At 50.5% G+C, this 67,581-nt stretch overlaps 3 protein-coding genes across 5 annotated transcripts in view; all 3 read left to right on the top strand.

Moving 5' to 3' along the window:
• Positions 1-14,341: 14,341 nt before the first annotated feature.
• Positions 14,342-35,543, top strand: LOC144949604 (copine-1-like). 3 transcript variants are annotated; one of them, XM_078879563.1, is made up of 16 exons: positions 14,342-14,463; positions 19,420-19,545; positions 20,804-20,983; positions 21,958-22,032; positions 22,962-23,033; positions 23,625-23,708; positions 23,890-23,979; positions 24,733-24,828; positions 25,833-25,916; positions 26,205-26,264; positions 27,026-27,159; positions 29,108-29,162; positions 29,820-29,871; positions 30,625-30,758; positions 31,556-31,795; positions 32,046-35,543. In XM_078879563.1, the coding sequence occupies exons 2-16, from the start codon at positions 19,420-19,422 to the stop codon at positions 32,151-32,153; spliced, it is 1,590 nt and encodes a 529-aa protein (XP_078735689.1). In that variant the 5' UTR covers positions 14,342-14,463; the 3' UTR covers positions 32,154-35,543. The 3 variants fall into 3 exon arrangements, with proteins under 3 accessions (XP_078735689.1, XP_078735690.1, XP_078735691.1); XM_078879564.1 differs by lacking the exon at positions 24,733-24,828 and adding an exon at positions 24,485-24,580; XM_078879565.1 differs by lacking the exon at positions 14,342-14,463 and adding an exon at positions 15,812-15,837.
• Positions 35,544-36,783: 1,240 nt separating this feature from the next.
• Positions 36,784-48,169, top strand: LOC144949603 (CBY1-interacting BAR domain-containing protein 1-B-like). The gene is made up of 9 exons (XM_078879562.1): positions 36,784-36,946; positions 38,634-38,868; positions 39,605-39,673; positions 40,189-40,290; positions 41,118-41,138; positions 42,816-42,920; positions 43,388-43,501; positions 44,290-44,406; positions 45,283-48,169. Exons 1-9 carry the CDS (start codon positions 36,915-36,917, stop codon positions 45,466-45,468), a joined length of 981 nt encoding a protein of 326 aa, XP_078735688.1. The 5' UTR covers positions 36,784-36,914; the 3' UTR covers positions 45,469-48,169.
• A 6,936-nt stretch (positions 48,170-55,105) lies between these two features.
• LOC144949602 (GTP-binding protein GEM-like) overlaps positions 55,106-67,581 on the top strand; it is an 18,899-nt gene continuing 6,423 nt past the window's right edge. Inside the window, exons 1-5 of the mRNA XM_078879561.1 lie at positions 55,106-55,540; positions 63,345-63,775; positions 64,948-65,021; positions 65,688-65,895; positions 66,868-67,581. The exon at positions 66,868-67,581 is cut by the window's right edge and continues 6,423 nt beyond it. Of these exons, the coding sequence (XP_078735687.1) occupies positions 63,346-63,775; positions 64,948-65,021; positions 65,688-65,895; positions 66,868-67,178 (1,023 nt within the window). The 5' untranslated portion in view covers positions 55,106-55,540; position 63,345 and the 3' untranslated portion in view covers positions 67,179-67,581. The remainder of the gene's footprint in view (positions 55,541-63,344; positions 63,776-64,947; positions 65,022-65,687; positions 65,896-66,867) is intronic.

Raw genomic sequence — 67,581 nt, 5'->3', positions numbered from 1 at the left:
ACTTTCATTATCTCTTGCAATGCCCGTGTGATTCATTGAACCACTGCTGCCTCTGCGATGTACAATCGTGTAGACCACTGAGACATTGGCCAGCACATAGAGAGAGAGAGACCGGGACCCCCTTACCGCCCCCTCTCCTGTACTAACCACACCACTGCGTGCCACTGAATTTGGCGAGATATTAACTCCCACGCCTGGTTTGCAGGTGGTCGTGGGTTCGATCCCGACCCTGACGCCTGCTGTATATTTGGAGTTTGCACGTTCTCTCTCCCCGTAGCCGTGTGGATTTTTCTCTGGGTCCTCCTGTCCCCCCCCGCCTCCACATTTAGACTCAGCATCACGCGTTTTTAGCGTATTTGGCTGCTATAAATGTCCACACAATGATAAGCCACTCCGTTGGGCTGTCACGACCGCATCTGTGCGACTAAGACATCTCACCAAAAGCCACTTCTCACCTTGCAGCCTCATCCTCCCTCACTTGCACCTGTTATGAGCTTTGCGAGAACGCGTTTCTCCGCAATGCATCGCGTTGTCGCCGGGGAGGAAAACCGTTTTCACTCGCGTTCCTTTTTTTATTTTCTTTCTCACGCGCACTTCGAATGTTACCTTCAACGCGCCACATCCTGTTTGTAAATACGTACGGACAGGGACTGTGCACATTTTTAGGAGCTGGGCCATTCTCTCTCTTTCAAAACTGCGATCCCAACGACTTTGCAGGCTTTGCCTGCCTCCCGGTAGGACGGTGGTTTTCTAAGTCGTTAAGGGTGGAGCGGCGTTGTTCTCTAGGGGCGGACGTCCCCGCCACCTTAACGGTTCATCTGAACTTCGCTTTGCGGGAGGTTTTTTTAACGTGGGCGAAATGAACGTAGCCCTTCGCGCGGACTGTAACCGTTCCCGAGCCGAATCGTACCACTGTGTTGTAAGCACCAAAAAATTACTCGTAAGCTGACGTGTGTAACAGGGCATTTAATAATAAAAAAAAGGCTTATTGTATCCTGTTTTATAAGAACTAAGTAGCATCTGATATATATAATGTTACAGCCCACACAATTCATATGCCTGAGAATCAAGTGGGTGTAGTCCGTGAGCCCAGAACAGAGATTTCACCTGGAGGTGGCATTGCTGTGTTGCGGTGCCAATTTCTTTACGTGGACCAATCAAGAGTGAATTGTGCGATAACCATGAGAAATCAGTGGGGTTATCAAATAATTGGCTCCTATTTGGCCGTGTAAATAAATCCAACTAAATGCTAGATTTGAAGCTTTCGTGACTGCAAGGATTCCTACTCTTAGTTTTTTCGGTAAAGTCACGTAGGTAAAAAATGAAATAAAAATTAATAAAAATAATAGTAATAAAAACCACAATTATTTTATTATTTTATTTTTATGAATTTTTATTTTTTACCTACGTGACTTTACCGAAAAAAAAATCCAACTAAAGTTTCGCTGCCTCCGGTGGTACCCATTTCTGCTCTGACCCATGGACTATTTAACTATTATTGACCGTAATGTGTGTATAGATGAGTTTATGATGTTGTAAAAATACAAAAGAGCCGTTGTTGTACCTAAAATGATGCGTAAAAAAATGTATGCGTACAGGGACTCATCTACTTACGAACATTCGACTCACGAACTTTCAGGGATGCGAACCAACCTGTCCGTATGTCCAGTTGCCTGTTCGCACCGACAGTCGTAAAGTTCAGCCACCGTGCAATAGGTGGCGGTGGTGGCATCTGCAGGAGATGATACTTCTTTTTAAAGCCATTCCCCCCCCCCATGTTTCGTGTACACGCCGTAGAAAATGTTTGGAACCGACAGATGTCAAGTTAGACTTGCGAACAAATCGACTTACGAACAGACCTGGAACCTAACTCGTTCGTAAGTAAGAGGAGTCCCTGTTAATGTTTTATAGTTTGATAGATTTTTATTCCGTTAAAACACAGACACACGGGTGACACTGACCGCTAATGTTTGGATACATCGCAGGGGTTTTTGCGTCGGTTCGCCGTGCCGATGTTGTGATGATCCATTTTGCTGCATTGCTCATTAAAAGCCATTTGTCAGGAATTAATAAACGCTCCAAAGAACTTCAGCATTTCTTTCGCGAAGACGAAGTGATTTCACAAGCGCGAATTAGCTGCTCAACAACGCCCTTCGCACCGCAATGTCGCAAATCTCGGCTGTGACGCTTCTCACGGTGACGATAAGCACGTCGTCAATCGGGTGCCTCGCTCACGGGCCTGCCCGTGGCATCTTGTAAGCACGCGATTTCCCACATTTTCGTTTTTGTAACTTAAATTATTTTGGGGTAAATAGCGCTTGGAACGAGTGGCCCGAAGTTTGTCCCGCAGAACGCTACGACAGGTTGTCTTCCCCCGGGGGCCTGTCGTTTTAATTCGTTTTTGCATTTAAGGCTTTCTCACAAACAATGTTTGGACTCTCACGTGCGTGAAATCCAACAACGTTATCGCGCATTACGCATTGATATTCAGTTTTTTTTACGTTTATTTTTTTAACCAAAAATACTGGCTCCAATAAAAACGAAACAAGTTTTGGGGAGGAGGAGAAGAAGACGAAGAAAACAACTCAACTAAAATATAAATGGGATTAAGTTTCTGTCCCCCTCCCTGTTGAGGTTTTGCCATCATTCTGCGTGTTCAGGGGGCAGTCGTATTGGTGCAGCTTTGCACCAAATACGGGAGGGGAGGGGCACCCAAGGGGAGGGGCGGGGGTAGTGGACACCCAACGCATCACACCACGCGTCTCTGTAGAACAAAACCATTTGCAAACTTCAACAAAGTCTCACGCGGTCGTGTCTAGACAACAACAACAGCAACAACAAAATAATAATACTCTGATCGTGTATTCGTATTAATTAAACCGTAGCAAACGTACCGTCTTACGCTTTTAAGACTTGTAATTTTACTGTGTTGTTTTTTTGCAGCAGCGGCATTGTAGCGCGCGTGCGTGCGTGCGTGTGCGCGTTCGTGTATAAAAGTACCACCCTTGCATTTCCTGTCACCCTCTCACCCCACGTACCGTATGGAACGAAATCGCGAGTTATTCACGCTTCCAACCAAAGCTGTTTGCTATGCAAATCAATATTTCGGTAATTGTAGCGTCTGTAGATATATGCTTTCAAAGAACGTCGGCTTTGGTGTGTGGAACTTGCTGCAAGGTTTTTATAATTGATAAAAACTATATTATATATATACATTATATTAAATTGTTCGTGTTAGTGCGAAGGTGCAACTTACCCAATGCTCGCATTAGTACGTTGTCCGTGGCTGTGGGAGCTTTTGTGTGCCGTATGTTGTAAAACCTTGTTTTGTTTTTACAATTTGCAAGTGTTCCTTTATGTCCGTTTTACCTGTGTCTTTTTAGGATGGGGGAAACGCCGCTCTTGAGTTTAGTTTTGTTGTGTAAACGTGTACAGTTTCACCTTTTGTGCCTTGTTTGGGACTTTCTGTAGTGTACATTCTTGCAGGTGTTTTATGAAAAGTAAAAAAAAATAAAGTTACGAAAACGTAAACGCGATCTCAAAGGGCTGCATTTTTTTTACAAGCGCGTTTCGTAAAATGCGGTTACATTTTCTTCAAGGTCAAATATATCTGGGGCCATTTTACATTGTCACCAAGAACGTCGGCCACTGCTTTAAACATTGCTTTCCAGCGTGCGTGTGTTTGTGTGTGTGCGTTTGTGCGAGGGGCTGGTAACCCCTCCACCTTCAATTTAATTACCACAAAACCACGTGAACAATTTCATTACTACAAAACCACGTGAAAAATATCCAACTACGCTCGTGTCGGAGGCCCAGAGGGGAAAGGCGTCTGACGTCTCCTGGCCAAACCCCATTTGATGGAGCCAGGAGACCGAATCATTACCCTCGGGGTTCCTCCAGAAGCAACAAAAAGCCACTCCGGGTGGCCACGTGGAATGTTCGAATGCTCATTGCAGAGGAGAGGCTGCCAACTCCTCTGTCAGGAGCTGGACTGGTACCGCTTGGATCTGCGGTATTCAGGAGGTCCAGTGGACCGGCTCTGGCTCCTGCCACCATGAGGGGTGGACAGTCCTCTACTCGGGGCAGGAGACTGCCAAACAACAGGGAGTGGCTCTTCTTCTGAATAAAATAATGAAGGGGGGCCTGGGAGCGTGGCGGTGAGTTGTGGGAAGCTGTAAGCCCCAGGCTACTTTGGGCTCGTCTTCCAATCAACTGAGGTGAGGAGTGTGGAGCGTGGTTATGTATGCCCCCACCGAAGATGAACATCAGTGGAGGGATGCAGGCAAGGCCGATGATTCAGATTCCTTCTATGGCCTGTCACAGATGCTAGCTAAAGTGGCCCCTCGGGATAGAGTCATCCTGTTGGGTGAGTTTAATGCCCGAGTTGGTCATGATGCTTGCACTTGGTCTGGAGTGATTGGAAGGCATTGGCCAGATCAGCTCAATAACAACGATAGGAGTTGCTAGACTTTTGTGCAGCCCATGGGCTTGTAATTACCAATACGATCTTCCGTCAGTGGTGCGTGACATCCGGACCGGTTCTGGCCCCCCTCTTATCCCATCCAGTGCCATGAAGTATGGTAACAAACAAACACAAAAACACTCCTCTGTGGCTTTACTCGGCATTGGGAAATCTCCGTCCAGCAGTGGAGTGGCAAAACGCCGTAAATTAGACTTAACATTGTTTCATAACTACATGGGTGTGTGGTGTTTTCAATAACAAATGAAAAATAACAACCGCGGCACCGGCTGCTCCACCCCTTGAAAAATAAAAATTAAAGGGTCTCAAGTTTCAAGATTAAATTCGTGTATTAAGGCCGGAGCTCAAGCGGACCCGAGGATGAGTCATTTGCAAGAGTGATTTGGGGGTGTCATGAAAAATAAAAATAAACGGATAACATAAAAACACACACGAGGTATAGCGATGAAGCCGAATAGAAAACAGAGCAAAGAAAAACGTGACCGCAAATCTCTGGTGGGCTTTTATTATTTGCTTTTAACACTAAAAAGACGAAGAGCCCCCGTATAGCCTCAACAGACTGTAGGGGCAAGTGCTGTTAGCAGGCAGCACCTATGAAGGCCGGAACGGTACACGAGGGGTAGGTGGCCAGCACCACGCCCGGCCGCATTTGTCTCCCCAGTGGCGATGTTTACACACCGCACCATATACTCATTTGAGGCTGGGTCGACCTAGGGGAGGCCCAGGACCGGCTCAAATAGTCGTCACTGGCATTGGCCGTGAGCAGGAATCGAACCCGGGTCGCCCGTGTTCGTAGCGCAGCGCGCTAACCACTACACTACCGCTCCCTTATTAATCTTCTTGGTTCTTTCGGTAAAGTCACGTAGAAGGGAAATAATAAAATAATAAAAATAAAACATTATAAAATAAAATAATTCTCACGACGTTTCGGCCACAACGCAAGCAGCCGTCCTCAGGTGAAGAACAGGTCTGTCGGAAAGACAGCGTCTGAATGAGCCAATTTAGACGCTGTCTTTCCGACAGACCTGTTCTTGTCGTGAGAATTATTTTATTTTATTATGTTTTATTTGTATTATTTTATTATTTCCCTTCATCGTGACTTTACCGAAAGAACCAAGAAGATGAGTTAGAAACAGCTGATGTTGGGTTAATAGATGGGGTGTTTGCCTGTACACCACAAGTTACACGTCTCACTCAGAATACAATGCGACTCGGGTTTACCTGTGGGACATTCCTGGCAGTATCAAAGTGAAGAAAACAACAATGGGCTTCATACCCCTTACAGCGAATAACACAGGTGTTTAGATTTCCATTTAAATTAGGACGCTGTCTTTCCGACAGCTCTGCTCTTCACCTGAGAACGGCTGCTTGCGTTGTGGCCGAAACGTCGTGAGAATTTTATGTTTTATTATTTCCCTTCTACGTGACTTTACCGAAAGAACCAGGAATAGGTGTTTATATGTCCAAACACCAAAGAGATATACCTATTTAAAGGCATCGCGTCTCGCGTGAACCACATGGTACCTGTGGAAAAACATGCAAACAAGCATGCTCTGATAATTCGCTATGTAACACGATTTTTAAATCCTTTATATTAAGTTCTCTTGCTTGCTTAGGACCGTGCAAATCTTTCGGTCGTTTTTTAACCCACTTCCCGTGGTCCAATCGAGCTGACATTTTCCACACAGACTCGTTGTGCGTGACAATTAATATTCGTGAAAAAAAATGTTCCTAAATTTTACACTTTTTAGGACAAAAATATTATATTTAATTACCAATTGCTGAATGGTGCAATGCAATCATCTGACCCATAGGTGGCAGCCATCTCAAGCCAGAGGACGAGAGGACTCTAGCCGCCACGCATATAAAGGATTTATAGTGAAAAACTTAGTTTTTACTGGTTATACTTATTTGTTCCTGGGTGGTAGGTGTTATTTTCTCATTGCTTATGCCTAAAAAGTATAAAAATTCGTACTCGAATTGTTAATGTTGTGGGTTTACTCTCCAACACACCGGTGTGCTGTACTAGTAACGAATTGGTATATTTTGTTTACGTGAAAAACCTTACTAATTGGCTGTGTCGTGTGGTGGCGGGTTTAACAACGCAATTATATTCACACGATCTAACCCAACACCCCCCCCACCCTCTCTATTGTTAAATATTCACAGCCCTCGGCCCCCCAATAAACTTTTTCTGGCCGTACCGGCAGACATCCACAGAACCCAAACCCCCCAAACAGAAACCCTGGGGCTGTGCGCGCCGTTTTCTCCGTCGCTAAATGTCTACATCGCAGGAAGAAACAAGAAGAAAAGGAAAACATATTTCCAGTAGCGGTCAGCCGCGTGGGTGGTAAAACAAAAAAGGTTGCCCTTTATCTTGAGGTTTAGGAAAGTTCCAAAAAGCGGGGGCGGGGGGGCGGTGGTGGCGGGCAACCTCAGATAGCGCGCGTGTGTATGTGTGTGTGTGATGTATGTGTGTGTCTGTGTGTATGTGTGTGTGTGTGATGTCTGTGTGTGTCTGTGTGTATGTGTGTGTGCCCAGCCACCGCATGCTAAAAAAACAGCTTTTGTTCGGCCGGATCGAGGGGGCTAAACGGGCGCGGCACGGACTAGAGAAGAGATGGAGTGATGTGGTACAGGAGGACGTGGAGCTGAGTGGACTTACCAATGACTGGTACCAGCGGTGTCAAGATCGGCCTCTGTGGAGGAGGCTCGTGAAGGACGCTACTGGGCAGTTGGAGGCAGTCGCCCTCCAACAACAACGGAGGGCGGAGGAGCGACGCTCACAACAACGAGCGGAGCGCCGGGTGGCTAAAGCACAGCAAGTTGGTACAGTAGGGGGCACAGGTGGTGCATCAGCCAGTCATCTCGGTCATCTCGGTCAGTCGACCCGTGGCACTTGGGTCTGCCCCGTGACCTCCTGCCAGCGGGCGTTCGACACTTCACGTGGCCTCAAGGTGCACATGGCCTGGCACAAGCGTCGTGGTGACGTCACCGCCACTTAGTGGCGAATGGCGGTTGTTGTTGCGTGTGAAATGTTCACTTGTTATACCGCGGGTGGAGTGGGGTGCGGAGGCCTGGCTGATAAGGGTGACAGTTTAGGCTACGCGGTGGCAAGGCGCACATTGGGTGACCACGGGGTCACAAGGGGTCACACGCACGCCGGTCACACCCACCAAGGATTACTCGCACGTAGGTCACACGCACCAAGGGAGACAAAGACATGCTGTACCCCAAGAGCTGTCGGCCAAGGAGTGTTACATGTCACCGTGTGTTGAACTTCCTTCGCGCCGTATGTAGCCAGACCGTGATCATTATCGGAGTGTGCTGGGGGGGGGAGTGACAAGGAACTAAACACAACAAGCGGTTTTAAATACATTATTTTTTGCATGTAGAGATGAATTAAAAGTGCAGAGCCTCCAGTGGCTTCTGAATATCGGAAGGAGGAACGTTCCAGACGGCCGCGGATGCGCATCTGAAGGCGCCGCGCGATGCGGTGATCGTCTGTGTTCGATGGCTGAGCCAAAAGCTGGTGCTGCTGCTGCTGCGAGGATTTTGACAGTGAAGTTGTCGTGATGATGGTTTGTGGCTTCGTGACGGGTTGGGGTTGATGTCCTTTGTGCTCTTTTAGACAGACATTATTGAGGTCGGAATACGAAACTGTTTCGTTATAAAATGTGGTTTAATGACCTTATTTATACGTTTAATATTTGACATCGTGTTTATGTATTTACGTGTTTGTCTGCTGGTTGAGTCGCCTTTGAATAAGGGGTCCTGCATCTTAATGAGTCATTTACTCAGATAATCAACTTGTGATTATTATGAAACGCGGTGTGTGTGTGTGAAATGGATGGCCACGTGAGCAATGAGATGTGTAAACAGTTTTATAAATCGTGTTTACTTTTTACGTGGAGAAACAAATATGGAAAGGAGGCGTAGTAGTGTCCGTTTATTTGATTACTTCATACGCAACGGTGCTCACGGTTATTCTGTGTCGCGCATTAAACGAGTTTTTGTTTCGAGCTACGGACCCGTCTCTAACAAGAGGAAGAGCCCTTGCCGAATAAACGTCCGGCAGTCCACCAGCATTTGTTTCAGCAAGCTTGAGCTTGCTGATGAGACGCTGAACGCCGAAACCGGTCCAGAGTTTGCTTTTATGAAACCGATGCTGCTGAAAATTGTTCACTACCCAGAAAGGCCGTTGCGGCCAATTTGTAAAATCGATTACTCTCAGACCGACGTGGAAAGGGGTCGGTGTCGTCTGCTTATTTATTTTTAGAGGAGGAAAACTTAGAATGTATCTCTAAAAATATAAATATAATCGTAAATCAAACGTATAACGCGCATTCTATCCTAGGATCGTAATGTGCAACGCATGACAAGCAGGGAACAAAAACAGAACCAGGGATCAACCGACCGAACTGAATTTTTTTTTTCAAGTTTCATTTATTAGGTATAGCCCTGTGAGCCATGCGACTCTTGAGTCGGGTGCAACTGCAACAAACACAAATATGAGCACAGAACATCCCAAAGCGACGACGCGTAACAGAAACATCCTGGAATAAACCAGCAAATATCCCCCCCCGCCCCCCTCCCCCCCAAAAAAAGTATTAAAACGCTGTGTGAAAAAATCACAATGTGGTGCAAGCCAACAACAACAACAACCATAAGACAATTTAGATTAACCATATGTTTTCAAATCACTAAAATAAAGCTATAAAAACAATGGAACAACAGTAATCATAGGAACTGTGATTTAAATTGAACAATAAACGATATACATAACACGTATGACCAAACTTGCAGGGCACTTTAAAGCAAAATTGAATATATATTCTTGTTCTTGGTTCTTTCGGTAAAGTCACGTAGAAGGGAAATAATAAAAATAAAAAATTCTCACGACGTTTCGGCCACAACGCAAGCAGCCGTCCTCAGGTGTCTCCCCGACAGACCTGGTCTTCACCTGAGGACGGTTGCTTGCGTTGTGGCCGAAACGTCGTGAGAATTTTTTTTTCTACGTGCCTTTACCGAAATAACCAAGAAGATGAATCTCTGCAGTCACGAAAGCTTTATATCGAAATTTATATATTCTTGGTTCTTTAGGTAAAGTCACGTGACTTTACCGAAAGAACCAAGAATATGAATCCCTGCAGTCACGAAAGCTTTAAATCGAAACTTAAATATATCTACCAACTCTGATTGCCTGACTTCAAGTGGCAAGGCGTTCCACAGCTTGTGGTGACCACGCGAACAAAATCACCGCTCACCAAAAGAGCGCAATCTGTAAACCAGGGAGTGCTGAGCAGTTAGAGATCAGGTGTTAAGGACCTTGATGGAATAAATAATTGTATTAGTTACTGCAAATAATGTGGGGTGGTGAGCCTCATAGGGTAAAAGCGGTATCTTAAAATTCACTCGCAATTTGACCGGTAGCCCACGAAGAGATAAGAGGACCTGGTGTGTAATGTGCTCAGGGAATGGCGTACGTGGTGTGATCATTCTAGCAGCTGCATTCTGAATGTAACCGGTATCGACCAAATATCCCAATGCAAAAACAAATGAACACCACACCAGGGCACATGTAACTTAGTCAGTTGGGATGACGCAAAGCAAAACATTTTTGCCCTCCGACTGCAAAAACTTGGCAGGAGCTCTCCTGCGAAAGAGACTCGGCGGTGAGGCTATTGTGGGTAGACAAGCATTATAATAATATCGTGAATAATCACTGTGTGTGTGTGTATATGGTCTCGTCGTTGGCAGGTGCTGATTATAGTGCGTTCTACTTATAATCATGACGGTTCAAATCGCGTGCAGGAGCTCTGCTATATATGGGAGACACGTAAGGACACCGCACCAACACAATGGGGTGATATGAGAGACGAAACATTCGGTTTCAAAGCCTCCACATCAATCAATGTTCTTCACTAATTTTTAGAGGGGCAGGGGCCACTTTCGCGGATAATGCATCATGGGTATGTTTGGGCCGCCACACATTTGAACCCATTCTTGGGTTTGACAGCAGCACGCCGCCGCTGATGATGATGATGATGGTTCAAGTTTTCAAGTTTCATTTCAAGTTTCATTTATTTGGTATAGCCCTGTGAGCCATTCGGCTCTTGAATCGGGTGCAACCGCAACAAACAAAAAAAACAAAATCATGAACAAGAAAACATCTTAAAGTGACTATGTGCAAACAGAAAATCCAAGAAAAGACAGCAAAATATTGCAGAAAAAGCACCAACACTGTGTGCATGATGATGGGAGGTGGTGTCACTCTTCGTCCACCAATGTTAGTGCACTAATAATAATAATTATAATAGTGATCATTACAGTGATGAACACTATTGGAACCTCCTTTGCCAGTAGCAAAATATGGACACTCTCGCTCTGTACGAAACGGAGCCGTCGCTTTTAGAGTGCTCGAGCAGCTGTTGAAAAACGAACATGAATAGCGTTCATCTTCTTGGTTCTTTCGGTAAAGTCACGTAGAAGAGAGATAATAAAATAATAAAAATAAAACATAATAAAATAATACATTGTTTTATTTTTATTATTTTGGTTCTTTCGGTAAAGTCACGTAGAAGGGAGATAATACAATAATAAAAATAAAACATAATAACAATACATTATGTTTCATTTTTATTATTTTATCTCCCTTCTACGTGACTTTACCGAAAGAACCAAGAAGATGAATCTCTGCAGTCACGAAAGCTTTAAATCGAAAAATGAACAGCGTTCATGAGAAATCGATAAATGGATGAACCCCTCTATATGGGTATAGCGTATATGAGCAGACATCCTTTCGGTGCCTTAGTGTATAAATAAAGTTACGTTTGAGCACATCAGCCTATTGGTTGTCTATACGCGTATCAAGCAGCACGTGTCTACGCAAGCGTGCGCAACCCTGGGGACTGTTTCAACCTTTTGGGGGTGCGAGGGGTGGGGCTGGGTGGGGAGGGGCTGATCACCCCGTGGTGCCCTTATAAAACTCAACGTTATACCTACTCACGCCGGCTTGTGCTCGCCCTCACAGTCGGGCATATTTGCGGAATACACCACGTCGCCGTTGACCCTGGCCATTGACCGAGCAACCCAACGTTCCTACCAGCTCCCTCCACAGGAATGTGTAACACGAGCAAAATCTCTGAACCGGATTCCACGTTCATTGTCCCGTCAGCAGTCAGGCTTGCTTCAAGCAATGATTGTGGACTGACGCCGATGATTCGTTTGGACTCCGTGCAGGAGTTTTCAACACGTGACACGAGTGCCACCTACCGTTTGCGTGCGGACATTAGTGAAAAACCTCACCTTGTGAGACATTCGAATGATTTGGTGGGCCTGAGCTTTGGCAGAAATTGTACGTGATAATTGTAAACACATTCCTGCGGAGGGAGCTGGTAGGAACGTTGGGTTGCTCGGTTAATGTCCAGGGTCAACGGCGGCGTGGTGTATTCCGCGAATATGGCCGACTGTGAGGGCGGGCACAAGCCGGCGTGAGTAGGTTAAACGTTGAGTTTTATAAGGGCACCACGGGGTGACCAGCCCCTCCCCACCTAGCCCCACCCCCCACCCAGCCCCACCCTTCCCACCCAGCCCCAACCTCCCCACCCAGCCCCTCCCCTCCCCTCCCCACCCAGCCCCACCCTCTCCACCCAGCCCCTCCCCTCCCCACCCAGCCCCTCCCTCCCCACCCAGCCCCTCCCCACCCTCCCCTCTCCACCCAGCCCGACCCCTCCCATTTTTGGATTCACGACGGACGGACGGACACAATAATCCCCTGTGGGCTGGTGGAACCAGGAGGTTCTTACCAGTATTACTGGTGACTTCCCATGAAGTGGTGATTGTTGCAGACATCCGCGGTTTGTAAAAATAAAACATATTTTTAATTTTACCAGGTAAGGCCTGGACATCACAAATGATAGCTCAACGAAGTGGCTTATCACGTGGACATTTATAGCAGCTGCCAAATACTCTGAACCCGTGCAAATTATAGAAAAATCCACGCAACCACAAAAACATCCGTGCTAACTCCAAATATACAGCAGGCGTCGTCGTGGTAGGGATCGAACCCACGACCTCCTGCACACCAGGCAAGGGAGTTAACATCTCAACACCAAGGCGGCTGCCCTGATTTATATTATACTCTTAGGTTTTTTCGGTAAAGCCACGTAGGTAATATTATTTTATTTCCATTATTACTTTTATTAACTTTAAATTTTATTTTTTTACCTACGTGGCTTTACCGAAAAAACCTAAGAGTACGAATCCTTGCAGTCACGAAAGCTTCAAATCTAGAACTGATTAATATTAACTGTATTAAAAAAAACACGCTCGGTCTGCTTCACAGCAGACATTAAAGATCCCGTGGCATCGATTGCAAGGGGAGGCCGATGCCTGCCGTCATGGGCCACGTTTGAAAAATGACCCACAAATTGTGCATCGCCCCCTGCTGTGAAATCTCCGCATGATTCGCCTGAAAAAGTCGCGGTAACTCGGTGACGCTTTGCGAGGTAAACCACAGTCATAATAAGTCTACGTCATCGCCCCAATGACAGCAAGTAAACAAAAATACGTCCTTGTAGCCTAATTAAAACGTGTCGAAGTTTCCATGTTTTTTTTATCGGTCGAACTTCTTTCGCACCGTACGTATTCAACCCGTGCTCATCGGAGGTGTGGGAAACTCAACAAAACGACCGCTTATTGTTAGGTCACTTTACAACACTCGCAGTTACTTGTGTAAATACATCGTTCTGCCCTTCATTTGAAGCTGCGTGCACGAGTCATAAAGCTTCAGTAATCGTCTCCGCTCGCCATCACACACGGACGGCACAACTACTCACGCATGTGGAGACTTCTGCCAATCCACTGCTGGATGAAGGGCTCCCGAAGCTTCGGTCACGGCTGTCGAAACAACGACGCGAGTTTTATCCCATCCTATATTTTATTTCCCCATTTAAGTACCCACTGAGCGAGATACGTTTCTAAATCCGTTTATACGTGTGTCTATATGTCTCTGGTTCTGTGTTTCATCTCTCTCTCTCTCTCTCAAATTTTGCATTCTCAGGAAGAACGTAATCAACCAGGTAGGGTGTTGACTGTTATGTTATCCGACTCTCTGTTGCATTACATTACATTTCCAAGTATACTAGATTTGTGTTTCTATTTCATTTATACCTGATGATGATTGCTTGTGTTGCCTCCGAAACGTCGTGATTTTTATTTTATTTTACTTTTGTTAATTTAAATTTTGTACCTTCGTGACTTTACCGAAAAAACCTAAGAATATGGGAGGAGTCATCTCCACCGGGGGAGGGGGAGTCACGCCCACGGGGGGGGGGGGGGAATAACGCCCACGGGGGGGGGGGGTCACCCCTACTCGGAGGGGGGAGCGGGGGGAGGAGTCATCTCCACCGGGGGAGGGGGAGTCACGCCCACGGGGGGGGGGGGGTCACCCCTACTCGGAGGGGGGAGCGGGGGGAGGAGTCATCTCCACCGGGGGAGGGGGAGTCACGCCCACGGGGGGGGGGGGGTCACCCCTACTCGGAGGGGGGAGCGGGGGGAGGAGTCATCTCCACCGGGGGAGGGGGAGTCACGCCCACGGGGGGGGGGGGTCACCCCTACTCGGAGGGGGGAGCGGGGGGAGGAGTCATCTCCACCGGGGGAGGGGGAGTCACGCCCACGGGGGGGGGGGGGTCACCCCTACTCGGAGGGGGGAGCGGGGGGAGGAGTCATCTCCACCGGGGGAGGGGGAGTCACGCCCACGGGGGGGGGGGGGTCACCCCTACTCGGAGGGGGGAGCGGGGGGAGGAGTCATCTCCACCGGGGGGAGGAGGGTCACGCCCACAAGGGGGAGGAGTCACCTCCACTCACGTGCGGCCTCTTCTTCCGGCTTCGTGACAGCCTGGGCGTGGTGCGGGCAGAAGCAGCAGCAGCGGTGCTCAGGAACAAGGCGACAGAGACCCCCAACACTCAGCAGAGACAGGGTAAGTCTATGGTGACAGAGACCCCAACACTCAGCTGAGACAGGGTAAGTCTATGGTGACAGAGACCCCAACACTCAGCAGAGACAGGGTAAGTCTATGGTGACAGAGACCCCAACACTCAGCTGAGACAGGGTAAGTCTGTGGTGACAGAGACCCCCAACACTCAGCAGAGACAGGGTAAGTCTATGGTGACAGAGACCCCCAACACTCAGCAGAGACAGGGTAAGTCTGTGGTGACAGAGACCCCCAACACTCAGCAGAGACAGGGTAAGTCTGTGGTGACAGAGACCCCCAACACTCAGCAGAGACAGGGTAAGTCTATGGTGACAGAGACCCCAACACTCAGCAGAGACAGGGTAAGTCTATGGTGACAGAGACCCCAACACTCAGCTGAGACAGGGTAAGTCTGTGGTGACAGAGACTCCCAACACTCAGCAGAGACAGGGTAAGTCTATGGTGACAGAGACCCCAACACTCAGCTGAGACAGGGTAAGTCTATGGTGACAGAGACCCCAACACTCAGCAGAGACAGGGTAAGTCTGTGGTGACAGAGACCCCCAACACTCAGCAGAGACAGGGTAAGTCTATGGTGACAGAGACCCCAACACTCAGCAGAGACAGGGTAAGTCTATGGTGACAGAGACCCCAACACTCAGCTGAGACAGGGTAAGTCTGTGGTGACAGAGACCCCCAACACTCAGCAGAGACAGGGTAAGTCTATGGTGACAGAGACCCCAACACTCAGCTGAGACAGGGTAAGTCTATGGTGACAGAGACCCCAACACTCAGCTGAGACAGGGTAAGTCTGTGGTGACAGAGACCCCAACACTCAGCTGAGACAGGGTAAGTCTATGGTGACAGAGACCCCAACACTCAGCTGAGACAGGGTAAGTCTATGGTGACAGAGACCCCAACACTCAGCAGAGACAGGGTAAGTCTGTGGTGACAGAGACCCCCAACACTCAGCAGAGACAGGGTAAGTCTATGGTGACAGAGACCCCAACACTCAGCAGAGACAGGGTAAGTCTATGGTGACAGAGACCCCAACACTCAGCTGAGACAGGGTAAGTCTGTGGTGACAGAGACCCCCAACACTCAGCAGAGACAGGGTAAGTCTATGGTGACAGAGACCCCAACACTCAGCTGAGACAGGGTAAGTCTATGGTGACAGAGACCCCAACACTCAGCTGAGACAGGGTAAGTCTGTGGTGACAGAGACCCCAACACTCAGCTGAGACAGGGTAAGTCTATGGTGACAGAGACCCCAACACTCAGCTGAGACAGGGTAAGTCTATGGTGACAGAGACCCCAACACTCAGCAGAGACAGGGTAAGTCTGTGGTGACAGAGACCCCCAACACTCAGCAGAGACAGGGTAAGTCTGTGGTGACAGAGACCCCAACACTCAGCTGAGACAGGGTAAGTCTATGGTGACTGGCGGTCGACACAACCTGCGGCTCCTGCTTTCGCTGAAGTTATTCCGTCAAGCGCCACCGTCTTAACGTAGTTCACGTGTGCACTGTCGGCCTATTGAAACATTGAGAGAAAAGTTATGCACTGTACAAGGGGTGGTCCAGATGTCTTGTGTCCCCCTCCCCCCAACTTCGTTCTCTAAAACTTTATATATTTTTTAAAAGTAAGCTCTATTTGAAACGCAGAAGTGAACATGCAAAGGGTAAACATGTTTCAATTAATTTTGGGGTGTCACAAGACGCCTGGGCCACTCTGTAGAGCGTTATTTAGGAGCGGTGGCATAGTGGTTAGCGCACTGCGCTCGGAATGTAACCCGGCAAACTGGGGCTTGGGGTCGAGGCCGCTGCAGTGGCGAGTGATGTCCGAACGCGTCCACCCACCAACAACCAACACCTCCCATGGCCAGCGTGGTGAAGTATGGTGGAATATCCTAACGAAGACGGGCGTGGCTCGGCCTTCATCCCCCCACCCACACACCACACACACACCACACACACACACACCACCCACACACACCACACACACACACCACCCACACACACACCACCCACACACACACCACACACACACACCACACACACACACACCACCCACACACACACCACCCACCCACACACACACACCACCCACCCACACACACCACCCACCCACACACACCACCCACCCACACACCACACACACACCACCCACACACCACCCACACACACACCATACCATCCACCCACACACCACCCACACACACACCACTCACACCCCACACACACACCCCACCCACACACACCCCACCCACACACACCCCACCCACCCACACCCCACCCACACACACACCACCCACACACACACACCACCCACACACACCACACACCCCACACACACCCCACCCACACACACCCCACCCACACACACCCCACCCACACACACCCCACCCACACACCACACACACACACCACACACCACCCACACACCCACACACCACACCCCACCCACATCCCCCCCACTCACATCGCCCCCACCCACACCCCCCCACCCACACACCCCACACCCACACACCACCCACACACACCCCACCCACACACACCCCACCCACACACACCCCACCCACACACACCCCACACACACACCACCCACACACACACCACCCACACACACACCACCCACACACACACCACCCACACACCCCACCCACACACACCCCACCCACACACACCCCACCCACACACCACACACACACACACCACACACCACCCACACACCCACACACCACACCCCACCCACATCCCCCCCACCCACATCGCCCCCACCCACACCCCCCCACCCACACACCCCACACCCACACACCACCCACACACCACCCACACACACCCCACCCACACACACCCCACCCACACACACCCCACCCACACACACCCCACACACACACCACCCACACACACACCACCCACACACCCACACACCACACCCCACCCACACACCACCCACTCCCCCACCCACACCCCACCCACACCCCCTCCACCCACACCCCCCCCACCCACACACCCCCCCACCCACACACCCCACACCCACACACCACCCACACACCACCTACACACATCACACACCACCCACACACACACCACACACACCACACCCCCCCCACCCACACACCACCCACCCCACCCACACACACCCCACCAACACACACCCCACCCAACCACACCGCACCCACTCACACACCACCCACCCATCCACACACCACCCACCCACACACCACCCACACACACACACCACCCACACACCACCCACACACACCACCCCACCCACCACCCACCCACACAACCCACCCCCCAGTCGTGAATTGACCAAGAGGCTGAAAGCCATTGTGTAACAACATTTCATACGGGGTCAATACCCGGGTAGAGTCAGCGTTGACTACTACGCTGGGGATATATTTTTTGTGGGCTGCCCACATAGCTATCTGGGGTGGCTGGGAGATGTGTAGCATTGTGTATGCCCCCCCGCCCTGCCACCACTGAATCTCGGGCAGATATCCGCTTTCCTCCGCGGTGGGGGGCAGTTTCCCGAGTCGCGTATCCGCAGGCTCCGTAAAGATGTGGCTCCCATCGCGGCTGCAGTTGCGTAAAATAAAAAAAATATTTAAAAACACTTTTTTAAAAACACGCTTTAATGAAATGTACCGTACGAGTAATGGCAGAACTCCACGACTCCAGGAAGTCGTGGAAGCTTGCCATGACGTAAGGGACCATGATGATTTACAGGCAACGTGAGTTGAGCGTGGACAATAAGACCCGTAAAAAAGATTGTTAAAAAATATATTTTTAGTTTTTTTATGATAGAATATAGTATTGTCATCAGTATGACATACATATACCAAGTTTGCAGTCGACACGACATTGGGAAGACTGTTGAAATTGAGTTACAAGATTTGAGGATACGACAACAGACAGAGCGAGTTTAATAAAAGCGTGTAAAATGTTTAAAAATATATGTTTTGGAATTTTTATGATAGAATATAGTCTTGTCATCAGTATGACATCAGTATGACCAAGTTTGCTGTCGATAGCACATTGGGAAGTGGTTGAAAATTGAGTTACAATATTTATTAAGGATACGACGACAGACGGAGTGAGTTAAATAAACGCGTGTAATAATTAAAAGCAGCCTCATTTTGCTTGGCCGTGCGAAGCGCTGTACGCCGAAACATCAACAACAAGAATGTCGGCATCGCAGAGGACAAGTTGAGGCGCAGCCCTGGCATTGTTTCTCTCCGCGCGAGAGAGAGATCCAAAGAGCGCAATTTGGCCTACTCTTCCACATCAGCCAGTCGCCTTTGGAACGATGCGGAGTACGGTTCGAGTACCCCCCCCCCCCGCCACGCTTCAGCCGGCCACGCCGACCTGCCGATCGACTCGCCGCGATGATTGTGTGTTTTGACAAATGCAGCTACGTCTTTGTCGTGATCCCGTCCCTCCGCGAGTACCCGGCCATGTCAACCATGTCTGAGGAGAGCAAAGCTGCAGCTTGCTGGCCGAATCGTCATGATTCCGGCAGAGGTCGCAAACGGGTTTTGAATCCTTACCCGTACCCGGCCGCACCAGGGTCGCAAACGGGTACCCGTACCCGTACCCGGCCGTTCCCGTTGCAGGTGCAGGTGGGTTGATTCTAGGAACTTGAATTGTGAGAAGAGACAAGACGTTGGGAAATGAGTGACAAACCGTGACTCACCAGTGACTCACGGCCTACCCGTACCCGGCCGCACCAGGGTCGCAAACAGGTACCCGTACCCTACCCGATACCCGGCTACCCGTACCCGGCCGGGTACGGGTAGCCGGGTATCGGGTAGGGTACGGGTAATCGGGTACCCGGTTGCGACCTCTGGATCCCGGCCAACGCGCGACTGCAGGTTTGACCTTTAAGGTGTGCCGGGCTCGTGTAACCGACCCCTCCTATGCGACTACGCCCACGCGCTGTGGTGCGACGTGTGCAGATGGCGCACTGTGTGAGCAAGGTGGAGCTGAGCGTCTCGTGCGACAATCTCCTGGACAAGGACGCGGGCTCCAAGTCGGACCCTTTGTGCGCCGTGCTCATGGAAACGGGCGGAGCGTGGGTGGAGGTGACTCGTCATCACCATCGTCACCTTCATCATCACCATGGTCACCATCATCATCACCATGGTCACCATCATCATCACCGTCGTCGCCTTCATCATCACCGTCGTCACCTTCATCATCACCGTCGTCACCTTCATCATCACCGTCGTCGCCTTCATCATCACCGTCGTCACCTTCATCATCACCATCGTCACCTTCATCATCACCATCGTCACCTTCATCATCACCATCGTCACCTTCATCATCACCGTCGTCACCTTCATCATCACCATCGTCACCTTCATCATCACCATCGTCACCTTCATCATCACCATCGTCACCTTCATCATCACCATCGTCACCTTCATCATCACCATCGTCACCTTCATCATCACCATCGTCACCTTCATCATCACCATCGTCACCTTCATCATCACCATCGTCACCTTCATCATCACCGTCGTCGCCTTCATCATCACCGTCGTCGCCTTCATCATCACCGTCGTCGCCTTCATCATCACCGTCGTCACCTTCATCATCACCATCGTCACCTTCATCATCACCATCGTCACCTTCATCATCACCGTCGTCACCATCATCACCATCGTCACCTTCATCATCATCGTCGTCGCCTTCATCATCACCGTCGTCACCTTCATCACCGTCGTCACCTTCATCATCACCATCGTCACCTTCATCATCACCATCGTCACCTTCATCATCACCATCGTCACCTCCGTCATCACCGTCGCCACCACAGTAGACTCATCACCGCCACCATCACCATCGAATCGTCATCGTAACCTTATCATCATCATCATCTCCATCATTATTGGCGCAACCATCACCTCCTCACACCGGGTCCGTCGTGGGGGTTGTTTGACCGTACTTCACCAATCTAGTCGGTGCGGGTTGGTGTACGGTGGGGGAGGGGGGGCCCGGGACAACTTCAGATTTCGCTGTCCACCCATGTTCAGTTTGCAAGCGCAAGTTCGCGTTTTAAGTCAATGTAACAAACAATATATATTTCATGGAAGCTGGTTCGTAAGTGCGGGTACTTGTAAGTCGAGGACTGCCTGTACTCTAAATGCACGTTGATTATAAATGTGGAGGGAACATTTGGAGGACCCAGAGAAAAATCCACACGACCATGGGTAAACTCCAAATATACAGGCGTCGGGGTCAGGATTGATCCCGTGACCTCCTGCATGTTACGCGAGGGCGATAACGTCTCCAAATGCAGGGCTGCACCTTTACCTTTTCTTTCAATCGTTCCTTCAGATCGCGCGCACCGAGCGCATCAACAACTGCCAGAGCCCCAGCTTCTCGCAGCGCATCCCCCTCGACTACTGCTTCGAGCAGGTGCAGAAGCTGCGCCTCACCGTCTACGACGTCGACAACGCCAGCGTGCAGCTTGCCGACGACGACTTCCTCGGAGCGGCCGAGTGCTCGCTGGGCCAGGTGAGGGCACGCAACGGCGGACTCCGCTGGGTTCGAGACCGCCGCCTGAATGCCTCCGGGACGGTGTTTGTCCTCGTGAGCCGGGTTTGGGGTGGGGGCACCCAACGCATCACCCAACGCAATCACCCCATGCCTCTGTAGAACAAAACCGTAGCAAGCTTCTTCTTGGTTCTTTCGGTAAAGTCACTTAGAAGGGAAATAAAAAAAATAAAACATAATAATTAAGATGTTTAATATTTATTTTTATTATTTTATTATTTCCCTTCTACGTGACTTTACCGAAAGAACTAAGAAGATTAATCCCTGCAGTCACGAAAGCTTTAAATCGGAACGTAGCAAGCTTCAGAAAGTCTCACGCGGTCATGTGTGTGCGTGTCCGCGAGTGTGCCTGCTTGCGTGGGGAGCGGTAGTGTAGCGGTGAGCGCGATGCACTTCGAACCCGGCGACCTGAGTTCGATTCCGGCTCGTGGCGCGTGGCCGAGCAACGGACGCTTGCTGCTGTGCAGTGCAAGTCAATCGTTTGGCACGTAGACTCTGCTCGCCTGTGAAACACAGCGCCTTGGTGATTCCCTTGCGCTATACAGGTTAGAGAAAATACCAAATGTGCAATATCAAGCATTGTTAGATACAGTGTTGTCCTTCTCCCGCAGCTCTGATCAGCACGGTTGGTTACGTACGGTGCGAAAGAAGTTCATGCATATAACAGGGCCTATTTCAGGAGACTTCCAAATTCTGGAGGAAGAAAAAAAACATTGGAAAGAGATGGAAAATCGTGCTCCTTGCAGCTCAGTTGCTGAACCGCGTGCAAGGCAACGCTGACCTTGTTAGCTGTGTGCCCAAGCTGCGAAGAAATGTCAAGCGCCAGGCAGTCCCACTTTACTGCGCTGTAAAGCAACAACGGATTCGTTCCGCTGCCCGAACGTGGCCAAATGTTTGTCGCGGTGCCCTCTGTTGACAGTGCATCGCTCTTGCAGGTGGTGTCGAGTAAGAAAATGACGGTGCCCCTGCTTCTGAAAAACGGGAAGCCGGCCGGAAAGGGAACCATAACCGTACGTACGCGCGATGACACGAGGAATGGTAACCGTCACGTCGCCCGCCCCACCACCCATCCCTGTCCGTCCGTTTTTACGCCACGCGTTGTTCGGCACGATGTCCGACGTTTCGGTCCGCCTGCTTTTTTGGGCGAGGGGGGGGGCCTTCTTCACGCATCGCGAGCTTTGGGCACTTTGTGGAAGCTGCCAGCAGGTGGAGTGAAGTGTCGGACGGTAAACCGAAAAAGGCCAAATGCGGCTCGACCCTTGAAAACGCATAGGAGAGCCGAGCCGGATTAACCACGGTGATGGTGCGTTCAGTTTTGTGTACGTGCCAAAGGATTCCGTTCGAAAACGATACCTTGATTGACACCGTCGTCTGTGTCCGGATGATTTGAAATGTTGACCGAGGCAAGACGAGAAATAAACTAAATTGTAATCGACTTTTTATTTTACCAGGTAAGGCCCACTCAGCTGTATAGCTCTTTTTCACAAGCAATCTGGCCACAAATTATAGCTCAACCAAGTGGGCTTGTCGCATGGAAATTTATAACAGCCAAATAATCTAAAAGCATGTTTTAAAATTTGGAGGGAAAACCCGGAGGACCTGGAGAAAAATCCACACGACTTCAGGGAGAACATGCAGACTCCAAATATACAGCAGCAGGCGTCAGGGTCAGGATAAAACCCACGACCTCCTGCATAGCAGGCGAGGTAGTTAACATCTCGACACCAAGGGAACTCGTCAGTGGTGGAGAGGAGCCCCCAAATTGAGTCTCGTACAGTAATCCATCGTTTAACGCGGGAGATGCGTTCCTGAGAAGTGCCGCGCTAAGTGAAAACCACGTTGAGCGTGGAGTTTCTGTACTGCATCGCATTTTGCACGTTAAAAACATCAGCCCTGTGTTTTTTTTGCCTCTTTTTTTTTTTTACGTGAACGAACACAGGTCATGGCAGAAGAGATCAAGGACAACCGAGTGCTCACGTTGGAGGTGGAAGCGTCGAACCTTGACAAAAAGGTGACGTGTGGGGCCTGAGATTTTAAGATAGAGCGAGCTCTTGGGGAGCTCCTGTAAGAGGGTAGATTTGACCTTCTCTTACACACTGGCTAAGACGATCTCGGAAGAGGTGGGAGAATAAACTCGTGATGTTGATTCTTCTAAATGTGGGGGGGGGGGGGAAATCGGAGGACCCGGAGAAAAATCCATGCGACCACGGGCAGAGAGACATGCATACAGGCGTATAATTTTAGATTTGAAGTTTTCGTGACTGCAAGGATTCATACTCTGTGGTTTTGTCGGTAAAGTCACGTAGGTAAAAAATTTAAATGAATTAAATCACGACGTTTCGGGCGCAACACAAGCGTCCTTCTGCAGGTGGGGACACTTCGCGAAAGCACAACCGCTTAAGTGTGATCATTTATTTAAATTTTTCACCTACGTGACTTTACCGAAAAAACCCAAGAGTATACAGGCGTATATTTGTCGTGATCAAACCCACAATCTCCTGTACACCAGGCGAGGTAGTTAACATCTCGCCACGGATGTGAGGGCACGGGATGGCCGGCGGGCTCTGTTGCTGCGTTCGTAACAAACGCGTTTGTCCCGCAGGACTTCATGAGCAAGTCTGATCCGTTCCTGGAATTTTACAAACAAGGCATCGACGGGAAGTGGCAGCTGGTTCACCGCACAGAGGTAATGAAAGCGAAAAAAAGAAATGTCCAGCGATTTCACGAATTCAATTACGTTCTGGCTTTGCGCAAGATCGCCTCTGTGCTCGTAATCATGCCGGCATGACGTTTAATCGTTGGGGCCAGACTTAATTTTGGTTTGTGAGTTATTACAATCTGTCTTTTTTTTTTCTTTATTTTACCAGGTGGTGAAAAATAACCTCAACCCGAAGTGGAAAACGTTCCAGATATCACTGCAGAGCCTTTGCAACGGTGAATTGGATCGACCCATCAAGGTGGAGTGAAACCTTTGTCCAGCTGTTCATCCATCCATCAGCCTCTCTCCCTATTTGTCTATCCGTGCCGGTCTTCTGTCTGTCAAACCTGTCCATTCGACTGCGGGAGTGCCAAGGCGAGAGTTTGCTGTGTGTGCACGCGCGTCCGTGAGTGTGCCTGCTTGCGTTGGGGAGCTGTAGTGTCGCGGTTAGCGCGATGCACTTCGAACCTGGCAACCCGAGTTCGATGATTCCCGTTCATGACCACCAACGCCAGTGACGGTTATCTGAACTTGTCCTGGGCCTGCCCTAGGTCGACTCGACCTCAAATGAGTAAACATCGCCACTAGGGGGACAAAGTCAGCTGGGGGCGTAAGTGCTGGCGACCCACCCCCGTCGTGTGCCATGCCGGCCTTCATAGACCCTCGCTAAACAGCACTTGCACGAAAGTGTCTATACAAGGGGTCTTTGTGCGTGCGTGCGTTTGTCTTTGTGCACGTTGTGCGTGCGTACGTGCGTCACGCAGGCGGCGTGCGTGGACATGGACGAGGATGGCAGCTCGGACCTCATCGGTGAGGCCGAGACGACGGCCACGGCGCTTCTCAAAGCTCGCGACGGCGCGGTGAGAGATCGTGGGGCTCACGTAACATCGCTCACCACCCCCCCCCCCCCTTTGCCCTCTGTCTCTCGCTCTCTGTTTCTTTGTCTGCTGCGGTGTCTCTCCCCCGCTCCCTGTCTCTTCTCTGTCCTGCTACTGTCTCCGCTATCTGCCAGGTGTCCTGTAGTGACGCTGATGACGACGGATCACATGACCTCATTGGGGAATTTGAGACGTGCATGAAAAAGCTGCTCGAAGCTCAGACGACTTCGGTGAGACAGATTTATATTTTTTCTGTCGCTCTTAACCGCCTCATTTTCCGCAAACTCTTACTTGCGCGTGTGTTCTACCTTTTTGGTGTGGCCCGGACTGCACGCAGGGCTATCGAACGCACGTGACCTTCGCATGCAGGGCACGTGCAGCCGACTGCTTGGCTCTTTGCTTTCTTTGACGTTCTGTACGTACGTACGTATGTTGAACTTCTTTTTCGCACCGTACGTAGCCAACCCCTGGCTGATCGTGCTTTGCCAGTGAGCTCGCTCTCGAGGATACTTTGCCTATTCTTTCACGCTGGTAAGACATCTTTTGAAGAGGTGGGGGATTACCCAGCTTTAGGAAAGTTGCACCTCGATTTAAAGCTTTCGTGACTGCAGGGATTCATCTTCTTGGTTCTTTCGGTAAAGTCACGTAGAAGGGAAATAATAAAAGAATAAAAATGAAACATAATAAAATAATTCTCACGACGTTTCGGCCACAACGCAAGCAGCCATCCTCAGGTGAAGAACAGGTCTGTCGGAAAGACAGCGTCTGAATGAGCACCACCCAGCTTAAATATACGCTGCCAAGCTTGGTGGTGCTCATTCAGACGCTGTCTTTCCGACAGACCTGTTCTTCATCTGAGGACGGCTGCTTGCGTTGTGGCCGAAACGTCGTGAGATATGAATTTTATAACGTTTTTATTTTATTATTTTATTATTTCCCTTCTACGTGACTTTACCGAAAGAACCAAGAAGATGAAAGTTGCACCGTCGTTTCAACCACTGTGCTCGCGAGTCCAAATCGGCGACCTCGAGGTGGCAGCTCTGGGGAGCTTGCCTGCGCATTGCACCACGGCAGCGGCAGCGGCAGCAGTGGCAGCAGCAGTGGCAGCAGCAGTGGCAGCAGCAGCAGCAGCGGCAGCAGCAGTGGCAGCAGCAGCAGCGGCAGCAGTGGCCACGTAGGGCCTTTTTGAGTCTCGTCTGAAGTGACGCCAATTTTGTTTTCTTGGCCTCGGCAGGTGGAGATCGACTGCATCAACCCAAAGAAGAAGAAAAAGAGCAGCTACAAAAACTCGGGGAAGATCCGCTTCCGATCGGCCAAGGTATTTCCTTGCAGCATTCGGCCCGCTGCTGGATGAAGGCCTCTCCTCCTCTCCATCAGTCCCGTCTTTTTTTTCTTGGTCGTTCCCGGCCTCCCGTTCCACTCGCATAACAGCAGCCGCTTGTGTCCCGTGGTGGTATTGCATTCGGCACAGGCTGCACTCACAATGTGCGCGGCATGTCGGCGTGAGTTGTGGTTAACTGCTCACTCTGCTCTATCCCGTGGCCGAGCGGATGAGTGGAGGCGGCGTTGTTGTTGTTGTTTTGTACCGATCTTGGCTGTCCGATAGGTGGATGTCGCCTATTCCTTCCTGGATTACATCATGGGCGGCTGTCAGATCAACTTCACGGTGAGTTTGGTTTAACCTTCCTAAATCTGCCCTCGAATTTAAACTTTGCCACGGTTGTTATATGACAGTGGCGCTTAACTCGCTTCCCACCCCCCACTTCCTCTCCTGACTTCCCAGCATGAGCCTTAGGAAATGAAGAACAATTGAATAACAGCTGGGGAGATTAACACGTGGAAGTTCTCTATCTGCTACTAATATTACTCACTGGTCGACAGATCGAGCCCCAGGGGGAGTGTTCATTTTGTGAACGAGATTAGTGACGGAAATATTCATCAAAAAAGTCTGGCTATGACTGGTCGCCCGCCAAACAAACACCCAAAGCACGACTGACTGCGATGAGATGAACGAGTGTGAGTGAGGACTTAGACCAAGATAATTTAGCAACGTCATTCGGGACAGCAGTGCACCGAGGAAGACCGAACGTGGTACGCTTTGAAAATGTCGATTTGTGTCTAAACATTGACCTGGTTTACCGAGCGCCTGACCTGACAATATTGGCGGGGAGAAGGGAAATTGTTCGCACCCTTCACACCAACATTTAACAACTAAAGAGCGTCCGACCTGAGCGCGCGACCACTTTAGTCGACCAGACTAAAAGAGAATGCTTCGATGAAATCCGCAGACTTTAAGCCTCGACTAAATCTGCATGGGTTGCTCGCCGCACCGAGACTCAAAGCTCCGACCAACATAAAATTTTCTGCCTCGTGAATTCTGGTAAAACGGTGACGGGGTGACGGGCGTCTCGTGCGGACCCGACACAGGTGGGGATCGACTTCACGGGCTCCAACGGAGACCCACGCTCCCCGGACTCGCTGCACTACCTCAGCCCCACGGGACTCAACGAGTACCTGGAGGCCCTGTGGTCCGTGGGCATGGTGGTGCAGGACTACGACACGTGAGTGCTTTGGCCCACCCCCCACCCTGCCCCTAACGTCCAGAGGATCTCTGGATAGAATGCCACGTGGGGGTACTCCCCCCCCCCCCCCCTCCATTCAATATCAATTAAACACACAGGCCCATTGTGGTGCATCTGCCAGTCATCTCAGTCGGTCAACCCATGGCACCTGGGTCTGTCCCGTGACCACCTGCCAGCGGGCGTTCGACACTTCACGTGACCTGAAAGTGCACATAGCCTGGCACAAGCGCCGTGGTGATGTCACCTCCACCGAGTGGCGAATGGCGGTGGTTGTTGCTACGGATTCCCGGCCACGACTTATCATCAGCGACGATTTTCTGAAACAGCTCCTGGGCCAGCTCCTCCCCTTGGGTTAACTCTGCACCTGCTGCGAGTGTGCAGTCATTCACGCTGCTGGCCATACCCCCCCCACAACACCCCCCCCCCTTGTGTGCAAATGCTGACCCTCACGGGTGCTCGCTAATGCCACTTGCCCCAGCAGCCCAACAAAGGCCCCACTGGCGGATCGTTGTTTTTGTAGCCCATGCGAAAGTCAAAACGTGACTCCCTCGCACACGAACGCGGAGCACTGCACATCTCCATTATAGAGCCCCGAGCCAGCGGTGGACTTTCCCTATTCCTATGGCGGGGGCCAGAGAATTCACCAGCCAACCACGGTTCACCTCCAAAGTGGTGAAGGTGCAGCCCTGCCGATGCCACTCACTCCTGGCAGAAGGTGTTTGGCCTACTCTTCCACGCTGGGCAGATGTCTTTGAAAGGGTGGGAGTACCCACCGTTTACCCCACCGCACGTGAGTTGCCTACCAAGTAGCTGTGGTCTGCTGCTGGGTCGGCGGTGGTGGGGAGAGGGGAGGGGGGTGGATCTTGGAGAAACTTGCCTCATTGCTCCAACTTCCACGCCGGGAATTCGTGCCCATGATCTCTGGATTGCAGTTTCAGTTTGCTAACCAATACATGTTAGTATGGCGGTATATCTGTCAGTATTTATACACTTGTATACATTGGGGCGCCGCAGTAGTGCACTGTTATCTATCTCGCCTGGGATTCAGTTGGTCGTGCATTCGGTCCCGACCCTGATGCCTGTGTATTTGGAGTTTGCATGTTCTCCTTGTGGGCGCGTGGATTTTGCTACGGGTCCTCCACATTTAGAATCGTCGTGCGTTTTAAAGTATTTGGCCGCTATAAATGTCCACATGATAAGCCGCTTTGTAGAGCCATCATTTGTGGCCAGGTCGCTTCTGAAAAAGAGGTGCTGATAGCTCGTTGGGCTGCTTTGCCTGGTAAAATACAAAAAACATTATTAAATAAATACAATTACAATTCCTGATAAGGGAAACAAATACCAATGAATAACAATTGAATATATTACCAATCTATATAATTACAATACCCTCCCCCTCTTTGCCTCGAATCACTGCACCAGATTGAATTGAATTAAATGATGACGGCACCCTGATGCTGCTCTATTTAAGACCGGAAGCAACAGGAGAGCTTCACCATTCTTGCCCGATGAAGCTGATTGTAATTATCAGCGAAACGTCGTACTACTCAAATTTTAAAATGCTGTTGATTCTCTCTTCAGCACACCGGTGGGCTAAAGTAGTGAACTATTTGTCCTTTGTAAAACGTGACACATTTTTTACTGTTTGGACGTGTCGGGTGGTGGAGGGTTACGACACATTTATAAATAACGCGATCTGACCCAAAAACCTATATTATGAATAACATCGTTTTAGTATTGTCATGCTGTTGTGTGTTTAATGTGCATGTGACATCGCTGTGTCTGTGCATCCTTGTGTCTGCCCACAGCGAGCTTGCACGATCTCTGCACCCCCAAAAAACAAGCCGTTAAATCTGACATGAATTTTAAATTACATCAGGCGCTCAGTTCAGTGAAAAATAATGAAATTTGTTTTTCACCATTCCAGGGACAAGATGTTTCCTGCCTTTGGATTTGGTGCTCAAATCCCTCCAACCTTCCAGGTCTGGTGAAATGACGCTTTCTGTTTTGTTTTGTTCGCTGCCTGACATTGCTGCTGGCTGAGAAGGATAACCTGAAAAATCCTTGGGGTTTCCACAGTCGGTACAATGAATATCCGTGTTTGTCTTTGCGTCGGGCCACGTGCTAGTTTTATTTCGGTCGAATTTTGGCACGAAACCACAAACTGCTACGTGACTTCCCTGATTGGCTGACCTGGTAATATTGCGGTGGAGGGGGGCACACTTCCCCCCACCCCTTACACGAACATTTAACAACTAAGTGACTTAATATATATTTTTGGGGTCTTTCGGTAAAGTCACGGAGATCGGCTCAAAGAAAATAACCAAAAAAAACTACGACGTTTCGATCACAACACAAGCGGTCCTGATGACGACCGCTTGTGTTGCGATCGAAACGTCGTAGTTTTTTTAAAATTTTCCTTGAACCTACCCACGTGACTTTACCGAAAGACCCAAAAAAACATAAAGTTTTCGTGACTTGCAGGAATTCAAGTCAAGTTTTAAGTGACTAAATGTTTGACTGCTTTAGTTAACCGATTAAGAGAACAGTTTAAATGAAATCCACAGACTTCAGTCGACCTGGCCAAGGGCTCCGACTGAATTAGACGATAACGCTTGGGCTGCCTGTGTCGCCTGCAGGTGTCGCACGAGTTTGCCCTCAACTTCAACCCCACCAACCCCTACTGCGTCGGTCAGTGCTGGTCCCCCCCCCCCACCCCCTCCCCCGCAAGCCGTCCATCCGTCGCCTTCGTTTCGTATTCTCACGCTTGCCGTGCACTCGTCGAATCGTGTCGCATTCTCTGTATTTATAAGAAGCTCCAGATTATAAGATATCCCCCCCCCCCGCACACCAATTTGTGTGTGTTATCCATCGAATACGGTGTTTGATAGCAGATTTCGTTTTGAAAAGGTTGAGCCACAAAACGAACGTTTTAATATGCCTGCAGCATGAAAGTTTTACTGTTTCAGGCGGTACCCAAAGGTGAGATGACTGGGCAGTGGGGACCTGTGGCACGGTGACAAAGTGCATCAGTAGCGCACTCGCCACTTGTTGCAGAGGTTTGCGGGACAAATCCGGCAGGCCACCCTGGTTAATACTGCGGCTGTTATTAACCATGTGATGCGCATCGTCTGCTTCACAGTGTACGTTACAGATCCCGTGACGTAAGTTGACAAGAGTAGGCCATTGTGCGTCCAACATCCTGGTCTACAGTAGCTACATTTTTATTGTACTTGCTGAATTAAATTGGGATTATACATAAAAACATTGCCCCCTGCCCCCTCTCCCCACACTGCTGTGAAACTACAGCAGGCTGTGTCTGTGAAACAGCGCCTTCGTGATAACCTCGTGCTGTAAGAGTGGCGCACGGATGCCAAATGTCGTCGCGCTTTCATTCGACGGACTGCGACGACTCGCTCGCTTGCCATCGCGCGCGTACGACAGGCGTGCAGGGGATCGTGGAAACGTACCGCAACTGCCTGCCGCAGATCCGCTTCTACGGCCCCACCAACTTCGCTCCCATCATCCAGCAGGTCGCCCGCTTTGCCGCCGCCGCCCAGCAGCTGCCCACAGCCACGGTGGGTGGGCACCGCGCTTGGCACCGCGCTTGGCCACCGACATTGGCACCACGCGACACAGAGCCACGCTTCCTCCCTCTTAGCTACGCCTGCTCTCCCTCTATGATCGCTGTGATAGACGGAGGCCGCAGACACGGCGGTACTGGACCCGATTATCCGCTCTATCATTTTACAGTAGCGATGGCCTTTGACGCGAGTCCCGTTTTGAAATTGTACGCCAGAGAGACGCGAGCCATTGGGGGAGAGCTGTGTGTGTGGGAGCAGGGGAGTTGTTGAATCTCAATGGCCTTTCCACATGTTACCGTCGTTGTTGTTGTTATTTTGAGCCTGTAACTTAAGCTCTAGGCTATTTTTATTTTACCAGGTAAGGCCCACTGAGCTATACAGCTCTTTTTCAGGAGTGACCTGGCTATCACAAATGATCGCTCAACAAAGTGGCTTTTCACGTGGAAATGTATAGCGGTCAAATACTCTCAACGCATGTAGATTCGAAATGTGGAGGGAAAAACCAGAGGACCCGGAGAGAAATCCACGTGTCTAATGTCAGTGGATATATGCAAACTCCAAATATACATGCATCAACAGGGTTGGTATTGAACCCACGACCACCTGCATACCAGGCGAGGTAGTTAACATCTCGCCACCGTAGCGCCCTGCCCCATAATTCCCCCCCGTTCTTTCCTTTCCATTCTAAAAATAAAAAAGGGGCTATCGTGCAATTTATTTTTTGGTTAGCTTCCGAACACACCCCCCCCATTATTGTGTTTTCCGTCCTGCGCTCGCTCTCTCGCTTGCAGCAATACTTCGTGCTGCTCATCGTGACGGACGGGGAGATCACGGACATGGCGGAGACACGTGCGGCCATCGTGGCCGCGTCGCGCCTGCCGCTATCGCTCATCATCGTGGGCGTCGGCGCCGCCGATTTCACCGCCATGGAGGTGCTGGACGGAGACGGGGGGGGCCCCCTCCGCACCGTGGCGGGGGAGCCGGCCACACGTGACATCGTCCAGTTCGTGCCCTACAAGCAGTTCAAGCAGGTACGCCGGGCGCCGGGGGGGGACGGGTTGACAAACAAGATTGAGACGCCAATGATAGATGGAGGCTGGCGCGTGGATAGGATGGGAGAGTGGGCGTGGATAAGATGGGAGGGGGAGAGTGGCATGGATGAGATGGGAGACGGAGAGTGGGCATTGATTTTTATCGAAAATATTTCCAGGCAATACTTTATGGCCTCGTTCCCACTGTGTGTTCTAACGGTGTCCATGTGGTGTTGTTCGTGCCATTCAGATGCCAAAGGAAGCACTGGCCCGGGCAGTTCTGGCTGAAATCCCCCAGCAGCTGACCACGTACTTCAAGCAGCGCAACATGGGTCCAGCCAACGTTCCTCGCACCTAAGGGCACACACACACACACAGCAACATACACACGTAGCACGCCACGCCACACCGCACGCAACACACACACCCACCCACGGTGAAACACGCGCTCGCAGTCGCACACACTTGCGTACAACATACACGTGCATGCTTGAATGTTTACTTACACACGTGCACTCACACATGCACAAGCTGTTGTTGACAGCACGGATGGCTGGTAGGGGAGTTCCAGACAACAGGGGACAGCAAGGGTTGACTGGGGACTTCGATGGAAAGCCTCGCTTGCCAGAGCGGAGAGAGAGTTAGATGAGAGGGCGAAGGTAGACGGGCGTGAGCTCATTGGAGGATGCTGAAGACAGCGAGTGTGATACTATGTCGGTTCTCGTACGTAGCTTTAACGCACCAATATACTCTTTGGTTCTTTCGGTAAAGTTACGTAGGTATAAAATATATACCTACGGTACTTTACAGAAAGAACCAAAGAGTATGGATTCCTGCAGTCACGAAAGCTTCAAATCAAGATCGCACCCATATAGGCGCATTTGTTTCGATCCTTTCAGCAGGCCACATAGGTGTGAGGGGACACCTAGCTTGCCACCAATGCGTCCTGGTTGAGGCTCCCAGAAATGTGGCAGCTTTGGACAAGGGAACGAGGTGGTCCGTTACGTTGTCTCGGCGATGAAGAGACAGGGTCCCCCCCTCCCACCGTCCGTTGTCTGAGCAGAGCGGCGCTCCGATGTTTGTGGAAGATTTTTTTTTCCCCGCGCAGGCTGATTGCTCCCCGTTGGTGATAAACATGGGATCTGTCAAGCCATGCAAATATTGATTTGCAAAAGACGGTTGACCATGTGCCGAATATTGTGTGAACCATTTATGGATAACCCCACTAAAAATATATATATAGAAAATAATTGTAGGGAATGCTACTTATTTTTGCACAGGCTCTAGATATCTTAATCTCAGTAGACTTATTAAATATTATAATTATCTCCTCTGTATATCATGGAGCCATCACTTTCACAATATGGGGCTGCACTATGGTGAGATGTTAAATCCCTCACCTGGTATGCAGGAGGTCGTGTGGAATTTTCTCCAGGTCCTCTGGTTTTTCCCTCCACTTTTAGAATCAACATACATTTCGATTATTTAGCTACTATACATTTCCACATCGTAAGCCACTGCGTTGTGCAATCATTTGTGGCCAGGTCGCTTCTAAGAAAGGGCTACTAGCTAGCACCGTGGGCCTTACCTGCTAAAATAGTTCAGTTTTTAGTTTACAATATGCACTCGCCTGTTGATAAGAGAATCGGTGGTTGTCGGATAATGGATGAAATATCTACGAATGGATCATCCTTTAGGTGTTAAAATTGTCACTGGGCGAATCTGTGTTCACCTTGGGAATAACCCCCATGTTTTGGGAGGCAAATGGATGTTTTCACGTTACACCAGGGAGATGTTGACATTCCAGCATGCATGTATGTATGTATGTTGAACTTCTTTCGCAACATCCGTAGCCAACCGTGCTCATCAGAGGTGCGGGGGAAGGACAACAAACTAACTAAACACGAAAAGTACAAGGGAAGCATAGTTAAGTGTTTCACGTAGTTATATTTCCCCATTACACGCAGCCCCGTCGCGTCGAGGGGGCTGATTGAGGTTCGGCACCCCACTTTTAAATTTGTATAATCAATTAAAAAAATGTTGTTACATTCCCTTTCCCCATACGTAATGGGTGAGAGCTAGATCATCAATACAGACAATCAAATCGTAACGTGACGCTCTGTTTAGTGTTTCATATTTGTTTACAGTTTGTTTAGCATTGACTTCAGTTTTTATGTCCCCCCCACCGTTAAGCAACCTCAGGCGATGGAGTTGATTGTCAGTTTAACACGTAGGCTTTCGCGACCAATATCATCCATAATACGGGTTTTTTTGGGTTAGATCGCGTAAATATATAAATGTATCGTCGGGTGGTGGCGGGTTTAACGACATATCCACGATCTAACCTAACAAAAAACTATTATGGAGTTGTGTTCACACGTTTATCGTATTCTTAGGACTATAGACACTTTCCACCCCTCTATTGTGAAGCAAAAGTTGGGGATGGGTCTTATAAATACGGTGGCGTTGTGCCGTGACCAAATGTGCCTAACTTTATTGACACCGTTCACAGGTTTTGGCTGCGTCTTATTGTACCCAAGTTTGCAATGGAGTTTGCCACCTGTCCTGGTTTTTCCCAGGATGTCCTCTTTTCTGAGGTAGTGGGAAATCTCCTGGGAAAATTAAAAGTCCCAGTTTTTATGAGTTTTGTAATTATGTACCATTCAAGACATTGTTCTCCCCTGTTGTCGTCTTATGAGATTATTTTTTCTTCCCATGACATGTCCAGTTTTTTGTACCTCGGAGCTGGCAACCGCAGTTGGTGTGAGAACGAAAACACAAACTCCTTTTTCTGGTCATAAAAATACAGGGACTCCTCGACTTATGAACGAGTTGGGGTTCCAGAGGTCTGTACGTAAGTCGAATCGTTCGTAATCCAAACACGTTGAACGGCATGTACACTAAACAAGGGGAATGACTAAATTTCGATTTAAAGCTTTCGTGACTGCAGGGATTCATCTTCTTGGTTCTTTCGGTAAAGTCACGTAGAATGGAAATAATAAAATAATAAAAATAAAACAATAAAATAATTCTCACGACGTTTCGGCCACAACGCAAGCAGCCGTCCTCAGGTGAAGATCAGGTCTGTCGGGGAGACAGCGTCTGAATGACGCTGTCTGAATGACGCTGTCTCCCCGACAGACCTGGTCTTCACCTGAGGACGGCTGCTTGCGTTGTGGCCGAAACGTCGTGAGAATTATTTTATTATGTTTTATTTGTATTACTTTATTACTTCCCTTTTACGTGACTTTACCGAAAGAACCAACAAGAAGGGGAATGGCTTTACAAGTTGTATAATCTGACGATGTAGATGCCACTGGTTCTTTATGTACTGCAGATGTAGATGCTACCACCGCCATCTATTGCGCGGGGCGGTTGAACTTACGACTCGGTTCGAACAGGCAACTGGACATACGGACTGCTTTGTTCGTATCTCTGAACGTTTGTAAGTCGAATGTTCGTAAGTAGAGGAGTCCCTGTATTCCTATTTGCCACTGACATATGATATACTTAGTGCGTAAGATTAGCCACTTTATATATGGTGCACATTGTACGATTCCTTTTTTTTTACACACAAATCATTCCTTTGCAAACTGAATACCCTACTGCTGGAGGAAAATGAGGAGTTTGCATTAAGGAGATAGGCATTGTCGGAATCAAACGCCTATGATTTACTTCACTTCGGGGCTCAAGGTGAAAGGTTGTTGCATGCTTAGAGAACAATAAACTTTGTATCTTTAAACACAGATTCCGACTGTTGTCCTGAACAAATTTGGTGTGTGGAGAGCGCTTAAGTACGACAATTAAATTTGTACTTCCTGCAGAATGAATTCCTGGAGTCATAAGGCAGATTTGAAACGCGGAAGGACCAATACTTCTGCCGTGGCGGATCATAATTGTAATGCGGCTTGCTCACACAAACACGGTCCGTGTTCGTGGGGAAGGAGCCATCTGAGGATCCAATAAAGAAAATCCAATCAAAAGCATCACCTTGCCATACATAGCAGAGGCAACCAAAAAGGTTTCCAAAATCATGAACAAACACAAGATCCAGGTCCGATTTAACGCAGTATGTAAAATTGGTGATCTGATCTCATCCGTGAAGAACAAGATCCCTGGGTGGGGTGGGGTGTGGCTGGGTGGGGAGGGGCTGGTCACCCCGTGGTGCCCTTATAAAACTCAACGTTTAACCTACTCACGCCGGCTTGTGCCCGCCCTCACAGTCGGCCATATTTTAGGAATACACCACGCCGCCGTTGACCCTGGCCATTAACCGAGCAACCCAACGTTCCTACCAGCTCCCTCCGCAGGAATGTGTTCTTCTAGAAGCAGAAAGAGTTAATTCTTGATTTGAAGCTTTCGTGACTGCAGGAATCCATACTCTTTGGTTCTTTCGGTAAAGTCACGCAGGTAGAAAATCAAATAAATCACGACGTTTCGATTGCAACACAAGCAATCATCATCAGGTTGGAAAACCACAGCAAGAAAAAATGTCCCACTTCAGCAAACAAAAAAAATTCTTGTTGTGGTTTTCCCACCTGATGACGATTGCTTGTGTTGCAATCGAAACGTCGTGATTTATTTGATTTTATACCTACGTGACTTTACCGAAAAAACCAAAAAAGTACGAACCAAAGAGCAGTGAATTATTTCTAGATTTGAAGCTTTCGTGACTGCAAGATTCATACTCTTAGGTTTTGTCGGTAACGTCACGTAAGTAAAAATAAAATAATTGTATTAATAAAATAATAATTTTATTTTTACCCCCCTCGTGCAAGAAGAATTCACTGTTAAGGTTTTTTCGGTAAAGTCACGTAGGGAAAAATAAAATAATAATTTTATTAATAAAATAATATTTTATTTTTACCTACGTGACTTTACCGAAAAAAAACCTAACAGTGAATTCTTCTTGCACGAGGGGGGAATTGTTATTCTGGAAGGGGACGTTGTCTTCTGGAATATTCCACTTCTGGTCCGTTCATCTTCCAGAGGCGGGGCTTGGGGAGAGGCCTTCTCGCAGCGCTCCCTGGCAACGCGAAGCGTCACAGCGACTCGATCTTACCGCCACACAAATTTACTTCTATAACTCAATAGTAATAATAAGCAAATACATTTTAATATGAGCTTCAAAACCCCCGACGCAAGGACAAGGTGAGAACGCTATCTGTGTGTTTTTTTAAAAATTTATAAAAATTTGACTTCGTACGTGGAGCCCAAGCACCCGTTGCGCGGTCGCCCTGCCGGCTTTGGTGCTCGGGTTTCCGGCGGAGAAACCAGGCGAGGTCGGGGATCGGCTGCGGCCCGAGTCGGGCTCGGCTCATACAGTAATGAGTTTTATTCGCACAAATAACGGCAGACGTTCACCAAAACTTCACATTATCTATTCCGTTTTGTTGCTATTGTTTTCTTCCATATAACATCACGGCAAGGGGTGTAATCCAGCAGCTGAGAGAAAATGATTGATAATGATGCGGAATTAAAACAAAAATAATCGGAGCGTGTTGTTCAAGTTAAATGCGTTCACTTAAAATAACTTAACAACGGCGGGTTTTTATATATATATTGTTTTAAATTATGATTTGCTTACTGGCACTATAACAATGGCATTGACATTCATCAACGAAAGTCTCACGGAGTCTCAAGAACCCTTTGAAGGAGGGCCCTGCCGGATTGGGATGTGTGGACAAATCCATTTGTTGTAGATGCAGATTGTTTTGCTGACACGTGTAGTTTGCACGTTGGACTTCTTTCACACCGTACGTAGTCAACCACACGACAAACTAAATCCCCCCAAAAAAAACAACTGTCTGAAAGAAATTAATTTGAGGAAACTGGAAAAACCCCTGAGAAAACATTTACTTCCAAGATTCTAAAAGAACAAGGACCTCCCACTTTTGTTGTACTGGAGAAACTTAAAGGACAGAAACAAAATATCCTTTGCACAAAGTGGCAACGGTTAAGTCTCCGCTTGTATATCTAAAACCCGAAGGCTAAAATTGAACAAAACGTGGAATGACAGCAGTTTCCTGTGGAATCACAGATCCACAGATCTGGAATACCAAAAAATAAGTACACAAATATGTACTGACAGCGTACATCTTTAAAACCACAAACCAAACCTTCACACCCGTTTCCATATTAGTGCCTGGTATTCTCATGTACAAATAAAAACGTTGGTTTAGCGTACTGCGCTACATATCTGATGACCCGATTTATATCATTCTTGGGCCTTCACAAGGTCGACTCAGCCATAAATGGGTACTGGGTACAATGTGCAAATATCACTTCTCGGAAGGCAAAGATGGGCGGGCGTGGTGCTGATCACACCACCCCCTCTTGTGCCATGTCGGTCTTCATGTGTGCTCGCAAAGAGCACTTGGCCCAACAATCTGTTAAAATATTGTCCAGGGGATCTTTGTCTTTGTGTGGCTTAGCAACAAAGCCCTCATCAGTAACCCAACCAATGTCCTGGCGCCTCGCTTACCCCTGTATCGCATTCAGACATCGCACGGCCAATACGCTCACAGACACAAGTGGAGGATAAAAATCCTTCCACCTATGACTGCGGACCGGAACAACGGAGCATATGGCCATGTTCTACTCATTAAGGCCACGGAACAGCGGCGCAAAAACAATTTGTGAACTTAACAAGCACCTCCATTGAATCGCTAAAGAACCAAGGCATTGAGCTATAATATTTGTTGCTGTTCAAAACATGTTTTGCGTTACATCTGCAACTCGCCCATGGTGTGTGTCTCTGAACGTGTCTGCGTATGTGTCTGCGTACGTGTGTCTGCGTACGTGTGTCCGTGTGTGGCTTTACCGCGGTGTGACGTAGGGAGTCGCAGGCGAAGGCGGTGCAGCTGTCGGTGACCACCGTGGAGAAACACTTTGGAGAGTTGTGCCAATTGAGCGCCGGCTATGCGCGCAAAACGGCGCGACTGCGCGACAAGTCGGACCTGCTGGTGCGCGAGCTCATGGCCTACTCGGAGACGGAGCGCCCGTCTCTCAAGATGGGCCTTCGGGCCTTCGCCGAGGAGCTCTCCAAAGTGCAGGACTATCGGCAGGCTCAGGTGCTGCCACCTGTCCGTTCGTCATTTGATTAGCTATGTACATATGCACACCTGTCAACCCCTAACCTTATTACAGACCAATTCAGACCTTATTGGTCACCCCGTGCCCTTATAAATCTCAACGTTCATCCCACAAAGTCCCATCACAAGGGAGAAACACAAACAAATAGACAATTTAGTTTTTTGCCCATTTGGAAACGGCTGTACGCCGTATGGACCTGCAAACTCAATTTCCCTGTACAAGAATACGGGTAAAGCGTATGGGTTGACAGGTAAGAGGTGGATGGAGAGATGACCTTTGTAGCTTAGACACGAGTGCATTGAAACCAAGTATTTGTCAAACAATGCCCCCTTTAACTGATAATGCATGTGACGGGCCTTCATCCAGCAGTGTATTGACAACAGCGTGTATAGTGTTCGAATTAAAATTAATAGTCCAACTAAACTTTGCATTGGTAGAGGGTGCTTATATGACAACGTTCTGCTATATCAGTGCCTGTAGAACTCCCACCGCATGGAGCGAAATGGATGTCATGCCAAACAACACGTACAACCCGAAAACAGATCTGAGAGCCGTGCAGCACAACCGCGAAAATCTACGCAGTAATCCTTTGTTGTGCCCATACGGTACAGACTGTGCTGCCGCAGCAGGTGCACGAGCCAGGTGCGTTTAAACTGTACTAATAAGGGCAAGCCCTACTGACATTAATGCACCGTTCCTTTCACACGTTTACAGGTTGAGAGGCTCGAAGCCAAGGTGGTGGAACCTTTAAAGTCATACGGAGCCACCATAAAGATAAAAAGGGTAAGGTCACGCATTACAAGCACAGTTAAAGTCAGTTTAACACGTAGGCTTTCGCGACCAATATTATTCCTTGTAAAGGTTTTTGGGTTAGATCGCGTTATTTATAAATGTGTCGTAACCCTCCACCATCCGACACGGCCAAACAGTAAAAAATGTGTCACGTTTTCAAAAGACAAAAAATGCACTACCTTAGCCCACCGGTGTGTTGAGGAGTGAATCAACATCATTTAAAATTCAACATCATTTAAATTATCTTGCAGAAATTTATAGCAGCCAAATATGCATGTTAATTCTAAATGTGGAGGAAAAAACTGGGGGACCTGGAGAAAAATCAACGCGACTTCAGGGAGAGAGACACGCAAACTTCAAATATACAGGCATTGTCAGGGTCGGGATCGAACCCACGACCTCCTGTATACCAGACGACGTAGTTAACATCTCGTCACCGTGGCACCTTATAAATATGAAGTGGCGATGGTGATGATGATGATGATGACGTGCGGCCCCCCGTGTAGGAGGACCTCAAGGCCGTGCTGACGTCGCAAACCCGGGAGGCGAAGCAGATGCAGCAGCTCGAGAAGATGCGGCAGAGAAACCCGTCGGACCGACACAATATCGTATCCTTTCTGGCGCAGACCTCGCCTGAGAAAGGTCGACGCGACCGCGGGGAGAGAACGTGCCAACTCCACGCAGTAGACACGTGATGACGCGTATGCACATTTAATGTCGACCAGCCGTCCCCAACCTTTTTGTCACCAGGGACCGGTTTCGTGGAAGACAATTTTTTCACGGACCGGGGGGGGGGGGTTCATCATTGGGTCTTTCCCCCTTTTCAAAGAAGCTCTCCAGCGACGTTGCTTTTTTACTCATTGTGGCTGCTAGGGGTTAGCAGCTTGTGGGCTTACACCAACACTGTGACTGAGACAAGTGCGCAGTGCGGGAAAGAGACGCGGACGGAAGTGGTGAATAATAAAATTATGGGCGGGCCACGCGCGGACTCACCGCTCTCACCTCCTGCTGCTGTGCGGCCCGGTTCCTAACAGGCCACGGACCAGTACCGGTCCGCAGCCTGAGGGTTGGGGACCCCTGATGTAGACAACTCGAGTTGTCGTTCCCAGCGAAATCTAAGCACTCGTCGCATTCGTCAGTGCGTCGAGCGAAGTCTTTAACGCGTCAGCCGGCCGCGTCGACAACACATATCTACCGGCACAACACTGCAGTTCTTCTACCCTTAACCTTGCTTCCCGTTCGTCCAGTCTCAGGTACGTGCATAGGTCAAGGTGGGCACCACCGCTCACCACGAACAGCAGCAGGTTTATCCTCGGCCCGGCGGGGTTGTTGTGTTAATTGAGAGGGGCGAGGCGAGCGCCGCGGGTACACGTGGTGCAGGGCTTTTGTCGCAACGCTGAGAAGAACGTGGGATCATATTACCTTTTGTTTTGGCTCTCAGAGCGGCGCGGGAAAGGTACGTATTGCCCGGCCTGCGGGTGCGATCGCTGCGCTTTTAGAGAGTAGAGGATTCCCTCGTTATTGGCAAGGGAGACGTGCCGGAGATGCTCGTTCATAGCAAATTTCTCGGATAATGATATTGGCCAAAGGTAATGAATTACCTTGAATATATAAATCACTTTCCTGCGTCACATTCTCTCTCATCACGTGGATAACATGAATCATGGATAGCAAGTTCGTGAATAACGAGGGAATACTGTGGATGTGTTGAGGGCACGTTGTCGTCTGCGTGCTGCCTATAGGCTTAGTACCTGTCAAGGCTACGGTCAGTAGAAATCTGCAGAAGCACTGCCGTTTTTAAACGCTTAAAATGCATTGGTATATCCACTGAAATGGGTATTCTTAATTCCACAGTACTGCCACTCTTGACGTGACAATTTATGATGTATTCACTCCTGATAATAATAACAAGAAGGAGAGAAGTTATTGTAAATCGAGTGTTAAGATTATGGAAAATCTCATTGTAGGAAAACCCAGAGTGACATTCTGTTGCTTCTGCATATTAATACTGACCCAGGAATATGCCCTCTGTCACCTCACTGCGCCTGTTTGCATAGACGACTGTTGCACTCTGCACATGAGTAATGCCATTGCACCATTTCGGCTTTTAACTCACAAAAGGGCACCCTCACCGGCTGTTGTTTCATCCATCCCATAGTGCCGTGCGGAGCTGTGTATGAGACAGGGCTGGCATTTGAAAGTGTCGCAAGTGTCACCAATACATACCTGTCAACCCCTTATCAGTGCCTACCGTATTACAGACCAATTTAGACCTTATTATTCACCCCGTACCCTTATAAATCTCAACGTTCATCCTACAAAGTCCTGTTTGGAGGAAGAAACAAAAAAAATAGACAATCTTTTTCTTTTAAACTCAATTTCCATGTACAGGTATGCCAATTCTGCGATGTGATGTAACAAGAAGCGGAGGACTCTTGACATGCAGCGTTAAGTGTTTCAAGTCGAGGCTAACTTTGGACAAAAGCATTGATTTCCGAAGACTGACTTTACCCTTCTCGAATCACCTTTGGTGTCGAGTTTTGCATGACCTCTTTGCGGTTATTCCCCTCGTAAACATCGCAAGCAAAATGTGCAGGCATGGACTCGTCTTAGCACTGCCTCGTATAATTTACTTGTGTACTCTGCGTCTTCTGTAGGCAGTAAAAACCACGTAGCATAATCGGCCTCGACTGGCAGACATAATATCCATTTGCAGCACCATATACATGGAAATCTTAAACCCTTATGCATCAGTGGGCAAAGCCTACAATCATAAACTAAACTATTTTATTTACCAGGTAAAGCCCACTGAGCTATTAACTCTTTTTTAGAAGCGACCTGGCCACAAATGATAAGAAGTGGCTTACGTGGGCATTTATAGCAGTCAAATAACCCAAACGCATGTTTCTAAATGTGGAGGGAAAAACCGGAGGACCCGGATAAAAATCCACGCGACCACGGGGAGAGAGACAACATGCAAACTCCAAATACTCAGCAGGTGTCGGGTTCGGGATTGAACCCACGACCCCGTGCATACCGGGCGAGGGAGATAACATCTAGCCACCATTAGAGGGCCAGGAATTCGGTTCCCAAAGTCCGCGCTGAACGGCGGCTCTTGCGCGGTGACTCGCAGGCAGAGACGGAGCTGCAGCGCGCCACGGTGGACGCAGCGCGCTCGTCCCGGCAGCTGGAGGAGACCATCAACGAGTTTGAGCGGCAGAAAATCAAGGACATCAAGGTGAAGTCCACCCTCTCACGAGCTGAACATGAGTGCACCCTCGCACCGGCCGAACATGGGTTCACCCTCGCACCAGCCGAACATGAGTCAACCCTCGCACCAGCCGAACATGAGTCAACCCTCGCACCAGCCGAACATGAGTCAACCCTCGCACCAGCTGAACATGAGTCCACCCTCGCACCGGCCGAACATGGGTCCACCCTCGCACCAGCCGAACATGAGTTCACCCTCACACCAGCCGAACATGAGTTCACCCTCACACCAGCCGAACATGAGTCAACCCTCGCACCAGCCGAACATGGGTCCACCCTCGCATCGGCCGAACATGAGTGCACCCTCGCACCAGCTGTGTGAGGGCAACAAACTAAACACAAAAAATAACTCCATGGAAATGAGTTTTCAACATAGAAAGTGATGACAGCGACGACGGTGCCGATTTGCACGCCCCCTCCCTGTCCGCTGTGCAGAAGATCCTGTGCGACTTTGTGACGGTGGAGATGGTGTTTCACGCCAAGGCGCTGGAGGTGTACTCGCAAGCTTACCATCACATGCACGCCGTGAATGAGGAGAGTGACCTCGAGGTGACCGAGACAGCGATAAGGCATATTTGTGTTTACACTTCAACCCGTGTTACACAGCTGCGTAAGGTTTAACGATTGTGCTCACCATATGAGTTTTTCGGGGATGTGACCGCACGTTGCTGGGCGCGACATCCGATGGTTTCGCTTCACGTGCTGGGAACTTCTTCGCGAACTAGATTGAGTTCCTTCCCACTTGATAATTGTTTTTTTACCCTTTTATCTGGCAACAAAACTGACACCTTTTTTTACAAGGAGTCATGTTTGCTTTGACTACAATACCTGCGGTCGGAATGCAAACAAAAAGCACAACTCTGATGATGTATGCACTGTCTTTGAAATTGATTGGTCTACACCCGAGACAGCTTTTCTTAGAGCCTAGTCTCACATGGTGTTGGACCAGATGACGCCAAAAGGTGTCAGTTTTGTTGCCAGATAAAAGGGTAAAAAAACAATTATCATATTTTGCTACTGGCAAAGGAAGTTCCAATGGTGTAAATCCTTCCCACTTGTTCAGGAAATGAATTCGCTCCCAAAAAGATGTTCGGCGTGACACCTGATATTTTTTTTATCCCAACATCTTGGGGAGATTTTTTGTGAAGTCTTCACTCGTGAACGGAGACTGCCGTTCGCAGTGCGGATACCGCTACACGCCAATTGACACTTTTTATTCGTACGCCGCTAATGAGCATCCTATATTTGCAATCGTAACTTGTACATTTGGAATTATTTATTGGAGGAAATTTTAAATGCCGGTATATGTATGCAAATGTTGGGTTTCTTTTTGACAGGCATTCCTCAATACCCTGCGGCCCTCCGACTACCAGGCACGCCTTGACACGGTTCTGCAGAACTCTCAGTCCACCCTCAACGGCACCAGTTCGCCCCAGCCAATGGCAAGGTCTCAGGTACCGTGTGCGGCCTCATGGTATCAAACTCTTGAGATTTTTTATTTTATTTTACCAGGCTAAGGCCCTTCCGAGCTGTATAGCTCTGAAGCTACGTGGCCATCACAAATGATGCAGCTCAACGCAGTGGCTTATCGCGTGGAAATTTATAGCGGCCAATTGCTCTAAACGTGTGATGTTGATCCTATATGTGGAGGGAAAAATCGGAGGACCCGGGAAAAAATCTACGCGACCACAGGCGGAGGGAGACATGCAGACTCCAAATATACAGCAGGCGTCGGGGTCGGGAACGACCCCACGACCTCCTGTATACCAGGCGAGGAGTTATCTGCCTCGCCTGGTATACAGGAGGTCGTGGGGTCGATCCCGCCACTGGGGCGCCCCTGCCATCGTGTAACTGTTGGTACGCCGGACTTGCAATCCAGAGGTTGCCAGTTCGATTCGACCTCCCGGCATGGCAGTTGAAACAACGGTGCGTGCGAGTTTCTTACATCCCCTCCACTGCCCACTCAGCAGTGTGACAGCATACACTGCAGTCATTCGGCTGGCTGGTCACGTGTGGTGGGGTAAAGGGCGAGTTACTCAGACCCCTTTCAGGACGTTTGGCAAGCGTGGAAGTGTAGGCCAAATATGCTTGAGAAGGGCTTTCGAGCTTCCTGGAGTTGAAGGCCTTTCCAGAGAGCAGTGGCGTGAGGGAGCAATTGTAGGGCTGTGCCTTTACCTTCTCAAAATGTATGGAACAGTCGGGGGGGGGGGGTAATCACATGGCTATCACTATCCTCAATCGCAGCTGTGAAATATGTTTTTGGCAAATTCTACAGACGTGTATCATCCTCCTTAAGCGCTTTCATGAACGGATCTTTTTTCTTTTTGCAGACGGGTGCTGCTGGCACACAGCGCAACAACGCGAGGCGGTTGGAAGATGACGACGATGATGATGACGACGACGACGACGACGAAGATGATGATGATGACGACGATGATGATGATGAAGATGAAGACCAACTTCAGGACGTGACATCGGAAGACTTGGATAACCGGCAGAGTGGCAGTCGGCGCTAGATGATGAATTTCACACACAGTCAATGCCTATGAAATTGTAACATTTCATGTTTATAAAGAGCCCAGTGTAGAGACTTGAGTCACCAAACCTCATATAATTTCATTTAAACATTAAAATTTAAACTTGTCCCTTTACTTAAATGAGCATTAGGCAGTATTCTGGGCCGGTGATGGAAATGCAGCATTTCTCTGGTGGGAAGCAGTCTGTCCATAGTAGTTCTTATTTTATCCCGCCTGGAGTAATGATAGGCTGAGTGGATCCTTGATCACAATTTAAACTCAAGACATTTTAAAAGCTAATCGGATGCTCTGCCACTACTCCACATGGCTAGCCGTCTTTTTATTATTTTTGTATTTTTATCCCCCAAAGTGTTATCCTGATTGTGCTATCGGGATCATGTCATGAGAAAAATTTCATAAGGAGCTCTAGCAAGCCGATTGAAGTGGACATCACAAAGATGCCTCTTGAGATCCCTTCATTTGCCCTCTGGTCCACACAAAATAACTTGGCAGGCAATATCTGTCCCTTCACATAAAAAAAAACCTCCGTAGAGTGCACGTTAAACAAAACGGAATATATTCTAGACCACACAGTGCTCGCTACACTTTTTCACCAGTAGGAGACACCCTTTGCTTGCAACAGAGTCTTGTTCAGCAACAGTTCTCCGAGCTGTAAGTAATCAAAATTAATTGCGTGAAAGTGAATGTATTCTTGGGTTATTTCGGTAAAGTCACGTAGGTAAAAAATGAAAATTTAAATTGATAAAAGTCAAATAAAATAAAAATCACGACGTTTTTTTATTTTACTTTTATCAATTTTAATTTTTTACCTACGTGACTTTACTGAAAAAACCCAAGAATATGAATCCTTGCAGTCACGAAAGCTTCAAATCTAAAAGTGAATGTAGTGGGGTTTCTTCTTTTTGTGTGCAGTCCATTGGCGACCATGCCTGAGATCCATAGGCTCGCTCCACTTAAAAAAAAACTCGGTCTGTTAGCGGGCTCGCTGGATGACGCGGCTGCCTGGATTTAAATCCATGATCTCGGCAGCGCTGGCTCGGCCGCTCTTGATTTCCTGAGCCACCCCAGGCACCCTCCCGGTCCAGGCGTCTTTTTGTTTGTTTTTAAAGAGGCGTTTGAACATACAAACCCATACGATGTCCGTCCCGTTTTAAGTGTCGAGAAAAAAAAGATGCAGTGCAGTGCGATTGGACGTCGAAAAACTGACACTTTTTATTTACAAAAAAATTTGATGGCGATTTTGAGTGGCAGATTTTGGTGAGGAGCCTACATATGTGAAGAATTAAAAAATGAGCAAAATAGATTAATGTACCGGCTGCCAGCGTATTGGCAGCCAATCCAAGTACGGTAAAATTCCGCTTGATTGTCCCCATTGTCTACACTGGCCTCTTTGAGTAGATGATGTCTTAGTCTTTTACGCCATTCAATTGCCTTTGTGAGATGTCTCACTTCGATGCCAAAATCTTCACAAATTCCACGCGTTTCGGTTCACGGGCGCGATTGAAGGTTCAACTATTGCAGCCTTTAGCGTAACCACTTCTACACCATTGGTACCTCATTTGCCAGTAAAAAATATGATAATTGTTTTTTTACCCTTTTATCTGGCAACAAAACTGACACCTTTTTTTACGAGGAGTCATGTTTGCATAGACCACAATACCTGCAGTCATAATGCAAACAAAAAACACAACTCTGATAATGTATGCACTGTCCTTGAAGTTGATTGGTCCACACCCGAGACAGCTTGAGACTAGGCTCTAAGGAAAGCTGTGGACCAATCAACTTCAAGGACAGTGCATACATTATCAGAGTTATGTTTTTTGTTTGCATTACGACTGCAGGTATTGTGGTCTATGCAAACATGACTCCTCGTAAAAAAAGGTGTCAGTTTTGTTGCCAGATAAAAGGGTAAAAAAACAATTATCGTAACCACTTCTGTCATCGCTTTTCGGGGGTTTGCTGCGCGATGTACAACCCACGGCTCTCCGGTGTGTTTCGCCTGGTCGTGTCGCGGTATGTCGGACATCTTTCCGATCGAAACGCGGTGCAGGCCGAAATCGCGTCGGAGAGAGATGTGCACGGCGCGGTCGTGACAAACCTACGCGGCTATGTAACGCGCAGTTCCAATGTTTGTTCATTCAGCAGAAGGCACGCGTTAAAGTTATACCCTCGCCGCTGCTTGTCATATGCAAGTGTCGCATTTACAAGTTTGTAAATGCGGTCAACGTTGCTTATCCAAACTTGCGTATCCACCCTGACCAGTTAACCGCCCTCACTCGGTGCAGTATTTGCCCGCGCGGAGTAAGTTTTAACTTTTTCTAAAGATGTTCACATGTCTGACCTTTTTAACATATCCGCCGAGACCTCGGTCCCCCGGTGAGTCGGATATGCGACGTTGGACCGTCAGCAGGGATTCTCAATCTCGCCACCCACGATCGCAGTTTGCAATTCTACAAATCCTTCCATACGAAGGCAGACAACAATACAGAATGACAATGCAAATTCATTGTTTGTTTCCGAGATTGTAGTTCTATATATATATTACAATGTCGAGTTAAATGTAGATAATCCATATGTTGCAGAAGAGTTTAAGAATGTGCACTAAATGCTACACATTGGTATACTTTCATAACCGTAATCACCACAATTTAAAAGGAAAATAAAACAAATTGTAACCATGTGACGGTTAAAATGTCCAAAAAAAACAATGAAAATCGGACCATTTAAAGCATTGTCTCACGACAACGACCAAAATCTCCCACTGCAACCATCAAAAACTGAAAAAGTTGCCGGTGGCAAGTCGTCCGAACAGAGCACGCCAATCAAACACTATCCCTTCCCAAAACCTCCAGCCAACAACGAATCAAGCAGCCACTCACCCTGACCCGAGGCTTGGGGGCTACATTCCTTTTCTCTTAACGAAATCCGAATGGGAACATTCATTTCAAGTAGCCCTTGGTGGGTGCCGCACACCACCGCCGTTGTGTCCACCGATAACGCGAGAGGAATAACGAGAGGATTTCACCTTTTGCCACGATTGTGCGTTGCCCACGGAAGCACCCTCCGCCCGCCCGCTTGCTCGCAAATTGGCTTCGACCCGCAATTCCCACGCGTTTGGAGACGCTGTCGTGGATTATAATCAATTTCTCTCGCCCAGGAAAGCCACCCCCAGAGTCCCGAAGATTTCTGCCGGGAGTGTTTTGCATTTGGGATATTTCGCCATCACCAGGTTTATTATTGTATTGTTTGTTTTCGCTGTGAGAGGAAACTGGGGAACTTGGAGGTCACCCATGCAGAAAGGTGGGGGGCGAGAGGGCATACACATCCCACACAGAAAGGTGATTCAATCAGGAATCTAACCGAGGCCCTTGTGAGGCACACGGTGTTAACCGCTCGTGTTACAGACGTGCTTCTGCAGCCCTTTGGAACACTCTAACGATGTGAAGTAGCCACTGGAGCTTATGCACTTTTAACATCATCTAGCTTGAGAAATCATTTCTTTAGAACTGCTTTTTGTGTTGTCCATCCCACCGCGCCTCCGATTAGCGCGGTTGGCTACGTACGGTGCGAAAGAAGTTAAACATGTACATGCGCCACCCGATTGTGGGCCGCTGCAGAGTGACAGGCCTCTTGTGGTCAGGGGTCATAGGTCGCCCAACCCTGACCTTATTACCGCTCCCCAAATGCCAACTTCTGCCCTTTTGCCAAGGCCCCCCATTTACTGTCCGTCGTTTGGTGTTCGTGGCACAAGTCTGGTACTGTAACAGTAAACTGGGACAATTCTTAAATGGTAATGTGTTAAGGTCAACTCTCTCTCACGCTCATGTGCGTGTGGTGTGTGTTGGCGATTGAGTATTTGAGGCGTCTGTGCACTGTTCCGTGCGTTGCTTTTTCCTTAATTCCATGGGCGTTTACGGTGTGTCACGCCTTGGTAAAAAAAAATGAATGTAGCGCTGTAATAACAACAGTCCTTATTCACGGAAAGACTCGTTCGGCGTTAATGCGCCCATTTTCAGGAACGCGCTCACGTGGTGTTTATTTTTTGTTATGCATTTGAATTGCGGGAGGATATCAGGTTGACGGAGAAAACCCCGCGAGTCGCCATCGATTCAGCCGCGGTCTTCGCAACCGCAGCGACGCACTCCTCGCCCCAAAATCGTCGCCGCCACCTCTCGCGCGATCCTGCGATGCAGCAATCCATGCCAGCAGCTGCACACACCGCGAGATAAATTCATCGCTCCGTCTCCGCGTGCTTGCGCTGCCCGCTCCGTCATCGGTTCTTGACCGTCGGTCATCGTCCGCCTTGCAAAGTCACGTGTGCCTTGTGCGCGTACCCACTGTACAAAAGTTTTAGGGGGTTTTGCCTCGGAACCCCCCTTTGTACGTTCTCGAATTCACGAGTCCCTCGTTATGTCTCTCAACGCGTTGCCAAGTCGGCTTCTCTGCCAAGTAGTGCCGCAGGTAGTGTGACACTGCTAAAAAAACACCCATATGAGGCAATAGCTCTGCAAGGTGTTTCCACGTGGTGAGTAACACACTTGCTGGACAGTGCTTGTCATCTTAAAGGCATTTTATTTAGTCTGCAATGAGTTCCAAAGCACCTGGCAGTGTCTTCGCGTGATCCCAAAGCCAGTAGTATGTACATGTATGTTGAACTTCTTTCGCAACGTACGGAACCAATCGTGCTATTCGGAGGTGCGGGAAAAGTACAAACAAAACTATAGACATCAAAAAGTTCTAAAGAAATGAGTTTTAGATTAATGTCCGCATCTCCATGCCTGGAATTGAATTCTCAGAGTTATTGAAGAACACCACTTTTTTCACGACAATTGGAAAGTTTAATGAAAAAGGTACCCCAAGACCGCTTACACGTTGACGGCAAGGAGAAATATCGAGATGTGCAGGGGCCAAACTGAATAATTCTATTACACAGACATCTGCAAAACGGTTTGCAAAAGAATGAGAAATACATTTGAGAACGCAACACATTTTTCACGACTAAAATGTTTATGGAGCATTTCATGAATATGGTATGCATTCGTAATTCGTTTTACTGGCGTGCCAAGTTTAGTTCAAATATAGTTTAGAGGAATTAATGGTTTGACCACTTTATCAAATGCATTCGTTTTGCATTCCATGTTCGGCATACTTTAAAACCGTTTAGAAAGTGTCACGTGCATATCTCAAATACACGAAGTGTATGCATCTCGTCCCCGTACTAACTTTTCTTTCATAGCTTTGTACTTTACTGCTATGGGTGGAGCAGTGGTGCAGCGGTTAGCACATTTCACTGTGAACCCAGCAACCTGATATCGATTCCTGGCCATGACCGACATGATAACAGTTTGGTCAAGTATGGTTAAACTACCCTTCTGATTGTAGGGCGTGGGGAGGCAGTCAAGCTGTGAGTTAATGCTATTCAGTGGGGGGGGGGGGGGGGCTTATTGTATACATTGATTGACAGGCGACTAATAGCAGCATGAATTAATTGAGGGGTGTCCTGGAATAATCTGCCCTTCACTCACTCTCCCCTCCCGTCTCACTCCACTCCCCTTCACACACACTCTCCCAGCTCTTCCCCCCTCACTGCACTCCCCTCCACGCACTATCCCAGCTCTCTCTATTCATCTCACTTTTCTCCCCCTTTCGCTCGCCCTCCTATCTCTCCCCTCACTCCACTCGCCCTCCGTTACACGCACTCTAATACCTCTCCCCTCTCATCAGTCTACTCCCCAGACGTCCTTACTGTTGACTCCCTTGCCCTCGTTCTAGACTAGGCTCAAGGCCGTCCACATTTTCCTCTATGACCGACCACTATTTCTGTGCATAACAACGCATATGGGAAGGGCGCTGTTAGCCACCATCTGTTACACGATATTCTATTACAGCATCGAGGGGGGAGGGGGTACACTAACCTTTTTTTATTCAGCAAGGAAGTGTGACACCAGTCACATAGCTTTTAAGTGTGCAAGAGGGAGAGGCCCCAAGCGTTTGGCTACATCGAGAGGGAGATGGGTTGGGGGCGGGGTGGCATTTAATTCCTTGCACCAAGGCGCATGCCAACCGCGCTGCGCCACTGAGACAGCGAGGAGGAGGTTGGCTGCTCGTCATCATCCGTCTGGAATTCCCCCTGCACAGTCGCGTCTGGCTTAAAGTAAGCAGCAGCAGCATTGAACGTGGGTGGTGGTGGGTGGGTCGATGGGGGCCATGGGGTGGATGGTCCCGTACGTGGCTTGATGTACTTTCGCAAATCCCCGCATTGTGCTGCACCTGGCTGCAGGTCGCCGAGCGAATCAGCATTTTTTTGTTTTTACTCGCGAGGTAGGGAGAGGGCGACACGGCTGACATCGTGATTTGACGGTAATGCTTGTTGAGGTTGAGTGATGATGACGACAGTGATGATAATACGATTTTGACGATTTGGTTTTCAGTTTAATTTATTAGGATTTTCCCTGTGAGCCATTCGGCTCTTGATTTGGGTTCAACCGCAACAAACAATACAATAACAAAATACACCTAAAATTAATGGCAGTGCTGCTGCTGCTGATGATGATAACGAGGGTGGCAACTGTGATGATGATAATGATGACGGTAGCGACAACGGGCATCGTGAGAATAATGATGGCTATGGTGATGATGACGAGGGTAATAATAGTGGTCGTGATTATTCCCATCACGATGACGTCGCTGCGAGAACATCGGCTACATTACTTTCAGCCCGCAAATATAAGGGGTGATCCATTTATCGATACCACACCGATTTTCTAATGAGCCTCTTTCTTCCCAACAGGTGATTTAATTCCGTGAAAGCGAGGGGTCTTCCGTATCTTATAGGGGCAAAGGTTCAACGATTGAAATCGCTGAGGGAAATGTAACATTATTTTGAGGGTGAGGGGGGGGGGACTATTTTAGTGATGTATCTATAATAGGATCACCCTGCATAACGTTCCCATCACAACCAGAATACATGAATTGACACTGGAATCCGACGAGCAATCCATCAATTAACGGCAGACACCCCCTTAACACAAAACCCCTTCGTCGAGTCATCGGCAGCGGCCACGGTCAACTCCCCCTTTTGCTGGATGAAGCCCCCCCCCCCCGCCGAGTTGAAGAGCAATAAAAATGCATCCCAACCCACCTGCAACGCCGCGTTCCATTCCTAGGGCTGGCCTGCCGCTCTCGCTGTTATTCTGAAACCATCATCCGTCATCCCCCTCTCTCGCCCTCCACGTGCTTTGCCCCAATCGCACCAATCCCCCCTCCTCCTCCTCCACCTCCCTCCCCCCCTGTCTACCCCACTTTTAATGATGTCATTAACCAGCACGCGTTCTCTAATCCTACTGCTTGTCTCTCCGTATAATTATAATCTCACACACACACACGTCTCTCTCTCTCTATTTCCACTGTCTTAACGCTTTGAAATATCGTCATGGATGGCCATCTTCTTGGGTGTGAGGCGCTCTTCATCCAGCAGTGGATCTAGCATGGCTGCTGATGACGACGATGGCGAATGACCCGCTAGTCTCGGTACGCGTAATGAGATCCTTTACAGCTGCTCCCCATAAATCACCGCGCAATGCATATTTAGAGGAATACAAAATTGCTTATTAGGGGGTCGTGGGCCTGAATCACAGCCGAAATGTTAACGCTGGCGCACACCCAAAGACAAAGATCCCACCCCCACCGTTATAGCCTTAACAGACTGTTAGGAGCAAGTGCTGTGAGCAACTAAGAAGGCCGGCACGTCGCACGAGATGGGCGTGCGGGTGAGCCAGCACCACCCTCAGGGCCACCTTCGTCTGCCCCAGTAGCGATGCTTTAACACACCGCACCCCGGCTACTCGTTCGAGGCTGAGTCGACCTAGGGGAAAGGGCGCAGGACCGGTTCAAATCATCGTCACTGGGGTGTTGGTGGCCGTGGGCGGGAATGGAACTCGGGTTGGCCGGGGTTCGTAGCGCAGCGCGGCTGCAACTAGCCACGCGCTTCAGACCTCCGTCTCGATCCGAGCCGTGTAATAGCTGTATCTTGGCAACAGGCAACACAAACAGTGGCGACAGCTGTTGTTGGTGTCAAAACTCATGCCTCTCGAAGACAGCAAACAGAGTTAACGCGCGTGCGCGCGCGCGCACTCAGAACGGGGAGTTTCGCCCCCTTTTAAGGCTGATGGCACACCAACGCTTTAACTCAGCTGGAATCGTCCAGAACGCTGTTCCAGGAAATGTTCAGGGATTCCCCTCTCCACCCCCCCACTTCAGTTTTGGTGATGAACCGTTTCGTGGGATTATACGAATGTTGTAGGGTAGAAAAATATCATCGGATTGTTACGGATATGCATATGTTGTATTCTAGTGGTAGTGCCTTACGCCGATAATTGCATATTTCCCAAGGCAGCGGAGCAGGGTTTCGGGGAGATATCGAGTGACAAATGAAGTCCTGGATGTTAACGAGCCAAATCAAGAACGACCCGGCCGCCTTTGTCTTCCCGGGCTTTTTCTGGTGATACCAGGCCGCAGGAGGTGTTCATTGTTTGGGCTGGGTCGACCTTTAATCGTCGTGGTCCGGTGCAAGATGTGCATGGCCGTGAATATTTGCACAGAAATGACAGACGGAACGGAGACACACACACATACGCACGCACGCGCGTGCACGCACTCACCCACAAACCATACGAGCCATAAAATAAAATAAACGAACAATGTAAACAAATCCACACGCTCACAATTAACAAAAAAATATACGTACACAGACACAAAGACTACGATCCCCCATGTAGCCTTCAACAGGCGGTTAGGGCAAGTGGCGTTCGCGTGCGCCTTTGTCTTACCAGCGCTGATGCGTACGCATCGCCCCAGGCGCTGATTTTAGGCTGAGTCTACGTAGGGGAGGCCCACACGCACAGCGCACGAGCGGGTAGATGTAGGCCAGAACCAAGCCCCGGCCACCTTTGTCTTCCCAGCGCTGATGCGTACGCATCGCCCCAGGCGCTGATTTGAGGCTGAGTCTACGTAGGGGAGGCCCACACACAGACACAACACATTCAGAATGAGAACATCCACTCGGTGTGAGCCGGGCGTCATGTTGCCACTCGAGAATGCTCCTTAATTACCGACAGAAGTACATCGTTGTGGGTGTATGTGTGTGGAGGGGGGGGCAGTAGTGTAGTGGATAGCGCACTACTCTACGAACCAAAAACAGTGGCTAATATCTGCACGGACCTCTCCTAGGTCGACTCAGCCTTAAATGAGCACTTTGGTGCGGTGTGTAAACATCGGCACTGGGGAGACAAAGGCGGCCGCGCATTGGCTCTGGCCAACCTCACCCCACCCTCCCCTTCGTGTGCCGTGGGCGGCCTTCGACGGTTGCTCGCTGTACAGCACTTGCCCCAACAGTCTGCTGAGACTATACGGGGAACCTTTGGAGGTGGTGATGGGATTCCGTGCGCGGACGCGATGATGTGCAGTTTAATCAGCGTTGTGTTCGGGGAGTGGAGGGGGGTGAGATTGAGAGGGGGGGGCTGGACACGCTTCCCTCCTTTCCCTCCCTCCCTCCCCCAACACTCACCCCACTCTCTCTCTCCCTTACCCCCCACTCACCAACCCACCCACCCACACACTCACACACCCCTTCTCTCGCTCGCTCGCAAGTATAAAAACTCAAGAGCGCAGAGGAGGAGAGAGAGAGAGGAGAGAGGCGGAGTGAAAGCAACCGAGGTGTTTTTTTGGTGCTGTGAGTCAGTGCAGCAGCAACAGCCCACCTGTGGTGTTGTCGTCTATAAAGCACAGTCGATCGGAGCGCAGTTGGGATAGGCGACGGTGCGTTGTACCTTACGGGGCGTTGCGTCAGCAGTGCGCGTGTGCCAAATCATAGGCGACACATCTTCGAGAGACGCGGGGAGGGAGAAAGCGTTGCGTGCACGCCAGCGTAGTTGCGAGCCACGAGGATACACACGCGGGCACGCTGCGTGTGCGCCTGCTGCTGCTGTTTGCACCGACGGTGATCGCCCATTTACGGTCACCCGTTCGGCCGAGCATCTTTCGCCCACTCCAAGTAAGTGCCACTTTCAACGCATTCTAAAATCGCACCTCGGCCTGAATGCACCGCGCGCGGCTGCAAAGTTTGAAAGGCACCGTTTTCGGTGATGACGCGAGCCACGTAACGCAACGCACGCGTCCAAAGAGCGCAGTGGCCTTAAAAGGAAAAAAAATCGTATCATGGGCGACGTTTCGGGCGACGGGGCATTTTGTGCGCGCGCGCGTGTGTGTCATTGTTGCAGCAGTAGCAACAACAACAGCAACAACAAATAAAAATTAACCCGTAAAAACAAAGTTTTTCACTCTAAATCCTTTATATGCGTGGCGGCTAGAGTCCTCTCGTCCTCTGGCTTGAGATGGCTGCCACCTATGGGTCAGATGATTGTCTGCCAGCATTAAGCAATTGGTAATTAAATATTTAAACATTTTTTCCTAAAAAGTGTAAAATTTAGGAATTTTTTTTCACGAAAATTAATTGTCACGCACAACGAGTCTGTGTGGAAAATGTCAGCTCGATTGGATCACGGGAAGTGGGTTAAAAAACGACCGAAAAATTTGCACGGTTGTAAGCAAGCAAGCACGCAAGCAAGCAAGCAAGCGAACTTAATATAAAGGATTTTAAAAACGAATCTCGGCCACGGCTTCACGTCCGTTTGGCGAGTGATTGTCACACACCGAGTCGCATCGTCGCCAATTCGCGCCTGGCAAGCGGCGTGCGCGGTGAAGTATGGTCAAACGACTCTCCACCCGACCCACGATCGCGACACGGCCGCGTGGGATCGAGGACTTCATCCAGCAGTGGATTGACAACGGGGCTGTCTGTGTGTAACATTTGCATACGCAATGCGGGGGGGGTGTGCGCTCGTACGCAATATCATATTCGGTGAAGATTATTTTAGCGGATCGGGTTTTTGATTTAATTCGTTCTGCGAGGGATGGAGAGATTTACGCAATTCTGTACGGCGGATGCAAGACGCAACTTTGTTTTCCGGATTATAAGACGCGTTTCATGATGCAGGAGGTGTGTGTCACTAGATTTGTACTACTCAATTGACTAAACTAAAACTGAACTATTTTATTTTGCCAGGTAAGGCCCACTGAGCTGTATAGCCTATTTTCAGAATCGACCCGGCCACGAATGATAGCTCAACCAAGTGGTTTATCATCGTCTTCATCACGTGGACATTTATCGCAGCAGCGACATACTCTTTAAACGGAGGACCCGGCGAAAAATCCACGCGACCAGAGAGAGAGAGAGAGGGAACAGCCAAACACCAAATATATAGGCATCTTTAGGGTCGAGATCGAATTCACGACCCCCTGTACACCAGGCGAGGTAGTTAACATCTCGCCACCGTGACACTGAACCATCCCCACCCCCAACGTTTGGGGCACGTCTTACTTTCCAGAGCGTCTTATAATCCAGGGAACATATGGTGGACGAGCTTGATGCCAGTCTGGTTTGGGTGAGAATTGCGGTGTGTGTGCTGTGATGTTCGTGTCATCATCATCATCATCACCACGATCCATGGGCTGATTTCCCGGAAGGCATCCACTGCAAATGTCGTCATTTGTTTCCACTTCCCTTCTTGTCTTGTGTCAGCATGGCTCAAATTTTTGTGCAGTAAATGGATGAAATTTGTTCACATGGATGGGAAATATCCGTGACAATATTTCAAAGTGTTAAGACCGCGTCGAGAGAGAGAGAGCGATCGGCGTTCTTGGAATCATTACCGTATATTGAGATACCGAAAGAGGAACACGTGGCTTAGATATGTGTGTAAGAGCTTTATAGTTCATCGGATTCCTCCAGTACGATTCTGAGATATCAAGATCCATGGGCAGATAGCCCATAGAATCGTCCACTGCACACGTCCTCATTTCTTTCCACCATCCTCTATCTTGGTCCAATGTGCATTGGTTCTCAACCTTGTTGTTGTTATTGTTGTTATGGCCGGGCCCCCCAATTAAGACGACGCCCCCCCCCCCAATCTCGAGGTTTTTATGGCCACGCGTTCACGCCCCGAGCGAATGCGGTGTTGGGAAGGCATTTCAGTCACGTGGTGTATCGGTGTGTTCTGTGCTGGTAAGGCATTTGAGTCACGTGGTGTATCGGTGTGTTCTGTGCTGGTAAGGCATGTGTCACGTGGTGTATCGGTGTCTTCTGTGCTGGTAGGGCATTTGAGTCACGTGGTGTATCGGTGTGGTCTGTGCTGGTAGGGCATTTGAGTCACGTGGTGTGTCGGTGTGTTCTGTGCTGGTAGGGCATTTGAGTCACGTGGTGTATCGGTGTGTTCTGTGCTGGTAAGGTATTTGAGTCACGTGGTGTGTCGGTGTGTTCTGTGCTGGTAGGGCATTTGAGTCACGTGGTGTATCGGTGTGTTCTGTGCTGGTAGGGCATTTGAGTCACGTGGTCTATCGGTGTGTTCTGTGTTGGTAAGGTATTTGAGTCACGTGGTGTATCGGTGTGTCCTGTGCTGGTAGGGCATTTGAGTCACGTGGTGTATCGGTGTGTTCTGTGCTGGTAGGGCATTTGAGTCACGTGGTGTATCGGTGTGTTCTGTGCTGGTAAGGCATTTGAGTCACGTGGTGTATCGGTATGTTCTGTGCTGGTAGGGCATTTGAGTCACGTGGTGTATCGGTGTGTCCTGTGCTGGTAGGGCATTTGAGTCACGTGGTGTATCGGTGTGTTCTGTGCTGGTAGGGCATTTGAGTCACGTGGTGTATCGGTGTGTTCTGTGCTGGTAGGGCATTTGAGTCGCGTGGTGTATCGGTGTGTTCTGTGCTGGTAGGGCATTTGAGTCACGTGGTGTATCGGTGTGTTCTGTGCAGGTAAGGCATTTGTGTCACGTGGTGTATCGGGGTGTTCTGTGCTAGGTGGGCATTTGAGTCACGTGGTGTATCGGTGTGTTCTGTGCAGGTAAGGCATTTGAGTCACGTGGTGTATCGGTGTGTTTTGTGCTGGTAGGGCATTTGAGTCACGTGGTGTATCGGTGTGTTCTGTGCAGGTAAGGCATTTGTGCCACGTGGTGTATCGGGGTGTTCTGTGCTAGGAGGGCATTTGAGTCACGTGGTGTATCGGTGTGTTCTGTGCAGGTAAGGCATTTGAGTCACGTGGTGTATCGGTGTGTCCTGTGCTGGTAGGGCATTTGAGTCACGTGGTGTATCGGTGTGTTCTGTGCTGGTAGGGCATTTGAGTCACGTGGTGTATCGGTGTGTTCTGTGCAGGTAAGGCATTTGTGCCACGTGGTGTATCGGGGTGTTCTGTGCTAGGAGGGCATTTGAGTCACGTGGTGTATCGGTGTGTTCTGTGCAGGTAAGGCATTTGTGTCACGTGGTGTATCGGGGTGTTCTGTGCTAGGAGGGCATTTGAGTCACGTGGTGTATCGGCGTGTTCTGTTCTCGTGAGGCACTACAATCACGTGGTGTATCGGCGTGTTCTGTGTTTACTGTGGGGGGGGTCACGGATTAAGAACGGCTGCCCCCCCACAGTTCTCACGCATACCATTGCTGCAGGTGGTGATTGACAGCTTAATGGGCCGCATACGAGGGCTAATTTCGCAAGCTACATTTGAACAATAATTGTAATTTCAAGCACTTTTGTCAACGCACTGCTGTAATGCCACACACACACACACGTGTGTGTGTGTCGTGCACGTATGTATGTGTCGTGCATATGCCACACACACACTACGCGTGTGTATGTGTCGTGCATATGCCACACACACGTGCACACGCGTGTGTATGTGTGTCGTGCATATGTCACACACACCCACGTGTGTATGTGTCGTGCATATGCCACATGCACACGTGCCTGATGCTGCGCGTATTGCACGCTGCATGTCAGACGAACGAGGCCACTCGAAGCAGCGACGCGCATTCAAAGACAAAGATCCCCCGTCTAGCCTGAACAGACGTATGGGGCAAGTGCTATTAATGAGTATCCATGAAGGCCGGCAGGGCACACGAGGGGGTGGGTTGCCAGCACCACGCCCGACCGCCTTTGTCTCCCCAGTGGCGATGTTTACACAGCGCACCAGGTACTCATACTCATTTGAGGCTGAGTCGACCTAGGAGAGATTCAGGACCGGTTCAGATAATGGTCACTGGTGTTGGCCGTGAGTGAGAAACGAGCGCACTAGCCGTTGCACAATTACACCCACACACGACACTAAACATGCCACACACACCACACACACCACACACGACACTAGACACACCACACACACCACGCACACTACACACGACACTAGACACACCACACACATCACACACCACACACACACCACACACCACACACACCCTACACCACACACACCCCACACACCACACCACACACACCACACACACCCCACACACCACACACACACACAACACACACCCCACACACCACACACACCCCACACACCACACACACCACACACACCCCACGCACACCACACGAGGCTGAAGAGACGCTCATTGTTGCAGGGGGTGAGTGTCTACTCAAGGCTGACTCCTCAGGCTGACTCATCCCGCGTGCGCTGGGGGGGGGGCGTGAACGGGGGCTGGGGGGGACGAGTGGGGGGGGCTAATGGGGGGGCGAGTGGGGGGGGCTCTGTGCAGGGATGGAGAGAGCGGTGGTGGTGGTGGTGGCGGTGGGGGCTCCGTCAGCAGCCGCATGAGTCTCCATCATCTCGACGGCGGACAAGGGGGAAGAGATTCACCCCGTGGACAACAACAATGACAATTTATACTAAAAACCTCGAATGATTCATCGAGTACACTGCCCCTAAAGGGAACACAGTAGCAGCAGCAGTAGTATTGTTATTATTCAATAGGCGGTGCCAGTGACGAATGCGTTGATTTGGTTTGTGCTCAAGCACCACCGCCAACGCAGAGTCTCGCAGTGACAATGGGCATCGATTTCCACGTCCACGGTGTCAGACATGCGACCGACCATACTTCACCACCACCGTGCGCGTCGGTGACGTCAGTGGCGGGAGGTTGCCTCCCGCCACTGACGTCAGCCGCGGTCTGGGGGATCGAGGCCCGGGGAGCTGCGTAATTGCGGTGCGCTAACCGCTGCGCCACCGCTCCTCTGCACCCACCACCCCCCAGCAGCAGCAGCAACAAGACGATAATTGTTGGTGGCTTCAGTGGCGCCGCCGGTAGCAGTGACGTGTCACTCGGGTCGTCTCGGCGCCTCGCCGCGCGATTTCTCGCGTCCACGCGTCCCCGCCTCCTCGCCGTGCACGGCTCCTCGCTCCACGAGCCGCGCCAACGAGACGCGCCGCTCGGCTCCGTGGAAATTCCACGTTCCTATGGCGCACTTCAGTTGGTGGTCGGCGTTTGAAGTCGACTGCGCCCCCCCCCCCCCCGTGTCCCCCCTCGTGATCCTCCCCCCGTGTCCCTCCCCCCCGTGCCCCCATCTTGATTCCCCCCCCCCCCGTGATCCCTCCCCCGTGATCCTCCCCCCCGTGCCCCCCCCCCCCTTGATTCCCTCCCCCGTGATCTCCCCCGGTGATCCCTCCCGTGCCCCCCCCTGACCCCCCCCCCCCTCGTGATCCCCCCCCCCCCCCCATGATCCGTTGATCGTACAAACCACTCGAGACTCGGGTGCATTGGCAGCAGCAGCAGCAGCGAGAGAGAGGGGGAGGAGGAGGGGAGAGAGAGGGAGGGGAGTGAGAGGAGCTGTCACCGAGAGTTCCGAGCGCCTTCGTCGCTCCGCCGCTGCCGCTGACGGCGCCTGCGACGGACGAGAGCGGGTGGCCCGTGCGTGGCGCGACCCCCGCAGGGAATTGGGGCTATTGACAAGAATGTCGGCATACAACAACAACAACAACGACCACCACCACGTGGCCTGTCCCAAACACAACCGTGGATCGTCGTTTCGACGATGACGACCTGTGTGGGTCATATTCACATCTGGAGCATTGGTTCTCTACCTTTTAGCCCCCCCCCCTCCCAATAGTTCCATTCATTGGCTACCACATTCAGATAAGCCCCTCCCTCCTCCCCCCTTAACTTGTATTTAATTTATTCTTTTATCTTTAGACGTGACTTAACCGAAAGAACCAAAGAATAATTCCTGCAGTCACGAAAGCTCCAAAATTTAGATTGTATTTAAGAACTTGTATCTTGGAATCTTTGCCTCACTTGATACAGCAAATCTAGCTGTGACGGTCCCACCTGATGACGGAGACTTGTGTTGCCTCCGAAACGTCGTGATTTATTATTTTATTTCTATTATTCTATTATATATTTTTTTTTACCTACGTGACTTTACCGACAAAACCTAAGAGTATGAATCCTTGCAGTCACGAAAGCTTCAAATCTAGAACTAGGAGATGTTGACTACCTCGCCTGGTATGCAGGAAGTCGTGGCTTCGATCCCGACCCTGACGCCTATATATACGGAGTTTGCATTTTTCACTCTCTCCCCGTGGTCGAGTGGGCTTTTCTCCGGGTCCTCTGGGGGTTTCCCGTCACATTTAGAATCAACATGACGATAGGTCACTTCGTTTCGTTGAGCTTTCATCTGTGGGCCACATCACTTTTGAAAAATATCTATACAGCTCGGTGGGCCTTACCTGGTAAAATAAAACACCGTTTAGTTTTTATGTTTTTCAAACAACGTCTTGAGCGCAGAACTGACCACGAGCAGCGAGTCTACAGCACGAACGACTGGGGGAAGGGAGTTAGAGACAATGGGGTCAGCAGAAGAGAATGAGCGACCCCCCCTCGTCTTCCCTTCCCCCTCCGAGCGAAGGTTGACTGAGGCTTTCGAGAGAAAGCCGTGGGTGCTGGAGCGGAGAGATCGCCAAGGGGATTAGAAGAAGGCGAGAGGGGAGAGGTTGGAGAGTGCGTGAATGGGAGGGAATAGCAGTGAGAGGGGAGAGTTTGGATTACGTGGAGGGGAGGGAGTAGCGGCTGCCTCCCACAGTTCCCACGCATACCATTGCTGCAGGTGCTGATTGACAGCTTAATGGGCCGCATTCGAGGGCTAATTTTGCAAGCTACATTTTAACAATAATTGTAATTTCAAGCACTTTTGTCAACGCACTGCTGTGATGCCACACACACACACACGTGTGTATGTGTCGTGCACATGTGTGTGTGTCGTGCATATGCCACACACACACACGTGCACGACACACACACACGTGTGTATGTGTCGTGCACGTGTGTGTGTGTGAGGCAGACAGGCGTGAGCTCGCCTAGTTAAGATTCTGTGTCCGCTGAGTGTCTGCGCGTTGAACTTCTCTCGCAACGTTCGTAGCCAACCGTGCGAATCGGAGGTGCGGGGGAAGAACTACAAACTCGACACACACAAACAAGCGCGTCCTCGAAGTCGACCCCACACGCCCGCGGGTCTGGGATGTCGAGGGTGACGCAGCTCTGGAGATTGCGTCCTCCGGGACCTGCGGTTTCTCCCTCCGCATTTTCTAATCGACATCACGCGTTCTCTAGTAGTTGGCCCACTGCTAGACATTCTCACGCGACGATAGGCCACTTCGTTGAGCTGTCATTTTAGCAGCCCGTACCTGGTCAAATAAAACTAAAATATTTAGCAGTTGGGGTGACGCCGGGTGTCTGGGACCACGAGGGTGACACCGAGTGATCTCTGTCGCGACGGGTGTCTGGGTGTCTGTGCCCGCGAGGGTGACGCCGGGTGTCTGGGTGTCTGCGCCCGCGAGGGTGACGCCGGGTGTCTGGGTGTCTGCGCCCGCGAGGGTGACGCCGGGTGATCTCTGTCGCGACGGGTGTCTGGGTGTCTGCGCCCGCGAGGGTGACGCCGAGTGATCTCTGTCGCGACGGGTGCCTGCGCCCGCGTGCAGGATGACTCTGCACAAGTCGGACAAGCTGCGCAGCCTGGAGAGGAGGCGGGGCAGCACCCCGCTGCCCCTGGCGCACCAGCGCCGGCGGCAGAGCGCCGCCCTGCAGCAGCGCGCCTGCCCCCCCGACGGCCTCGACCCCGGCAGGGCGGCCGCGATGGTGGCGGCGGCGGCCGGCGCCCGGGGTCCCGGTGGAGGAGGAGGGGGGTCGGCTCGCTCCTCCGCGGCGCCGGCGGCGGCGTCGGCGGGGGAGCACCGCAGCAGCTGGTCGTCCGAGTCGGCCGACTCGGTGCTGTCGGGGGGCAGCACGGAGGCGGCGGGCGCCGTGTACCGCGTGCTGCTGCTGGGGGACGCCGGCGTGGGCAAGTCGAGCCTGGCGTGCGTGCTCGCTGGCAGCGAGGACGCCATGGGCTCCGACTGGGAGGCCGACTTGGGTGCGTGGTGCCGCGTGGTGTCTGCACGTGGGTGTCTGTGTATGTGTCTGTGTGCGTGCTTGTGTGCGTGCGTGTGCGTGCGTGTGTGTGTGTGCGTGCGTGCGTGTGTGTGCGTGTGTGCACGTGTGTGTGCATGCGTGTGCGTGTGTGTGTGCGTGCGTGTGTGCATGTCTGTGTGCTTGTGGGGAGCGGTAGTGCAGCGGTTAGCGCGCCGCGCTATGAACCCGGCGACACGGGTTCGATTCCCGCTCACGGCCAACACCAGTGACGATTATCTGAACCGGTCCCGGGCCTCCCCTAGGTCGACTCAGCCTCAAATGAGTACCTGGTGCGGTGTGTAAACATTGCCACTAGGGAGACAAAGGCGGTCGGGCGTGGTGCTGGCCACCCACCCCCTCGTGTACCATTCCGGCCTTCATAGGTGCTCGCTAACAGCACTTGCCCCTACAGTCTGTTAAGGCTATATGGGGGATCTTTTTCTGTGTGCTTGCGTGTGTGTGCCTGTGTGCATGTGTGTGTGTGGGGAGCGGCGGTGTAGCGGTCAGCGCTAAGCTGCGCTACGAACCCGGTGACCCGAGTTCGATTCCCGCTCACGGCCAACAACACCGACGACGATTGTCTAAACCGGTCCTAGGCCTCCCCTAGGTCGACTCGGCCTCAAATTAGTACCTGATGTGGTGCGTAAAAACATCGCCACCGGGGAGACAAAGGTGGCCGGGCGTGGTGCTGGCCACCCACCCCACTCGTGTGCCGTTGCCGGCCTTCAAAGGTGCTGCTACTTGCTAACAGCACTTTCCCCGACCAGTGTGTTAAGGCTATATGGGGGATCTTTGTTTTGTGTGTGTGTGGAGGGGAGGGGTACGAACCCGGCGACCCGAGTTAGATTCCCGCTCACGGCCACCAACACCACCAGTGACGATTATCTGAACCGGTCCTGGACCTCCCCGAGGTTAACTCGGCCTCAAATGAGTACCTGGTGCGGTGCGTAAAAAAAAAAAAATTGCCACGAGGGAGACAAAGGCGGCCGGGCGTGGTGCTGACCACCCAACCCCCATCGTGTGCCGTGCCAGGCTTTCCTAGGTGCCACTCGCTAACAGCACTTGCCCCAACAAGTCTGTGACGGCTACAAGGGGGCTCTTTGTCTTTGTGCGTGTGTGTGCGGTGTCGTGCAGAGGACACGTACGAGCGGACCGTGTCTGTCGACGGCAACGAGGCGACGGTCGTCATCCTCGACACGTGGGACCAGGTACCATTGCGCGCCACCCTCTTTGTTCTTGCCCGTGTCCAGCAGTGGATAGAGAACGGCTGACACGCGTGCGATCACCAGCGGTGGAAGGGCGCGACAGACGCACTGCGAGCTCCGGCCTGCGTACCCTCCAAACCCGAGTTCTACTCGGAAGCACCGAGTGCGCGGAACAATGACACCCCAACGCTCATCCCCTTGACTCTACATTTAACCACGTAACACATGTAATTAACCTTAACCTAGCCCATCACCGTAAGCCATCAATTCTCCCCAACGCCCTGAACGTCATTCTAACTGCTAGCCCGAACCTGTAATCTTCAACACACAATTCCCATCTAAACCCTAATCCTATCCCATAGCCCGAACCGTCACCCGACCCCCAAACCCCTGTTCCCCTATCCCTCTATCCGCCTAATAACCCTACCCCCCTTGTCTCCTCGAGTCCCCCTATCCCCCTATCCCCATGTCCCCCCACTCCCCGCACGCATGCAAGATGAGAGCATGTGGTTCCGTGAGCCTCCAGCTGGTCATCGTCTAACCTTTTGCCACTGTCCCCGCATCCCCCCCCGTGCCCCCCCCCCGTGCCCCCCCCCCGTGCCCCCCCCCGTGCCCCCCCCCGTGCCCCCCCCCCGTGCCCCCCCCCCCCCGCTCCCCGCGCGCGTGCAGGATGAGAGCGCGTGGTTCCGTGAGCAGAGCCTCCAGCTGGGCGACGCGTTCCTGCTCGTCTTCTCGGTGACGGAGCGCTCGTCGCTGGACCGCGCCGCCGAGCTCGGCTCGCTGGTGCGGCGCGCGCGTCCGCACCCCCGCACCGCCGCCCTCATCCTCGTGGGCAACAAGAGTGACCTGGCGCGCTCACGGGAGGTCTCCGTCGAAGGTGGGCAGCTTTTGGGGGGGGGGCGTTTGGGGTCTCTTTTTTTTTCGACGTCGGAGCTTCAAGTGCCGCCCTTGCCGCGCGTTTGCACGGCCGGGGAGAGTCATCTGGTCCAACACCATGTGAGACTAGGCTCTAAGGAAAGCTGTCTCGGGTGTGGACCAATCAACTTCAAGGACAGTGCACATTATCAGAGTTATGTTTTTTTTTGCATTATGGCTGCAGGTATTGTGGTTTATGTAAACATGACTCCTTGTAAAAAAAAGGTGTCAGTTTTGTTGCCAGATAGAAGGGTAAAAAACCAATTAACAGAATATACAATTGGCGACATTTCTGCCTATGAAGTCCTTCTGAACTGACAGATTGCTGAATTGACAAAGAGTTTATCAACTGACAGATTGACAAGCGAATGCATGAATGGATTTGCGAGTAATCCCAACGGCTGCACGAACGCCAGGATGACACGGAGAGCCCCGCTGAACGATTTCCCGTTGAATTCCGCTCCACTTCGCCGGCACTAACCCCCACCCCCAGCCCCGCCCCCCGCCCCCCCCCGCCCCCGCCCCCACCACGACACCCGCCCCCACCCCCACCCCCACCCCCACTCTCATCCCCGCCCCCACACCCACCGCCGCCCCCGTTGAGATGATTTCGCTGTTATAAATATCGGAATAAGAAGCCACGCTGTTGAGCTCTCATCATTATGTGGTGGCCAGGTCGCTGCTGCACTATAAGTTGTTAATACGTCAGTGGGGCTTTGCCTGGTAGGATGTGGATGGTTTAGCTTTGCGTTTGGGCGATTTGTTCACCTTTCTTGTACTGTGCACACCAAATCGTGTTTGTGCCACTGTTTGTCGTTGCGACGTTCTTACCCGCCCCAACATCTGTGAAAGAGCTTTACAGCTCATCGGATTCCTCCCGCGCTATAAATCAACATTCCGATCGCCCCCCCGCCCCCCCGCTCCACACCACCAGAGGGCCGAGCCGTGGCGCTGCTGCTCGACTGCAAATTCATCGAGACGTCGGTGCCGCTCCACCACAACGCCGACGAGCTGCTGCACGGCGCCGTGCGCCAGGTCCGCCTGCGCCGCAGCGGCACCCGCGCCGCCGCGGGCTCTGCCGAGGCGGCGGCCTCTGGCGGGGCCCGGGACGGCGACGCGTCCAGAGTGGCGGGCGCCAGGAGGCCCAGCCTGGGCGAGCGGGCGCGCAGGCTGCTCGGCCGCTTCGGGAGGCTGTCGTCGGTGAGAGCCAAGTCCAAGTCGTGCCACGACCTCTCCGTGCCGTGAAGGGCGGCGGGGAAGGGGACGCGGGCCTTCACGTGCGCGCCTTCACGTGCGCGCGCGCGCGGGGACGCGCGTGTGGACGCGCCACGGACGCCAGCATGGGGGATGCGTGCGCGCGCACGTGTGGACGCGCTTGGAAAATGCGGGGGACACGCGGGGACACGCGGAGATGCAGGGAGACACTTGGGGGAACACAACACACGGGGGGCGGGGGGGGGACACGTCGGGACAAACATACGCACATGCACACACATCCTGGGGAGGGGGCAGGTGGGGTGCTCGCGTGCGCAATGAGCACCATGATCCCCCCCCACCCCCCCCCCCATATCGGGGCCTGCGCCGTTTGCGAGCACTCACCGAGGCCCGGCGCTTGACGGGGCGCTCGGCGTGGGATGGTGCCGCGTTC

The sequence above is a fragment of the Lampetra fluviatilis genome, chromosome 54, assembly GCF_964198595.1.
Source record: "Lampetra fluviatilis chromosome 54, kcLamFluv1.1, whole genome shotgun sequence".
Classification (NCBI taxonomy): Eukaryota; Metazoa; Chordata; class Hyperoartia; order Petromyzontiformes; family Petromyzontidae; genus Lampetra; species Lampetra fluviatilis.
This window is presented reverse-complemented; position numbering and strand designations above follow the sequence as displayed.

What these genes read in the sequence shown, in the direction of transcription:
- LOC144949604 (XM_078879563.1), top strand. Translation starts at nt 19,420, where the DNA reads ATGGCGCACTGTGTGAGCAAGGTGGAGCTGAGCGTCTCGTGCGACAAT. An exon ending in TCGAAGCTCAGACGACTTCG is followed by an intron (nt 24,829 to 25,832) that starts GTGAGACAGATT and finishes TGGCCTCGGCAG; the next exon opens with GTGGAGATCGACTGCATCAA. An exon ending in GCTGTCAGATCAACTTCACG is followed by an intron (nt 26,265 to 27,025) that starts GTGAGTTTGGTT and finishes GACCCGACACAG; the next exon opens with GTGGGGATCGACTTCACGGG.
- LOC144949603 (XM_078879562.1), top strand. Translation starts at nt 36,915, where the DNA reads ATGAGCTTCAAAACCCCCGACGCAAGGACAAG. An exon ending in ACCCCCGACGCAAGGACAAG is followed by an intron (nt 36,947 to 38,633) that starts GTGAGAACGCTA and finishes GGTGTGACGTAG; the next exon opens with GGAGTCGCAGGCGAAGGCGG. An exon ending in AGGACTATCGGCAGGCTCAG is followed by an intron (nt 38,869 to 39,604) that starts GTGCTGCCACCT and finishes ACACGTTTACAG; the next exon opens with GTTGAGAGGCTCGAAGCCAA.